Source organism: Muntiacus reevesi, chromosome 20 (assembly GCF_963930625.1).
Source record: "Muntiacus reevesi chromosome 20, mMunRee1.1, whole genome shotgun sequence".
NCBI classification, from domain to species: domain Eukaryota; kingdom Metazoa; phylum Chordata; class Mammalia; order Artiodactyla; family Cervidae; genus Muntiacus; species Muntiacus reevesi.
In genome coordinates this window covers 25,760,349-25,831,344 of record NC_089268.1, presented here as the reverse complement: position 1 = coordinate 25,831,344, position 70,996 = coordinate 25,760,349, and the positions used below count along the sequence as shown (strand labels likewise).

Sequence of the window (70,996 nt, the reverse complement as noted above, 5' to 3'; positions counted from 1 at the left end):
AGCTCCATCTTCTAGTTTACAAATGTTTCTATTCTGCTTTTGACTAGTCTTAATTTATTCTTTCAATAACTATTTTCCAACTGTAAAAGTTTGATTTGCTCAAATCTACCCTTCCTTCAGGGTCTTGTTGTCTCCTGAATATCTCTTTACCTTTAAAAAAAATCTGGTTTAAATAAATTGATTTCAGAATCAAACTGGACTTCAGTTGTCTAGATTATAAAATGAGGCTTTAGACTAAATGGCTTCTAAGGTGACTTCCAGTTCTGCAACTCTGATATTCATTTATTTCTAATAAACATTGCTGGCATACTCTGCATTTACATAACTCTGATATTCATTTATTTCTAATAAACATTGCTAGCATACTCTGCATTTACATTAACGCAGGCAGCACTGGAACATGGCAGTGAATAAAGGATAATTATTTTAAAAGCCACCCTCCCCAGACCTCTAGGGCTCCGAGCCAACACCTTCCATTTTCTCATATCCCCTTGTGTGAGCACAGAGAGAAACAGGTGGTTAACCAGATGAACACAGGCCAGGAAAAATATCCATCTGGGTTTGGTTTCAGATCTGAGATATTTCTGGAGGCTTATCAAAGAATCCAGTGAAAGGCTGGGGAAAGAGGTGAACACTAAACCTCTCTGCTTCTCAGAGATTTTGTTTTGAACATTGTAGCACTTAACATATAAAATTAAGAGTGTTAAAGGATTTTCTACACTAAAAAAAAGAAAAAAAAAAAAAAAAAAACCCAGAATAGTGCAGGGCTGGAAGAAGGATAACAAAGGCTTGCACTAATTTTTATCTAAAGATTCCCACAATTGAGCTAGAAGAATGTAGTAAGGTCCTAGAAGTGAACTGTGGGTATGAGCTGGAGGGTGGGGCCTAGAGGAGGTGATCTAAGTGTATCTCTGTAGACAGATGAGTCCTCAGTACAACCATTTCTGAAGCTTGTATACTACGGTGCTTCACAAATATATCTTTCAAAACCTGCTCCTCTGTTGTCAAATGTTTAGTGAATAGAGGATAGGAAGAGATTCAGTCTTTCCAAACCCTGGTCTCTATCAAACTGTAAATGCTATGGACTGGAACTGTAGGTTTTTAGACAAATGGCACGGTACCAATTACAAGGAACATTCAGCTTACTTCAAAGAGCACTTGCTCTTCCTCCCCCTCATGTCAAGCTGACCACACACATAGTGCTTTTATGATTTATTTTGTTCCCTTACATCTTCAGAGACATACATAATTTACACATACATCACTTTATGGAGATATAGTTTACATATACCTCATTTTAAAATTCAACAAAATATAAATTTCCTTCCTTTTCCATACTGTCTGAGATAAAGTTGTGAAACTAATGCTAGCATTGTATTCCTCTCCCAACTACTGGTGTTTTAAGAGACTTGTTCGTCTCTTAAGTTTCTTTTTCTGTGTCCTAACTGCAAAATAATTACTGATTCTTACTAAAGATCATTTACCAACTGTATGCTTTTTGTAAGTCCTTGAGGCACTGTCTGTGAGAATGTTATCTATTCTACATATAGGTAATTTTTATCTCTTCCCCTCATTCTCACTTCATCCAAACAGCTTTTAGATCTGTCCAGTTTTTACTCTGGAATATCTCACTCTCATCCTCTTCTTTATGTCCTTTCTTTGAATATCTTTTCCAGCTCTCCTCTCTTTTTATTTGATTAAAATAATCCATTTTGCACACCCTCTGTCTACATTAGTCTTCCTGATGCACAAATTTAATACTGTCTCTCTTCTGCTCAAAAGCTATCCATGGCTCCCTCTTGCCTACTAACTGAAGCACAATCTCCTTTCCCTGCTGGTCAGTGTCCTCTATAGTCAGCCTGGATGCACCTGATTGCTTCCAGTTCTACCCTGCTCCAACCCATCCCACTGACCCTTCATTCCACCCACCTCGGCCTCTCCCAGTCAACGCTGCCTTTACACTTTGCTTAGAATGTCACCGCTGTCACATCTCCCTAGAGGAACTACTGCCCACCTTTTGATCCTCAAATCAAATACTACCCTCTTTCTTCTGCTTCCCCTCATCACTCCTGTGCACATTTGTATCTGCAGCTTGTGCTGCAAGGTGCCTCAAAAACATGCATGAAAATCTGCCTCTCTTAATGCATATGGCGCCCTGCACCATGCTAGAACACATGTGCCTTTTCTCATGGTTGTTTATGTTTGTGCCTTATTTTAGATACTGGATTGTACACGTTTCATCTTACCTTTGTATTCCCTTAAATATCTTGCACATAATAAAATACCAGTAGTATTATTTACAGTATGAATAAATACCAGCATCTCAAAGCTGAATTCACCTCAAAGCTGAATAAAGACAGGTATTTTAAATTTTTGCAACTTCAAAATTGTTGAGGGAAACTACGCGGCTGCCTTGAGGAGAAGGTTCTCACAAGGAACTGGCGAAGGGCCAGGGCCGCCAGGCATGTCTCGAGGTTTTGCCCTGGGAAACATTTCCTGCATATATGGCTTTTACGACTGCATGAGAATAGTGTTGAGGATAACAAGCTTGCCTTGAGGAAAACACTGTCTTTTGATCCTGAGAAAATAGTCTGTGTGTCTCATGAACTTTGTAAACTTGCTGTTATCAACTTTGTACATGCTCAAGCTCCATCTGTGTAACCTTGGTTTTTGTAAGCTATTTCCTTGCTTTCATGTATAAAACGATTCGCTATAGAAGTAAAGTTTTGTCAGTCTCCCAGAGAGGCAGTCTGTGTCCTTTTTTCAGAGTCTACTCCGCCAAGCTTTCCACACAAAATGATGATGTATGGTTTACTTGAAAGATGGAATAAAAACTGATTATAAATTATATATAATTTACTGTCTTATACATAGCTTACATGCAATTGATTAAATGAATGAATAAGCAAATGTTATAAGACACATACAGATGCTACTCCAACTTTTTTTAAATTGAAGTATAATTGACTTATAAGGTTGTGTGATGCTGCTCCATCTTAAACTATCCATCATGTCCAGAGAAAGGTCCCTCTAAACCTTTGACAGTAAAATGGATAAGCAAAACTATAATATACTAATGTAAAAATACAATATACTGTTTTTAATGCAAGTAAAGTATTTTAAAATATAAAACACCTGTTTGCTTAATATTTAGGTAAATTCTATTGAATTTCATGAGTTAGATTTTGTATTTGGATCTTAACTCATTTGTTCTTAAACACTATTTGATAAAGTCATATAGACGGGGGCCAAATCCTACCTCTGTTCTTTACTGGGATCTTTTATGCTGTAGTCGCCTCACCTGTAAAATAAGGATTGAAAATAACCATATCACAGGACTTTCCTGGTGGTCCATTGGCTAAGACTCCTCGATCCCAATGCAGGGGGCCTGGGTTCCACCCCTGATCAGGGAGCTAGACCCCACATGCAATAAACTAAGAATGCCTATGCTGCACCTAAAGATTCTGCATGCTGCAACTAAGTTTGGCAACTAAGACCTTGTGCAGACAAATAAGTATTTTTTAAAAACCGTGTAACAAGGTATTGAAAAGATTAAATGAGATTACACAATACTTAGCAGAATATCTGGCATAAAGTATATGTTCAGTACATGGTTGCTATTACGTCAAACTAAGGCTTGGTTGCAGATTCATGTGCAACTCTTTGCAACCCCATGGACTGTAGACTGCCAGGCTCCTTTGTCCATGGGATTTCCCAGGCGAGAATATTGGAGTAGGTTACCATTTCCTTCTCCAGGGGATTGTCCTGACTCAGGGATTGAACCTGCATCTCTTGTGCCTCCCGTATTGTAGGCGGATTCTATAGGCTATTTCAGGAAACCATTAGACAGCACAGATGTAAGGCTGTGCTGTCTAATATGGTAGCCACTAGCCACATGTGGTGATTGAGCACTTAAGATGTAGTTAGTCTGAACCAGGTTGTAGGGAAGTATAAAAATCACGCAGATTTTTAAAACTCATTATAAATAAAATGCAAAATACCTTGTTAATATTTTTTAAACACTGATTACATGTTCCCTGATGTCTGAGGTAAAGAATCCACCTGCAATGCAGGAGTTACAGGAGACATGGGTTCGATCCCTGGGTTGGGAAGATCCCCTGGAAAAGGGAATGGCAACCTACTCCAGTATTCTTGCCTGGAGAATGCCATGGACAGAGGAGCCTGATGGGCTACAGTCCATAGGGTCACAAAGAGCTGGACATGTCTGAAGCAACGGAGCACACACATACCTTAAAATGCTATTTTAGATATACTGTGTTAAATAACACATTATCAAACTAATCTCACTTATTTCTTTTTTCTCTTAGTATTCAAAAATTTTTCTCCTTTTTAAAAAGCTTTTATTTAAAGTTGGAGTATAGTTGATTAACAATGTTGTGTTCAAGTGTACAGCAAAGTGATTCAGTTATACATATACAACATGTTTGTTTTTACTTTTTAAAATGGAGGTACTACAAAATTTTTATATATGTGTGTTCCATTCTATTTCTGTTGGGTAGTGCTGACCTAAAGTCTGGTCAAGAACAAAAATATATAGATGCTCAACTAATATTTGATTGGTTGACTGATATAGCTAAATCTCTTCATCATTTCATTGCATTGGCAGTTAAAAGCATAAAGGACTATTTTTTTAATGCACATAATTCTAGACACGATTTACAGAGTAGGGTGATTAATAGCAAATTTCATATACTATATTCACTCAAGTTTTTTGTAATTTCTCTCTGGAAGTCTTTAAGGAATGAAGTAAAACTCTTCAAACACAGCGTCTGTGAAATCTGTGCAATTAAGAATGGGGATGACCCTTTACTTGTCACTTTTACCTCAATAAAGCTGAAAAAAACCCCAAAAGAATGATTACTTTTCAAGGGATTAAGAAACCTGGCTACTGAAATTAACCTTGGCAAATAACAATGAACCACAAATGTTGGCAGGTCAACTATGCTGTCAAATCTAATGAGCAAATTAAGATCACTGAAGCTCTCTGGCTCCTGGATTTTTCTGTTCTTTGTAGCACATCTAATTTGAAGGATTGCAGGAAGCAAAAGATGGAGCAGAGGCTGTGCAACTCTCCTGTCTTTACAAGACACTCTGGCTAACTCTTAAGGACCTTGTGATCTTCTTCCACAATGTTCTTTAGGCATGAAGTAAATGCCTCTGATGACTTTCAACACTGGCAGAGCCTGAGCCAAACAATACCTCCTTTAGCCAATTTGCAGCAAAGAAGGTCTCACTCAAAGAAGTGTCTGGACTGGTTCCAGTCAAAATTCAGACCACTCTTTGAACTGGATGCTACTTTTAATTTTGTAGGAAAGAAAACCAAGGTACAGAGTGGTTAAGTTAACCACAGTCACATAGCAGAGCAGCCCAGAAGAAAAATGAGCCTGCTTGTCTTGGTGCTCTTGACCCTGCTGTTGTTGTTTAGACACTAAGTCACCTCTGACTCTTCTGCACCCCTCACAGACTGTAGCCTGCCAGGCTCCTCTGTCCACGGATTTCCCAGGCAAGAATACTGAAGTGGGTCTCCATTTCCTTCTCCAGGGGATCTTTCTGACCCAGGGATTGAACCCGTGTCTCCTTCTTGGTAGGCAGATTCTTTACCACTGAGCCTAGGTAAGCCCCCTCTTGACCCTAGACTCCAGCATTGGGAGAAGGTTCTGATAAAGAAGAGAACAGATCTGCTTCATCAGGGAAAGCCTAGACTCCTAGGTTTTTATTTAAGCTGCTCCGACACCTAGAGGTGCAGTTTTTGACCTCCAAAATTTTGTGGTCTTTGAGGTACTGCCAAAAAGCTGTAATGGATTCTAGCACTTTCCTGAGTGCCTAAAGCTTGGGTTTTGTGTGTTCCAAATATTTCTTTTATTTATTTATTTTAAAAGTTGAAGTATAATTGACTGACAACATTAAGTTCAAGGGTACAACACAGTGATCTATTTTATAAATTACAAAATGATCCCCAGGATAAGTCTAGTTACCATTTGTCACCATACAAAGTTATTACAGTATTATTGACTATATTCCCTGTGCTGTTAAAACTAGTTATTAATCATAAGTGTTGTTTAAAAAGTTCTGCAACTTATAATATTGTTCATTGGTCTGAACAAACATATATGTTATTTAGTATATTTATTACGGGCTTGTTTTGTGCCTTTGGGTACCTCTCATTCCTAGAGGAAAAGGGAAAATTTAAGTATTACCATACTTTGCAATCTGTTTTTCACTGGCTTCCTGCATACTTTTGCTCTACAAGGAGATCCCTAGTGTTTCTTCAGCTTAGGAGAGTGGTTTAGGTCTACCAAGGCCTAGGGTGAAGAGAAAAAAGATGCAGAGAGAAAACAAGAATCTGAGCAAAAATGGAAACCACAGATGCTGGGCTTCATCAGGTTACATCTGTTTCTTCATTATCGATAAGTAGAGAAGGGCCACTGGCTCTGGTGGATTCTATATGACATATATACAAATGCCCCTAACTTTTTTTTTTAAGCAACAACGTGATTGATTGTCCCTTCTGAACAGTTTGGAGAAGCAGAGCATAACGAAGGAAATACACTTTCTCAGCTCAAAGATCTCACTCCTTAATGAAAGGAAGATAATACAGACTAAATATCTGAATGTCACTGACAAGGACTTACTGTGGAGCACAGTGAACTCTGTGCTGCTGCTGTTGCTGCTAAGTCGCTTCAGTCGTGTCCGACTCTGTGCGACCCCATAGACGGCAGCCCACTTGACTCCCCCGTCCCTGGGATTCTCCAGGCAAGGACACTGGAGTGGGTTGCCATTTCCTTCTCCAATGCATGAACGTGAAAAGTGAAAGTGAAGTCACTCAGTCGTGTCCGACTCTTAGCGACCCCATGGACCGCAGCCCACCAGGCTCCTCCGTCCATGGGATTTTCCAGGCAAGTGTACTGGAGTGGGTTGCGACTGCCTTCTCCAGAACTCTGTGCAGTATTCTGTACTAACCTAAATGTGAAAGCAATAGAAACACATGTATGTATAACTGAATCACTTTGCAGTACGCTTAAAATTAACATAACATTGTTAATCAACTATACTCCAATATAAAATGAAAACTTAAAAAAAAATCTGAATGTCTTTCACAGCTGAGGATAATGACATTAAAGTAAACCCAGTCTTTATCCAGAACCATGGCAGGACGGTTCTCTGTGCAAAAGTCCACAACTCTGAATGAAATTTTTGGGAATTCCCTGGTGGTTCAGTGCTTAGGACTCCATGATTTCACTGCTGGGGGGCCTGGGTTCAATCCCTGGTCAAGGGACTAAGATCCCACAAGTCCCACAGTAGGGCCAAAAAAAAAAAAGAAAAAGGAAACGTAAGATTTGGTTTTCATATTTCTACTCTTTTGAACTTTCCATTGCAAATAACTTGATTTTTTAAAAACTTATTTGAACTAAGCTTCCTGGTTCTTTTAGCATTAATTTCAAGTTGATTTCAGAGCAGAGGACATTGAGTCTTCAATATAGTCATAAACTGACAGTTAAGATCAAGTGATAAAGGCATTCTCAAGTTAATAAATAATTATCTCTTACTACATACTTGCAAACAGAATCCTCATCTAGAATTCCTTCCTTTTTTTCCCCTTTATAAACAAAAGCAGCTAGCCAGATGACAGCCTTTTTCCTCTGACTAAGGATCTGCCTGCTAGGATGACACAAAAAATATGCTAACTATAAAGTGTGTAATAACCAAGAATACACACATACAAATAGATGGCATATACATTTTGCTTGGGAGGATTATATTTAAGTGTACAGTGAGTCCCAGAGACTTTCAAACATAATAATTATTGGTCGAAATTTCAGATATGGTTACCAAATGTCTAGTCCTGTTCATTACTTAAGAGGCTTGAAACACTTTTGTTTCTCCTAATTATCTTTCAATAAACTAAGCTTTTAAAAAAGAACTTGTGACCTTCTAATAAGGGGAGAAAGCCTTTAACTTACCCGCTTGCAAGTAGGATGGTGTAGTAATTACGTCCACAATTTCGTGTAACAGATATAAGGCCACCTCGGAGGGCAGCGGGAAGTAGGGATGAGAGTGGGTAACATCCCGACAATTTTCTCTCATTTTTCCCTCCTCTGCGGCTTGATATTTTTATGAGCTACTTCAGGCCCCGGTATTTAGTTAGCAAACGAGTCACTGAACTACAGAACCTCTCCAAAGATGTTATTCTATTTTCCCCTCAGATTCTAGAAATTCACTCCCCCCAACCAACTCGCCCTGGATACCACCAGAGACCGGTTGACTGAGAAACATATCCATGCACAACTGATTTGAATATATTTTTTAAACGACTTGCCTTTATGTTTTTATCGCCCTGCGTTCTAAACCTCTGTTCTCTGACGTCTAAGCTACTTTCAGTCCAATAGCGGGGCTGAGTTTCTTCACTCTTCAGCAGGTCAGGAAACAACTTGGGGGGATAAAACACGAACGTTTGTAAAAGTACAGGGAAAGGGGGGACGACTACAACTCCCAGAATGCAGCTCCGGGGTCTCGCGGGCTCTGCAACGACCGGGTTTCGCGAGTATCCTCTCGTCCAATTGGTCCGCCTTCTCGTCAGTAAGGGCGGAGAGGGGAGGGCGCCGGATGGAACATTTCCCGCCACCGCGAGACGCCGCGCGGAAAACCCGGAAAAGAAGCAGCTCTCGATTGGATGCTCGCTGTTGTAGCGTAGGAAAATCAGCCAATCGGAATGTACATACGCTCCACGATACCCCGCCCCCTCCTTGAGGTTACTTTTCTTGGCGGGAAAAGTTGGGAAGTTTTCGCGCCGGGGCTTGTCAGCCAAAGGGCCTCCGCGCAGAAATCCCAGGGCGGCAAGCATGGCGGGGACGGTGGTGCTGGACGATGTGGAGCTGCGAGAGGCGCAGAGAGACTACCTGGATTTCCTGGACGACGAGGTGAGAGAGGCGCCGAGTCACGAAATTAGGGCGCTCGGAGGCCCAGGGGCCGCGCAGGAGCCGAGGAAGGCCGCGGAGACACTGCGGGCCAAGGGCGACCGCGGGCCTCCAGGCTGCGGCGGCTGGGCGGCTGCCCGGGACCTTCCGCCCCGATCTGGTAGCTTTCCTGGCGACGGAGTGGTTAAGAGCGATCCTGTAATTTTTCTCTCGAGTACAAATGGTGGCTAGGTCTCGCGAAAGTCAACAGGTTTTCTCCAAGTGCAAACCAAGGGTAAAGCCCACGTTGGCCTTTTAGAGATCGTTCCCACTTTCCCCTGCTCTCCTAATTTGGGGGGAGAGTGGGGAAAGGACCGCGGGAAATCGGTAGTGACCCGCCCCGTTATAGGGCCCCCAGGCTTTAATGACTGACTTCCTACCAGGAGGAAAAGACTTTCTAATTTGGCCGCATTCTTTTTCCGTACCTGATGGGAAGCGGAGAAAGAGGGTTGGTACGCAAATAAAGGGGATTTTATAGACTTCCCTGGTGGCTTAGACGGTAAAAGCGTCTGCCTACGATCCTGGGTTCGATCGCTGGATCGGGAAGAACCCCTGGAGAAGGCAATGGCAACCCACTCCAGTACTGTTGCCTGGAAAATCTCATGGACGGAGGAGCCTGGTAGGCTACAGTCCATGGGGTCGCAAAGAGTGGGACACGACTGAGAGACTTCACTTTCACTATAGGCAATTTAGGATTGACAGCCATGGAATGAATATTGGTAAAGCATCTTGAAGGGTTGATAGTGCTGTTTGTAAATGTAACTTAGGCTCCCAACTCCTAGGTCCCTTATATGAGAACTCTTTTTATATTATACAGATGATAGGGAAATAAAATATTTTATTTTCATACAAGATTCTGCAACAGAAGTTGCAGATATATTACTGCAACTAAGTTATAGTTAGTTACTTTGATATATTAAAAGTCCCTTTAATTTATATTTTGACAAGTTTTTTACTTGTCTTTTTAGACTACTTATGAGCTTGTTTTAATTCCCCATTAAAAGTTGAGAAGTGACTGCATACAGAAGAGCTGTTGGTGATAACAGGAATAATAACCTTGAGGAAGTTGTTATAATTTATACACTGGCTTTTTAGGGTGTATTTGGAATCCGAAGCTAGTGAGTGAAAATGTGGGTGAAGTGGGGGCTCAGGTCTGCCGCAGGGATGGATATATTTATCTTGCTGTGAGAGCTGCCACTCTTTAAAAACATCCAGTTTTTGAATTTGTGAGCTGCTGTAGCATGTGGTGGTTATTTTGCAGGAAGACCAGGGAATTTATCAGAGCAAAGTTCGGGAGCTGATTAGTGATAACCAGTACCGGTTGATTGTCAATGTGAATGACCTGCGTAGGAAAAACGAGAAGAGGGCTAACCGGTGAGTTTCCAAGTCACATCCCTAGTCCTGAGTGAGAATGGCTCCTCTCTCTTCCCCAGGTTGGAGCAAGCTTCCCAGGGGAGGGCCTGGATGAAATATGTTTGACCAGGAAGCCCTTAGTACGTCACCCTCACCTGCTTCTATGTTTTTTACTTCTTTGCAAAGTAGGTGGTGGGCATTTTCCTCTCCTTCTATGTTTAACTGAGTATCATTTCCCCATCACTGAGTTAAAATTGGCCTGCAGCTCTGATGTATTTTACTGGGCCTTGTAGGATGCCAGGAGAAAGTAGAATCTAGATTTTCACTCCTAAGCTTTGATCAAGTAAGAATGTCCACTTCTGTTTTGTGGGTCAAGTTTTTTGAGTTCTCCCGTCTCTGCCTGATGTTTCTCTGCAGCCTCCTGAGCAATGCCTTTGAGGAGCTGGTTGCCTTCCAGCGGGCCTTGAAGGATTTCGTGGCCTCCATTGATGCTACGTATGCCAAGCAGTACGAGGAGTTCTACATAGGCTTGGAGGGCAGCTTCGGCTCCAAGCACGTCTCTCCTCGAACTCTTACCTCCTGCTTCCTGAGCTGTGTCGTCTGTGTGGAAGGCATTGTTACTAAATGTAAGTGGGCTACAGTTGGAGACCCGAGGAAGGGAGGTGGGGTAGACCTGGGGGTATGGAAGGCAGGAGAGGCGGAATAGAGTTGGGGAGCTTATGGCTTCAAAAAGGTGGAGCACTGAATATCACTGGGTGAAACTTGAAGGAACTCAAGTGTTGCACAGTAACTAGGGGAGCTTTGAGTGACCACCTGTGCCAGCAGAATGGTGAATCTGCTGAGAATGGAGGAGTCTTGGCTCTTGGCAGTCTGCTCATTCTGACCCTGAATTCCTCCTTCTGCTTGGTCGGGATCAGCGGTACTTTAAGGTTTTACATGGATATGGTATTATTCTATGTGTAAATATAAAAATGAATTAACGACAGCTAGTATTGGGATAACCTGACTAGTTGGAAGAGCATAATTTGGAGTCATCATGGACTTGCCTGGGTCAGATCCTCTTCTCACTGCTTAGTTGGGTGACTTTCTATTCCTAGGCTCTTTAGTTCGTCCTAAAGTCGTCCGCAGTGTCCACTACTGTCCTGCTACCAAGAAGACCATAGAGCGACGTTATTCTGATCTCACCACCCTGGTGGCCTTTCCTTCCAGCTCTGTCTATCCCACCAAGGTGAGGGGAATCAATTAGTCAGACCTCTTCAGAGGTTGGGTTCAAAGTTGTTTTTTAATGCAAGTAATTAGGTAATATGTAAAGTCTTCCTCTAGATGTGACTAGGGTGGAAAGTAAGGATTCATTTGAAGGAAGATTGCTAGCCATCGTTTAATATGAAAAGGCCACAATTTTTTTTTTAAGGAAAATATTCTCTTAGGAAATTTGGAAAACTAAGGAAGAGTTGAAGGAAGCAAAAAGGTCACTTAATGTACATTTATCTTTTAGCAAAGTTAAAGTATCATGATTTCACAATCTACTTAGAGCAATATGTATGGAAAAATACTTAATGCAGTCATGTTACTCTGAAATCTTCGCAAATATTTTACTCTGGGTTTGAGAGAAGGTTGGCATAGAACATGATTTTAGTCTTGGTGTTCAAATTCATTTGACTTGAGGATGGTGTAAGGCCTTCTTACTGAATGAGACAAAAGAAGATGATTAATATTGATTATTTGATGTCTGAACTCATTCTGTCCCTGCCATCAGATTTTTTTTCCAAGTAATGTTTTTATTGCCAGTACATGCACAACAGTAAGTAAAGAACTATAAATATACAATGTAATTAACAGTAGAAAACAAAATTGATACAGGTGAAGGAGGGGGATATAAAGAAATGATTTTCCTGCTGTTAGAACAAAAAGGTAAAAGCCAATGCTAATCATCCAATCAGTACTCTTATCTTAAATTCTTTACCTCCATTTCTAGTTTTTCAATTAAACAGGGAATGTACAGATAACTGTAACAGTAGCAAATTGCTTCCCAGTAGCCGTTTCCCTTTCCAGTCAAATTCATTTTATGTTAAAATTGAAAAAAAAAAAAGTCAAGATGAGAAATCATTAATATCCTGGTTCCAAACTATCTTACTTGCATCTCACAAAAACTGGCAATTTTTAAAAGTTCCTGCCGTCCAATGTTAATTTAGAGCGACTGTATCCAAAGGATTGTCGGGCACTGAGGAGAACACAGATCTAAAGAAGACTCAGTTCTTGTCTTCAGTTTTATCACCTGGTGGAGGAATCAACATATAAGCAAGGTTTGCTGCTGCTAAGTCACTTCAGTTGTGTCCGACTCTGTGCGACCCCATAGACGGCAGCCTACCTGGCTCCTTCGTGCCTGGGATTCTCCAGGCAAGAACATTGGAGTGGCTTGCCATTTCCTTCCCTAACGCATGAAAAGTGAAAGTGAAGTCGCTCAGTCGTGTCTGACTCTTCACGACCCCATGGACTGCAGCCTACCAGGCTCCTCTGTCCATGGGATTTTCCAGGCAAGAGTACTGGAGTGGGTTGCCATTGCCTTCTCCAAGCAAGGTTTAGTTTCTTAGAATTGTAACTGAGTTGTACTTGAGAGCCATTTACTCTATTTCCTGGTGAAATGTGAAGGTCGGAGAGGTGGAATGACTTGCTTATGTTCCAGTAACTGATGGCCCCAAGGACTAGGACCCTGTCTTTTTACTCTTGGGCCACTTGCATTTTCTGAGGCACCCAGCTTTCTTTTTCGTTAGGATCCCTACTTTCTAGAATTTATTCTCTTGGAATTATTCAGGGGGTACTCTCCTGATTGCTGTGGACAAGCTTCTTAGCTCAGGACCTGAAATATACCAGACCAGGTGTTCTGGCAACCGTCTAGCATGGTTCTTAAGAGCATGGGCTTTGGCGATCACCGTGGGGAACTTCTTTAACCTCTCCCAGCTTCAGTTTCCTTGTTTTTGTAAAATGTGAAAAAGGCCTGCTTTGGGAACTGAGTTGTGGTGATGATCCTATGAGATAATTTTATGAAGTTATACCACAGTGCCTTGCACATAGTAGGCACTCCGTAAGTGATAGCTGTTGTGTTTTTAGAAAATTTAAATGGCAAGGAAGTAAAACTTCAAAATGTTTTTTTATTCAAGTTTAATATACAGAACCCTAGAGAAGGTAATGGCAACCCACTCCAGTATTCTTGCCTGGAGAATCCCGTGGACAGAGGAGTCTGATGGTCTACAGTCCCGGGGGTCGCAGAGTCGGACATGACAGCACAGCAGACACACAAACACAATGTACAGAAAAGCTTACATTGCGTGTACAGCTCAGTGAAATTTCGCAGGATGAATATACTATAAAATCAAGATCCAAATCAGGAAGCAGCACCTTACTAGTGCTCAGAAGTCCCTCCTGAGGCCACTCTGCCCTCGAGATCTTGACATCTACAGCAGTTACGAGTAGTTTTCTCTGTTTTTATGTTTAAATGCTTGTCTGTGTCAGGCTTCTTTTGTTCAGTGTATGTTTTTGAGATTCACCCATGTGCATAGGTGCACTCCATACATTCATTGCCGCGCCGTGTTCACTTATGTGGATGTACCACACTTATTTAACCATCCTGTTGATGGCATTTGAATTTTTCCTAGTTTTGGGCTATTACAAGTAGTGCTTGTGATGTATATGGCTTTGGGTGAACATTTGTGTTGGGTATTAACCTAGGAGTGGAAATAAAAAAACTCACAGAGGAAGTGAGTATCTTATATGTACATGTTAATATAACTGTGGTCCCTCTGGCTGTAGATCACCCCTTCCATTTGATGGTTTGTTACTAGGACAGAATTGTGAAGAACTGGAGAAGATACTTGGGGCATCATGTTCCTAGATACTAATCTTGTGAGGGTATCTCTGAATTATATTTGTTTCCTGTAACAAAACGAGTGTGTGGTGTAAAACAAGTGTGTGGTGTTTCTAAGACAGGGCTGAGGTGACCGCTGCTCCATGTGCCTTTTTCAGGATGAGGAAAACAATCCCCTTGAGACAGAATACGGCCTTTCTGTCTACAAGGACCACCAGACCATCACCATCCAGGAAATGCCGGAGAAGGCTCCTGCCGGCCAGCTTCCCCGCTCCGTGGACGTCATCCTGGATGATGACTTGGTGGACAGAGTGAAACCCGGTGACCGGGTGCAGGTGGTGGGGACCTACCGCTGCCTTCCGGGAAAGAAGGGAGGCTACACCTCGGGCACCTTCAGGTACATGGTCCGTCCTGAGGTGTCTGGAATGCAGCTGGTAGAGTGCATTCTGGTGGCAGTCTTTCTCCAGTTTGCCATCGTCCTGAGAGTTCCATTAGATGAACAGAACACTGCCTGCCTGCAAGATGAACTGTCTTTTGCTAAGAGTGAAAATTACTGGTCTCATGGTTATAGCCTCCTGGCTTGCCTGGGGGTTTCTCGTGTGTTTCCACCTCCCTCCAGGACACTCATTTCTGTAGGTCAGCAGGGGGTAAATTCACAAGGTGAGGCGCCATGAGCAGATTTGTGTCATGCGTGCCAGGTCACTTCAGTCGTGTCCAACTGTTTGCAGCCCTTTGGACTGTAGCCCACCAGGCTTGTCCATCCATGGGATTCTTCAGGCAAGAATACTGGAGTGGGTTGCCATTTCCTTCTCCGGGGGATCTTCCCAGTGCAGGGATTGAACCCACATCTCTTGTGTCTCTTGCATTAGCAGGCGGGTTCTTTACCACTAGTGTAGCTGAAGAGAATCAGTGGTTGAATTCAGAACAGCTTTTCTTTTCTTTTTTTTCTTCCTTACTCCCTCTTTGTACTCTTCCTCCCCTCTACTTCCTTCCTTTCTTGATCTGCTATTCTAGGCTAGAAGCCTAAGAAGGCTTTGGTGTTAGCAAATGAAAATAGCCTCATGCTTTCCTCTCTGTCCCAGGACTGTCTTGATTGCCTGTAACGTGAAACAGATGAGCAAGGATGTTCAGCCTTCCTTCTCCGCTGAGGACATAGCCAAGATCAAGAAGTTCAGTAAAACCCGCTCCAAGGTCTGGCGTCCTCTGGGGATCTGAGGGTGGGGATAAATTTGTTAGGGTCATATTTGGGCATGGCCATCTTTGTCCTGGATCAGGAGGGAGGTCAAGGTTTTTTCTCTGAAGTATTTGGTGCCAGCTTCTAGTTTTGAGTCAGTAAGCAAAAGGGTGTTTTTCTTTAATATTTCTGTTGTGCTCCCTGTTAAGTGAACCTAATATAAATATTAGAATAGGAGTTAGAATATTAGTGTACAAAGTCTATATGGGATATATCAGTGATACATTGATTGCTATTTAAATTTGAAATATGTTATTTTTGTTTTAGTTCTCTTATTTTTCTTTAAAAATTTTCTATCTTTAAAGACAGAATGCCCATGTTTAGAGCTGAACAGAATATGTGCATGTGTGACAAAGGTTACTGCTGAAGCACAGTACACAGTCTTATTAAACCCAAAATGTTTTGGGCCTGGAAACACTTTTTGTTTTCCTTAAAAATTAAAGCTCCAAGCAGGAGTTGGAATCCAGACTTTCTCTCTGTCTATTCTGATAATGCTCTGATCAGTGTGAAAGTCTTAGAGAAGAAGCTTTTACCATTAGAAACAGAATATTTCTTCAAGCATCATCTGTGGCCTGAAGTATGAAGCCAGTTCATCCAACCCCAGGGCATTTCCTTAGGCTTTTTACTCTGTGGTTGTCCCTCCTCTAGGATATCTTTGACCAGCTGGCCAGGTCGCTGGCGCCCAGCATCCATGGGCACGACTACGTCAAGAAGGCGATCCTCTGCTTGCTGCTGGGCGGGGTGGAGCGAGACCTTGAGAACGGCAGCCACATCCGTGGGGACATCAATATCCTTCTCATAGGTACAGTGTGGGAACTTGTGTAGCCGCCTGGTCTTCCCTTGTGGGGTGTGGTTGCAGGAATCTGGCATCTGTCAATGTGTGTGTCTGTACATAGCTGTGTTTCAGTTCCTTCAAAGGGCAGAAGTCTAAAGTGAATTTTTAAAGTTATATCTTTATTATTTCTGGGTTTTCTGATTTTTAATGTCTATTCTTCCAGGAATGGTAAATGGAAATTGAAAAAAAATTGCACGAACAACCTGTTACTATATATTTCTGTTGTGTCAGGATCTGTGCTAGAAAAGCAGCACTGGCTGGGGGCGCTGGGGGTGGGGGTGGGGGTTCCGAGAGTCACCGCTGCCCCGTCCGGTTACAGGAGACCCATCGGTCGCCAAGTCCCAGCTGCTGCGATATGTGCTCTGCACAGCACCGCGGGCCATTCCCACCACCGGCCGGGGCTCCTCCGGTGTGGGTCTCACGGCCGCTGTCACCACAGACCAGGAAACAGGTAAGGGTGGGAGGGTCCTTAGCAGAGGTCCGGCAGTGAGGTGCGCGTAGATGGTTTGAGCTTGCTCTGGGCCCTGGCTGGTGTTGGGAAGATACACCTGAGAGGTTAGAGCAGGCCTGCCTGGAGGGGACTGGCAACAGTGAGTAAATGATGTAAATGGTTTGGGTGGCCGTCTAGTGACAAGAATGTCTCCTGGAAGGTTGTCAGAGAGAGTTCTGAAGGAGAAAGCTTCTGACATTTGAAGAGAGATAAAAATGAAGATTGTTACTACTTTATACATTAGATAGGGTTTTGAAGGCCAGTGAAAAGAGAACAGAGATCTAGTTGGGAAATGGCTTGAAGATGAGGCTCAAAGAGGAGATCTGTGAAGGAAGGCCATTGGAGGCTGGCTGCTTAGGTATCAAAGCAGGACAAGTAATACTGTCCAGATCGGAGCTTGAACAGATGACCCCAGGGTCTGCTCCGAGTCTTAGAAGCTGACAGCTCTTCATTCCACTCTCCCACTCATGATGGTGCAAGATGCTTAGAAAGTAGATTGACATCCCCCCCCATCCCCCCACAACCTGGATGGTAGTGTGTGTTTCCCTCCCCACTTCCCAGGTGAGCGCCGTCTGGAGGCGGGGGCCATGGTCCTGGCTGACCGAGGCGTGGTTTGCATCGATGAGTTTGACAAGATGTCTGACATGGACCGCACGGCCATTCACGAGGTGATGGAGCAGGGCCGAGTCACCATTGCCAAGGCCGGCATCCACGCTCGCCTCAACGCCCGCTGCAGTGTTTTGGCAGCTGCCAACCCCGTCTACGGCAGGGTGAGTGGAGTCAGGCACTCAGCTGTTGTCCTCACCTTCATTTGGTTTTGCCAAGTAACTGGGCTGTGGAGTTTATTCCAGGTGACCCAGACCACAGACTACAGTAAGTTCGTCATCTTGTTACTGCCCTTGGTTTAGGACAGTGGTTCCTCACCCATTCATCCACATGAGAATCCCCTGGAAAGTTCCTTAAAACACATTTTTAAAAATACAAGGAAGAAAACCAAAGTGACCTGCAGCGTCACAACCCAGGTAGCTGATATTGACATTGAAATGAGAGTACTGTACGCATGTGGTGGAAGAGTTTATGAACAGAGCAGAGAGATATAATAAGGAGATTAATAAGCCCACCTTCTCTCTCCTATTCATTTCCCAAGAGAAAACCACTGACAGCTCTTGAGTGCTTCAGGAAACCAAAACTTAAGCCTGTGCCAGTAAATATGTTATCTCCTTGTTAAGAATTAATCTACTTTTCTTTGTTTCTTGTATGACTATGATGTGCTTAGGTGTAATCTTTTATTTTTATGCAGCTTGGGGTTTGCTTAGTTTAGGGGGGGTTGATTTTTTTTTTTTAAAGCAACAGTCTATTCCATTGTATGGACTTAAGATTTATTTAGCCAGTCTCCACATGATAGACATTTGGTGTTTTCCCTTTTTCCTGCCTGCTATTATGACTGAAGCTGCAGTGAATACCCCTTAATGTGCATTACGTTAAACATTCAGGGATGAATACTTGGCAATGGGATTACTGGATTAACAGTTACATGCATTTTTATGGTAGAGATTACCAACTTGCCCCCTTTAAAGACTGTACCACTGTTATACTGTTAACTAATATTTACAGACGCTTTACATTTATTATCTCCTTTCATTCACTAACTGTGTGAGGGAGGGAGGTATTGTCTTCATTTTACAGATGAGAAAATGAAAGCACAAAAGGCTTGAGTCACAAACTCGAAAATGACCCAGAGGGTTTCAACCCAGAGCCCATGCCGTGCACGGACAGTTTATGATCCCACAGTGCATGGAAACACCTGTTTTGGTGGCATATTTAAACATACAGGTGCTCAGGCCTCAGCCCAGAGTCTCTGAATCCAAATCTCTGGATTGGGGCTCCTGGGGGCTCTGGTTTAGCAAGGCTCCGTAGGTTGGTTCTAACGGTTTAGTGTGGGTTGAGAACCGTACAATTTTTAGATTAATGGTAACATGTGATACGTCATTCTGAAGATTTATTTGGCAAATGTAGGGAGAAAATGGCAGGTCCTAAAATGTGAACGCGATCAGAATCGTTAATGTTACTTGTGAGGTTTTCAGGCCTCTGACTGTGGGGAGTCATCGGCTGGTAGGCCTAGAGTTGAAGGATAAGAGCATAGGTGTTCTTGAATCCCAGGAAAACCTCCCTGGGTCCTTAAGGTACTGTGGCTTATAGATTATCACCCATTTTTGTTGAGACTTTACCCAGTACCTTCCGAGTAAGGAGGCCCAAGGTTTCAGGTGTTTCTGGCTTAGCCAGCTTATCTGTCTTCATCACAGGTAGAAAGAGGGACTCATCTTCCAGAGCTGATCTGCCTGGGAGTGAGCACTACAGCTTGAGAAGGAGGAGGCTGGCCCTGAGACCCACACTCGGCCTGTTAGAGGCACTGGAGCTGGGAGGCTGGGGCTCTGTTCACAGAGCGCAGATGAGGAAAGGGCTGCACGCAGAGGAGGTGAATTCTGTTTCCTAGTAGCTTTGAAATGCTGTACTTCTTCACAGCTCGTTTGGTTTGTATTCCGAGGGTCTGGCCTTCTGTTCTCACTCCCATGACTGATCTGGCCTCCTTGTTCTTTCTTGTGATCGAAGTTGTCTCCCCGCTCCTTTTCTCCGTGTTCCCTGCTACAGTATGATCAGTACAAGACCCCCATGGAGAACATCGGGCTGCAGGACTCGCTGCTATCCCGATTCGACCTCCTCTTCATCATGCTGGACCAGATGGATCCCGAGCAGGACCGGGAGATCTCAGACCACGTCCTCCGAATGCACCGCTACAGGGCACCCGGAGAGCAGGATGGTGACGGTGAGGCAGGGGGAGAGATGGACTGATGTGGGGGGCGCCCAGACACAGGCCATGTCCAGGCCCAGCCCGGGGTGGTCGGCGTGGCGGCATCTGGAGTGATGTGAAGGCGCCCTCGCCTCCCTGGTTCCTAGGGTGTGTCTCTTGTCCATTTTGGGGTCTGGGAGCATCTCAGAGCATCTCCTGTGAACCAAGTGGTTCTGCTTCCTTATTTGTGGGGACCACGTGTCTGCTTCCTTCTGGATCCTTACTTTGTGAGTCTCACCTGTCTTCAGAAGAAGCGATTTTTCTCTGGGTTCAGCTCTTTCTTACTCCATTCTCCCGACTTGGGCTTTTCAGCTATGCCTCTAGGCAGCGCTGTGGATATCCTGGCCACGGATGATCCCAACTTCAGCCAGGATGACCAGCAGGACACCCAGATCTACGAGAAACATGACAGCCTTCTGCATGGGGTCAAGAAGAAGAAGTAAGCATTCTCCACACCTCCTCCTGGAGGGAACCTGAGATCTGTGTCACGTTAGAGCTGCCCAAACCAAGGTCTTGCTTGGAGTCATCATCATGGGGATCTGTTTTCTTTTCCAAACTGGCAGAACTTTTCATGGTCACTTGCCTTGTGAATGTTTGTGGGTGATCAAACTTAGGTTCTGGTCTCTTCCTAAAATGGAAGGCTTTGACGACCCGCCTAACCGGTGGTGGGTGTGTCTTGTTACCCATGTACCTGAAGCCTTGCACAAGTCACATGGCCCTTGAAGCGCATGTTGAAGGGGCTGGTAGATCACAAACACTGGAAAGTCTGCAGGCAGATTTGGATAAAGGAGACTTGTGCTCAAGCGCCCAGAGCCTGACAGGTGTGCTCAGTTGCTTAAGTTGTGTCCGACTCCTTGTGACCCCGTGGTCCATGGCCCAGCAGGCTCCTCTGTCCATAAACTTCTCCAGGCAAGAATACTGGAGTGGGTAGCCATGGCATGCCTCTGTTTGGCCATGGTGCAGTAGGAAACACTGTAATCTTGAAACACACTGGTTTAAGAATGTAGAATTTGGAGTCAGAAAAGGAATTTTGAGTCCACTTAAAATTCTCTGAGCCATATTTCTCCCACCGATAAAGCAGGACAGATAACACCTAAACTATCTACGTCACAGGTAATACTTAAGTAATACTGTAGAATTAAATAAAACCCATGAGAGGGTTTTGGACATGTCCTGTATAACAGGGGTTTCTGACACTGGGTTCCAGGCCATGTGTGCCCTGTCACGTGACCCTGACTTCCCCGAGGAGGGGCAAGGCCAGGACCCCAGGCAGGTGCCCGGGCTGCGGCAGGGGGCTGACAGTCACCGTGTGTGTGGGTCCAGGGAGAAGATGGTGAGTGCGGCGTTCATGCGGAAGTACATCCACGTGGCCAAAATCATCAAGCCGGTGCTGACGCAGGAGTCAGCCGCCCACATCGCGGAGGAGTACTCACGCCTGCGCAGTCAGGACAGCATGAGCTCGGACACCGCCAGAGTGAGCCCACCCTCGGGGACGGTGACCCGGAGAGTGGGGACCGGAGCCCCTCAGGATGAGGCCGGGGAGCGAGTGCCCGCGCCCCCAGGAGCACGGGAGTCATTTTAGTGCCGTGATTCCTTCCCTTTTCCTCTCTGGCGTGAAGGGCTTCCTGTTACCCGGTTGGTCGTCATCTGGGCCTCAGTGGGTTCTCCCAGCTTAAGAAAGACTGTCGTCAGATAACCCCTCTCATAACCCCCTCCCCCCGACATGTGGGTGTGATTCTGGACAAAGTATTTGAAACTCTTGAGTCCCCTCTTCCTCATCTCTAAAGCTGCTCCAGGTTATTAATGACTGACACTGAACATAAAACCGGAGCCCTGGCGTGTGGCGGGCCCTGTGGCGAAGGTTCTTCCCCACTGTCCTCACTCCAGCCGGGAGACACCTGGTTGTCTTCTTTCCTGTTCAACTCATCCCCCCTCCCTCAACGCTCTCCATCATGTTTCCCTGGTTACTTTTCTTTGGGAATTTTATGTAGTTTTTCTGGCTAGGTGGCTTGGACTTCCCTCCCTGTGCAGGTGGGTTTGACGGGCACGCCATCGGGTTTCTGGAGGACAGTCCCCCCTGTTCTCTCCCCCCAGACGTCTCCAGTGACAGCCCGGACCCTGGAAACCCTGATTCGCTTGGCCACGGCCCACGCCAAGGCCCGCATGAGCAAGACCGTGGACCTGCAGGACGCAGAGGAGGCTGTGGAGCTCGTCCAGTACGCTTACTTCAAGAAGGTGAGCGTCCAGGCGCTGCGCCTGCAGCTCCTCTGAGTGGGTCGCCTGTGCTCGGGCCTCCCCGCCAGGCATGGCTGACCCCGGCATCTGGAACGTTGGCAGAGAGCATCGGCCTTTCCAGTGTCCTCCCTCTCCAGTGGCTGTCAGCCGTGGTGCATGTGAGAACCAGCTGGAAGGCTTTCAAATACTGAAGTCAGAGCCCCTGGAGGCCTCAGAGACTCTGGTTTCATTGATGAGCAGCATCTCAGCTGACGGCTCCTCTGTCTTCTCCTTCTTTGCCTCTTGAAGAAGCAAGTGTTTCCAGAGTCTCGGCCTTCCTCTTGGCAGCTTCTTCAGGTGTCCTTTCCACCTGCTGCTCCTCCCGGAAGTTCCCCCGTGTCTGCTGCTGTGACAGTGTGTGTCTGTCTTGTTACACAGTGGGCCTGGAGGCCTCGACCTCCTTCTCCACCTTGTCCTCCCCACCCACCAGTCGGATGGATTGTAGCCCTTGGGTGTTCAACTGTGGGTCTGATGAGCTTTTTTTGACAATCTCTTTGCTCGCGTAGGAGTTGTCTTAAATACTAATCTATAAAGAAATGGCTTGTTTTTCCACTTAAGCAATATGGAATAGACTTTTTCTCTTTCACTTCTGCATTTAGTGGACACTCTTAGAGTGCATGCTCTGAGAAGGGTGTGGCACACAGCTCCTAGCAGTTTTAAAGATGGGTCACAGCCGACTCCCTGCCCCCCGTCCTGGGCTCAGGGATGAGTGAGAGGCCAGGGCATCAGACCCAGGGGATCACTGCTGCTGCTGGTGGTCGGGCAGGTGGGGGCTGTTCTTCATTCAGTCCCCAGTATCCATGACCCTCCCGCCCATCCACACGTGGCTTGGTCCTAGGTTCTCGAGAAGGAGAAGAAACGTAAGAAGCGAAATGAGGATGACTCAGAGACGGAAGATGAAGTGGAGAAGAGCCAGGAGGACCAGGAGCAGAAGACGAAGAGGTTGGATGGGGCACAGAGGAAGGAGATGAAAGACTCTGGTTGGGACTGGGGAGGATGTTCGGCGGGGGGTGCGGGGGGGGGTCAAGGCTGCAGGAAGGGGTGGCCAGACCAGTGCTGCAGAGGGTTGGAGGGTGGAGGTGACCCGGACAGACAGGGTTACAGCCTCCTTTGTCCTCCGTGTGAGGATTTGGCCCTCTCTTTTGCTAGAGAAGCTCTGGGAGACTGCTGGGTTCACATTTCAGAAGTCTTTCCTCCGGGTTATCATTTCAGGCCTGAGACTGAATTTCTGAGGGTGGGCGACGGGGAGAGAGCCTTGGGAAGCAGGGCCTGCTTGTGCTCTGGTCCAGGGACCTTTGGTCTCTTTGAGAAAAGGCAGCGGTTTGTACAGGCCCGGGCCCAGCATTCCATTTGGACTGTCGGTGTTTTAGGAGGAGGACCCATCCCTCGGATGCCAAGGAAGGGGACTCCTATGACCCTTATGACTTCACCAACACGGAGGAGGAAATGCCTCAGGGTGAGCGAGTAGCCCCCACTGGTAAAAAGGTGGTCTGGGTCTCCTGGCTCTTTAATGCTCTGTGTTATGCATTTGCTTGTGGGTTCCCATTCAGCTCGCTGCTTGGGGCCCTGTGTCCAAGAATCCAGGAAACTCAGAGCTTTGGAAATAAGCTTTGCCCTCTCGTCTACCTCCTTGGTGCACCATGCTCTTTGCCAAGCCTGGCGCGAGCATCCCAGATCCCGTGGGCTGGGGGGCTCCTGCCTGACCAGAGCCTTTCTTCCAGCTGCTTTGGCTGGCCCCACGTGAGCCCCAGGATTGCAGGCTCAGCGGATGGAGAGGGGCCTCTGGGGTCGTGGACGTGGGTTCACCTTGTTGTTTTCTGCTCTCTGTAACCTTTTCCCCTCAAGTGCACACTCCAAAGGCGACAGACTCACAGGAGACCAAGGAGTCCCAGAAGGTGGAGTTGAGTGAATCCAGGTGAGTAGGGAAGGACCTCTTCTCTGGAGGTAGGAAACAAGCTATTATCAACAGAGCTCAAAGCTAGAGGCCCAAGGATTTCTAGAATGTTTTATATTCTGATGGCAATTTCAGGCTTGAAAAAAGTTATGAAAATTGTGTAAAGAACTCATATATTAGAATCCCTGGTTGTTTAGGTTTTACCATTTGTATCATAAATAATTCTCTGTGAGAATTTAAAATCTGATATCCTTGTGCCATTAGAAAGAGGAGTCTTAGAGCAAGGCTAGAATTTGTGTCTCACTGTAACCTTGGAGTCTTCTCAGTAGGTTATGTATGTACTTAAAAAATATGTATATTTTTTCTTCTCACTGGATGGTTGTCATTTGTTTTGAGATAATTAGTTTTTACCAGTAGACATTCAGAAACAGTTTTATCTAAAAACTTTATATTTACTGGATATCAAAGGAACTCCATGGCTAACCTTAACATACACAGTGTCTTCACTAAAAAAAGTTGAAACACATCATAAAGTATTTAGGAAGAAACATTAAGATCAAGTGTAACTTCAGCCCCCAGGACAGCAAATCAACTATATCTGAAAATACTCTCTGAATCGTGGAGGTCTCGTTTCAATGACTGCGGGTTTTCCATAGTATGAACGTGTACATTCTTGTGTTTTCTAATGAGGGATGTCTGACTTTCCTAAGACTGCTGTTTACAGTAAAACACATTCTTAACACATGTCACTGCAGTGGTGAGGATGGACCTGTGGGGTCCCAGAGTCAGAGGAGATGCACCTCAGAGTTATAACACATGTGGCTAACTTGCTTCCCAAAGATGTCATCCCAGTTTGCATTTCTGCCAACAGTGTACAGATGCCAGTTTCCCATATCCTCAGTGGCTTCTGGTTTTTAAAATGCTATTATTTCTCTATGGGCAGGAAGCTCTGTAACCTAATCGCTTAGCTTTGAGGGCGAAGCTCAGGCGCGGAGCGGCCATCAGGGGCAGTCTGTGGGGTACACCGATGCTCATGGGCTCCGGCATCGTTGTGGCAGCTTCCTCCTCTTTCACCCTCTCTCTCCCGTCCTGGGCAGGTTGAAGGCCTTCAAGGCGGCCCTCTTAGAGGTGTTCCGGGAAGCTCACGCACAATCAGTTGGCATGCGTCGCCTCACGGAATCCGTCAACCAAGACAACGAAGAGCCCTTCTCCTCCGTGGAGATCCAGGCTGCACTGAGCAGGATGCAGGACGACAACCAGGTCATGGTCTCCGAGGGCATCGTCTTCCTCATCTGAGGGCCCTCGTCTTTCAACTGTGGGGTCCAGCCAAGAATGTTCCTTCCAGTTTCCTCTTCACCCTCCCTCTAGCCCAGCCTTTGCCTTCATTCCTTGAATGTCAGTGTTGAATTGAACTGAAGTGGAGGATGGGTGACAAGCAGAGTCAGGACTCGGTGGAAGCCTGAGGATGGGTCAGGAAAACCGCCGTGGGGTCAAGAGAAAGTGGACGGGACCAAGGCGATGCATCTTCAGTGCACAAGACTGGACCATCCCCACTGCTGGCCCCAAACAAGCCACACCATTTTCCACTGTAGACAGCACAGCTTCTGAGTATGTTAGGGGGTCACAGCTGGTTTCTGTTCATCCTTTCTGTGTTTGCTTCCGCCCTCCAGCACTTTGGTCTAGAACAGACTCTGGTGGTTCTGTGTTGATGGAGAAACTCTGAGGCAAATCCTCAGGCCTAGAAAGCTTGCTTTGCGGTAGCACCAGTTAAGACTCATGGAGTTTTGACCCAAACATCCAAGACATTAAATAAACACTCATTTTTTATACTCTCCATGTGGCCTTAATACTGTGTGATTTTTTTGGACTCATTTTATTGTATTTTCCTCCAAAGTTCCACCCTGTGGGATGGACTGCCTGCGTTTGCACCGCATCACCAATAGATGGCAGCAGGCTGCCGTGCTCATTGGGGGTTAGGCCTTCTCTGGGCTGATTTCTTCCCCAAGGACATCAGCATTTATCTGTTAAAACTGCAAACCAAACCTTGCCAATTCAGGATAGCTTAGTGGCCACAGGAGGCCAGTGTGTGAACATCTAGGAGAGTTGACCCTTTGCATGGCTTTTCTGAACAGGAATCAAAGCCCCTTCATGCAAAAATAATACCCAGTATGTCAGACCCTCAAAATTGGTGAATTCTTGCCCATTAAGAGATCCCCTTACAGGATCCTTGTGAAACCTCCTAACACCTGGTGTCCAGCCTTTGGGGTCTGTTTGTTTGCACAGAAGTCTTGGAGGGTCCAGGGCAAGACTTCTATCCTCTGTATGGTTTTGGTAGCTTCTGAGGAAATTTTGAGGTTATTTAAATAAAAAGAAAAAAAAATTGTGAGTCAACAGGAGGCCTGGGTTGCATGGATTTGAGTCTGCTCTGGGAAGAGGTGATGTGGGTTCCCAGCTGTGAGATCTGGGAACTGCTTCCTTTCCCTTCTTGCTGAGGGGGCCTGTCACCCTGAGGCCATGAAGCAGTGGTGGGGAGTTCAGTTTTATCTTCATGTTTTTCTCACAGATGTGAAATACCAAGTTCTGTTGGCAGAGCCCCAGAGAGTACAGTCCAGGGACTGGGCAGTGATACGAGAGGAGGACTTGGACAGAACTGCACACCGGCAGCAAGTCTCGGACTGTGCCGGGTGCAGATAGAGGACTCGATGCTCTGGAGGCCTCCAGGTTGGGGATATACATGTCTAATGTGTCAGTGAAGAGTTGAAAACCAAAATACATGCACATGAGAGCTGAAGGAACTGACGGGCCAGGAGAGTCAGGACGAGGTGGGAGCTTCTGATGTGCTGTAGGAAGAAGAGCTAAGGTCTCCTCAGGGGAGCATTGCTTGGAAGGCCGAATGCTTTGTCAGTGGGATTTCAGTCCTCTCTCCACACCTGACGAAACAGGCACGGGGTGGGAGAGTAACTAGGTGAATAAGGTGATTTGGCACCAGCTGTAATGCCACATTTAGCCATAAGAAGGGAAGGTAGAAGAGTATCAGTTGTCAAAATAGGTGCTACCCGAATTAAATAACCTGACTCAGGTACTCAGTGAATCTCCACGTTGAGTTCCTAAAAACGTGTGTGTGTTGTTTCCCAACTTACAGCAACAGAAGAGCACTGCTGAGCGTTGAAAGGAAATAATTCTCACTTCTTGCCCAGAGACCCCCTCTTCTGCTACAAGGACCTGAAGGAGGCCGCTGGGCAGAGGGGATCTGGTCTGTGGGTCAATGTCCTCTGAGGGCGTTGCCGTGGCCACAGAGATGGCAGAGGTGGCCCAAATTTACCAGGGGGGAGAAACACTTCCTTCCAAAAGAGAAGTTTGTTTCCACTTATGTGTGCCATCTAAAAGAGGTCAAGTACTTTGGGGGTCTTTGAGAAATCAGTTACATCTTGAAAGATTGTTACCTTATTCCTGAACCCTCCTAGATAAAGGACATGTCAGTGTGAGAGGAGAGTTGTCAAAACAGAGAGTTGGTCCATGCGGATGGAATCCAGTCCTCTGCCACTTACCAAATAACTTCAAGTGTTGAGCTGCTAATTCATCTGTAAAATGGGGCTAACTGGCTTTGCAGGTGCACCTCTCCTTTGTGAGGTGACTGAGGGCAGCTGTTAGGTGCTAGTTGGCAGGGAAATACTCCATGGTTCTGCCCTTATCACTGCAAATTCCAAATTTCACTAAAACAAAGTGAGTCATTTTGGTGTGTGGAAAAGACTCACTATCCTTGGATTGAAATCATTGAAAACGATATCCCCCTGTGGAGTCCCATAGCTCTGTCCTCTTTCCTGCCTTTCCAGGCTTTCCTTTCTTTCTCTAATTAAATTTTTTTGTTTGTTTTGATGTGGACCATTTTTTAATTTTTTTTTTAATTCATTACAGTATTGCTTCTGTTTTTATGTTTTGGTTTTTTGGCCAGAAGGCATGTGGGATCCTAGCTCCCCGATCCGGGATCAAATCTGCAACCCCTACATTGGAAGGTGAAGTCTTAACCACTGGGTCCCCAGGGAGGTCCTTCCAAGCTTTCCTTGATGGTTCCTGTCCTCCAGTCTGAATAGCTCTTACCCAGGCCCATCTCACAGGGAGGACCCCTGCCTTGGTGTATGACAATGGGCCCTTGGCCGTCCCCCAGGGACAAAGCCTGCCCAAGGCGGGCAGTGTCATGTTGGGCCTCACAAGAGCCCTGCAAGATGGGATCATCAGGACAACACGGATGAGGAAGGAAAGGAGGGGAAAGACCCTGAAACCAAGAATCCATAGGTTTTCCCCTTCTCATTTTCCCTGAGTTTTCAAGCCACCCATTATCCTAATGACTCCAGACTTTTTCTGGGGTGAGGTTTCCCCAGAGGGTGTGGTCAGTGGAATCAGGCAGGTGCTGGGGTCACCTGTGGGTCAGCTCCCTGGCTGCTCTACCCTCATACCAACTAAGTTCTTCCCTCCCCGAGTGTCCCCCTTCCCTCCCCAGGAGCCAGGTGCCACCAGTTCTGCTCCACAGGAGGGGAATTGAGAGGTGGGGCATCGTGCCCTGGTTCTGGATGGGCAGGTAACCTCCCCCAAGAGCCTAAAGCTGGCAGAGGAAGTGAGGACCCCCACCCCCACCCCCAACATACACACACATACTGGGCAGCAGGGGCCCTGGGCTTGAGTTCCTTCCCGGCAGTAAGTGGCTGAGTTCATGTGCCAGGCTGGCTGAGCCACTTCCTTGCAGGGAAGTGCTTGGTCTCTTGATCTGGAAGAGGAGGTGGTTGAACTAGGTGATGATCTCTGAGGTCCCTTCCAGTAATGCATGAGACACCGGGGTCAGTTCTACCCAGAAGACACGTTAGCCCTGGTACCACCACTTGGAGGCAGGTCAGAATGAGTCGACTATCCTGTTAAAAACACTCTTTGAGGTTAGTGATAATTGTGCTTCTTGATTTTGTGACTGGAGCTCCAGGATGTTTCCCACTATCTCAGGGAATTGTATTTAATTCCTAGAAAAAAAATTTAGAATAAAATTAATTTTTATTTAACTTCACTTTAATTGGTTTTAATAAGTTCTTTTTCTTTTTTTTCCCCACTCTGCTGCCTCGGTGATGAATGCTGGTTTCTGTCTGGTTCTTTACTAACCAGAATGGACTTCTACCTCATTCTCTTCCATTTTCCCTCAAGGGAAAGAGAATTCAAGGGAGAGAATTAAGATTCTAAATTCTTCTTCTTAAACATTTTTACTATTAAAATCTTATGTATTTTCCCGCAGTTGGTAGGAGGATATTAACCTCTGCTGAGGTTTGCCTTCTGATAATAGCTCTCCCAGAAGGTACTCCCAGCAAGCTAAACCTTCCTACATTTAAGTTCCAATATTTAGCTTTGACATAGAAAGGTCAGTTCCTGCTGCCGTTGTGCTAATTTAAGTGGGTCGAGTCCTGAATGAGAGCGATGATAGAACTGGGTGTGGCAAAACATTGAATAAAGTTGGAATTTAACTCTGGGCATAGTTCTGTTTTTCAAAAATGATAATTATGACTAATAAAACAATATAGAGTATTGAGGAAAACAGAGAACAAAAATTATCTTACCACTCCAATGTAACTACTATAATTTATTTTTGGTGAATTTATTTATTTATTTATTTATTTTTAATTTTTTTTTTTGGTGAACTTTAAAACCAGTTTTAAAGGTGACACTTCACAACATATCCAGTGGTATCGGCAAGTTACAGATCAGGCGCTTGAGACTGACATTCATATACAACAGGAATTTAGGGATTAGGAGTATTTTTCAGTATTTACTTATTTATTTGGCTGTGTCAGGTCTTAGCTGTGGCGTGAGGGATCATCATTATGTCATGCAGGATCTCTTGTTGCTCCGAGGTACATGGATTCTTAGTTCTCTGACTGGGGATCAGACCTGTGTCCCCTGCATTGTAAGATGGGTTCTTATCCACTGGACCACCAGGGAAGTCCTGGATTAGGAGTATTTTTGAAGTATTGAATTAAACTCAGATTTCTGAAAATCTTCCTACAGAAGAAATGCAAAAGTTCACCTGTCATATTTTTCACTCTGATGGATGATAATTAAAAAAAAAACAACTAAGCAAATTAAAGTTAACACAGGGATGCTGTCCCAAGTTCCCAAGCAAACTCTGACTCAGAGACAACTTCTTTGAGCAGTAGTGATTGGGGAAGGTACAAAAGAGTTGGCCCCCTTTAATAACTATCATGATTAAGGGCTTACCATAGACTAGGCATCAGATAGTTTATCTTGATAAACCTTCCCTGCAATTCTGTGAAGTAGGTTCTGTGATCCCAATTTTGTAGAGGAGGGAATAGGCTTAGAGAAATTACATAGTTTCCCAGGGTCTCATGGCTAGTAGATGGTGGATTCTAGATCCAAACCCAGGGCCATCTTAATTTTTTTAAAAAAATTTATTGAAATACAGTTGATTTACAATATTTTGTTAATTTCTGCTGTACAACATTCAGTTATACACATATACATTCCTTTTCATATTCTTTTCCATTATAATTTACTGGGTATCATTCCCCTCCCATTCTCACCTATTTAAAGTTGCCAAATTTACTCTGGTTGGAATTTGAAATTAATTTTTAAGATCTCATATCATTCACTTTTCATATCATACATTCAGTAACACTAGCAATTTAGAGTTATGTAAGTGGTAAGTTCTTCCTATCATTACACATAACAAATGTGGAAAAGGCAACTGTCTACCACTTTACAATCTTTGAGAACCAGAGGTGATAAGTTGGTAGAGTGAGACATCTTAAGAGCTGTCATTGAAACCATCTGATTGCATGTTCATTTATCTTGGTATTCCAATAAATGTGTGTAAGATTATGTGCAAAGGCTAAAGAGTATTTAGAATAAAAAAAAGATGAAAGACTGGCTTCATTTCCCATCTTCTTCAGCGAGCAGGCAGAGTGTCTCAGATGTGCTGACTTCAAGGCAGACATGGCTTAGAAGATGCTCCTCATCCTACAAGTCTGATCCTTTGACAACCCCTCACTCTCCACTAAGCCCTGGGAGCCTCGGTTTCACATGTTCTCCAGCCTGCATCTGGAGGAAGTTATTTTTCCTTCTCTTGGCTCAGAATCATGAGCCCTGGGTTTGAATTTCTGCTCTGCTGTTTAATAGCTGTGTGACTTTTGACTGGAGAAGGGAATGGCTACCACTCCAGTATTCTTGCCTGGAGAATTCCATGGACAGAGGAGCCTAGTGATCTACAGTCCGTGGGGTTGCAAAGAGTCAGGCATGACTGCTTCCATGCACTTCCTTGCAGTCTTAACCTGTGAAGTGGAGAGATTTATGGGTTTGTTGTGAGCATCAAATACAGTGGTATATGAGAAAAACTTTGTGAGCTGTATGGCTTTATCTACAATGTAAGGCTAATAATATTATAATCATTTTCCTCTCCCCATAGCATTTTGTTATAGAGAAAAACAGCCCTGGAAGAGCTGGAGAGAGAGATACCTTTATTTGTAGGTGGAGACTAATGGGAAGTCTGGATCCAGGCAAGTCTCACCTGCTGGGTCCATCTGTAGGAAAACCATCCAACACCCTCGTTAGTCAGAGGGTTCAATCAGACTACTCCTGAAAGTTACAATGGAAGCAGACAGCCAAGGTATAGAGTTGTCTCCCCTATCTTAATGGCTAATTTAAACTGGGTGCTAGGTGAAGGGGTGCTCAGGACACCTGTGGGTATGAGAGGGTCACAGGATAGGAAAGCTGGCAGTGGGGTCCCCTCTGGTTTCTTGGTTGGCATAAAACCTGCGTAATGCACATGGTTATGTGCACTTTACAGGAAGCTTCCTCTCCAGTTTAGGTAAGTGCTCAGGTCTGCGTGGCCAAGAACCTTCTCAGAGTCCTCATTTTCCCTCCATGTCCCTACCACCTTCCTCTGATCTCCTGCTGGACGAACGCAATGGAGCAGATCTGGAAGGAGCCCTGCCCACTGAAATCACTTTCTCTCTGTTTCGCCCCTTCCACTGTCCTTCCTGCCTCCCTCCCCTCTTCTCTCTCGATTTCCTTCTCCTCCACCCTCTTCTTCGAGCATCCTTCATCCCCTCGCCTCAGCAAAGATGAAGAACTGTCTCTCACGGGAAACCCATTTCATCCTGTGGTTCTACAGCATTTCTAGGAACACTAGGAGAACCTGAGATTCATTTGTCACTCTGAGTCAGTCCACACAGGAGTGAAAGTGACACATTTCTCAGAAGTGTGGTTGTTTCAGCGCCTTTCTCTCTGGTCCTCCTCCCCTCCATTTTTTTCTCTTCTTAATCTGTATTTTCATGGAAAACATGAAATGATGGCACTTAGAATGATTCAAACTGCTTTTCAGAAAAAGGGGAAAAAACCGAAGATACGTTACTCCTCAACCCCCACGGATATGCACACACTAAAACACACACATATGTGTGCACTCACACACACCTCTACTCCTGAGACTGAGACAGATCCCCAAATTGGAAGAGAACATGGAGATGGTCCAGTTCAAATAGAGCTCCCTGGTGCACCATTCCTGTCTGGAATGTCACTACAGATGTTTATCAAGCTTTAGTATGATCTTCTAGTGGCTGTCTGATCCCTCTCCCTTTAAAAAATTTTCTAAATACTTGGAACTAATGTTGTGTGCCTTTAAGTTTTTTTTTCCTCCAAAATATCCCTCTTTAATGAAGATCTTTTTGAAATTTAATTATTTTTGGCTGAGCTGGGTCTTCATTGCTTTGTGTGGGCTTTCTCTAGTTGTGAGCAGGGTCTACTCTTCCTGGCCATGAGTGGGCTTCTCTTGTTGCAGAGCACAGACTCTAGGGCTCAGGCTTCAGTAGCTGTGGCGCATGGGCTGATTAGTTGTGAAGCAGGGGCTTAGTTGCTCTGTAGCACCTGGAATCTTCCTGGACCAGGGATCGAACCTGTGTCCTGTCCCCTGCATTGGCAGATGGATTCTTATCCGCTGCACCGCCAGGGAAGTCCTAATTAAGACTTTTCATAAGCTACTGGTCTACTAGACACTGAAAATAATGAAAGAGAGGAAAAACTTTGTCCTTTACCCTCTTGGATTCAGTACCTGGGGTCCTGCAAATTAAATGAACAAAAACAGATTACCAGAGAAAGGATTTATTATGCGTGTATACAGAGGCTTTTGCAGAAAAGAAGTGAAGACTCAAAGACGCAATTAGACTCAGTGGCTTAGATACCATTTTAACAAAGAGTCATAAATGTAGAGAGATAACTAGACAAAGGAAACAGGGAGTGTTGAATTTTTAGGGCAAGTAGATAGTGGGAAGGTAAGTATATGGGGAAAGCTAATTAAAGATAAGGGTAATTTAGTAGGGTATGTTATGCTGACTCAAGTTGGTGTCTTTTCCATCCATAAGAGCTGTCCACCTCTTGGTAATATGTGAATTTCCTTTACAAATGGAGATCTATGTTACCTTTACAAAGGGAAATTAATGCCTGGTTTCTAGACAGAAGGCTTCCAGATGGTGCAGTGGTAAAGAATATACCTGCCAATGCAGGAGATGCAAGAGACTCTGGTTCGAATGATTCCTGGGTTAGGAAGATCCCCTGGAATAGGAAATCACAACCTGCTCCATATTTTTGTCTGGAAAGTAGCCTGGAAAATTCCGTGGACACAGGAACCTGGTGGGCTATAGTCCATAGGGTCACACAGAGTCGAGTACGTTTAGGTGGAAACAGGGAAGGCAGAGAGTTTTTCCTGAGTCTGCTGTTTCTCAGTTTGCCTTCAGTTCAAATTAAACCTTATGCCAAAGGGGCATTTTTTGTGTGGCATATTCGAATCCTTCTCATTAGTAAGAAACTGGGTGGAGGAAGAAGTTCACTAGTATGATCATCAAATTAAATCAAGTCAAGTGAGTCAAGTTGATTTAATCAAGGCTGAGCATCAGCCTGGGCTAGTGTATTTGTTGGGATGTGGGTGTGCAGAAGTCACAGGTGTCCCTCCTAAAGAGTTCCAGATTCGGAGAGCAGATTAGGAACAAACGCTTGAAAGTTTAAAAAGCCAACGTACATAAAAATGGCCATTCAAGGGGACAATAGAAAATTGTCTCCAGGAAGTGCTGAATGAAATGCCACGAGAGCAAGCAGAGAGGCCAGAAGAGGGACAGATACAAGTGGGTTTTTGCATCAGAGGAGAAGGATTTTGTGGAAGAGTCCAGGAGTTTGGGTGGAGTCTAAATCTCCTGGTGGCTCAGATGGTGAAGAATCTGCCCGCAGTGCAGGAGACCTGGGTTCCATCCCTGGGTTGGGAAGATCCCCTGAAGAAGGGAATGGCTACCCACTCTGGTATTCTTGCCTGGAGAGTTCCATGGGCAGAGGAGCCTGACAGGCTACAGTCCGTTACAGTCCATGGGGCTGCAAAGAGTCAAACAAGACTGAGCGATCAACACTTCAAATCAGCAGAAGCACTGATATGATCTTCCCAGAAAAATGATCTGGCATTCAGAGGAGAAGGGCTCAGAAATACAACCCATGTTGTGGAGCAGAAGCTGGAAAATGAGTTTCTTTCATGTGGATGGTTTGGGAAGGTGATTTCCTTTAACAAACTAGGTTGGGGCCATGCATCAGATTTAGGCCACTGTCTCAGGGATTGGTCATCCCCACACAGAGGCAAGAGTGGAGTGCAAGGGCATCTTTTTGGGGCAAGCTCCTCCATCCCCACTCACAACCCCAAAACTTTGTGGGCTGTCTGCATGGGACTGGGGGAAGTCCAGGAGCAAACGTTGCTGGTCCCCGGTTCCTGTATGACCCTGGTAGAAACAGCTGGGGAGAAACTTTGGTGGGAGGAAGCCAGGAACATTTGACAGACACTCACTTGGGCTTTCCCCGAGCATGGCACTCCGGTAGTCAGCTGACTAATACCATTCACCTCAATGCAGGAAATTAGCTTATTTGCTGAGTAAGTGAAAGCCTGCACGAAACCCTGAGTTGCCTGCAGCTTGCCCATGAGTGGCTTGGTCAGGTCAACCTAAAGCAGCGGCTGCTGAGTTTTGACCTGAAAAGATCTCACTTTTCTGGTCTCTCCATTCTTGCCCTTGCCAAGAGACCCTCCAGAATAGGAGATGAGGTGAACGGTTCTCAGCTTTAAGGCAGTGCAGCTCTGAGATTTAAGGCTCTGATCTTATCCCAATCACTTCTCAAGGGTACTTGACTGAATTTCTCAGCTTTAGAAAATGGAATGTGTCCAGTGAGCCCCACTGTGAATTCATAAGAAATTTCTCATGTCGCACACTTTCTTTAATGTTCCTTAAAGCAGTACACCCCAGTGAGGAGAATCACTTGGAAATTTTATAAAAAGGAAGACTCTGATTCAATAGATTTGCCATGAGGGACCAAGATTCTGCATTTATTTTTTGCATATATTTTCAAGCTTTTTTCTGAGCATACATTAATACATATATATACAAATATATACATGCATGTATATAGTATGTTTGTATCTACATCAAAGGAACGTCCTGCTTTATATGAAGAACTGTACCTTAATATTTTCAAAATTTGTTATGAAAAAGATATTTTTAGTTATTAAATTTTCTTGGAAAATAATTTGTAGTGGCTACATAGATTTTATCATAATACATGCTAACAGGTACTTAACTATTACTCTACTGTTAGAAATCCAGTGTATTTTCAATTTTCCCACACTGAATATTCTTGTACGTGGATCTTCGAGTACTTCTCTATTTCTTTAGAACAATTCCCAGGGGTAGAACATTTTTTTAGGTTTTTGCTTTACATTATTAAATACCCTACAAAAGTTGTACCAATATACTCCTGGCTAAAATACCTGAAAATGCCCCTTTTTCTTATTCTCCTGTTAATATTGCACATTTAAAAATCTATGCCAATTTCATAGCCTAAATATGGAATTCTATTCTAATTTACATTACTTTGCTGTTGAGTCTAACCTGTTTCTTCATGTATTTATTATCTATTTTCTTCTAATTTAAGCTTTTTAGTTTTTTCTTTTTTATATATGTAATTGAGATATAATTGACCTGGTATATTAGTTTCAGGTATAAAACAACAATTCCACCTCTGCATATATAGCTAAATGATCACCATACTAAGTTTGGTTAATATCCATCAACTGAGATTCTGCCTTTCTAACAAGCTCCCAGTTTCTAGTTTTCTAGATGGGGGTTGGGGGGATTGTGCTTACTTTCTCATTCCAAATTCTTCTTCTTTTTTAAAATTCATTTTTTAGCTGTGCTGGGTCTTAGCTGTGGTATGTGGGATCTTAGTTTCCCAACCAGGGATCGAACCTGGCCCCCTGCTTTGGGAGCACAGGAATTTCAGCCCCTGGACCACCAGGAAAGTACTTTTCATTCCAAATTCCTGTTGACCCATTTCTGCCGGCTCCTTTCCTGAGGTTGCCTTGTCTTTCTTTCTTGCTATGTCACTTTGCTGCTGTGTGGACCTCATAGGACTGTTTTGCACATAAAGAATTTTATTTCAGGCATGGAAAGCATGGAAGAGAATTAAGGCACAATGTAGACGTGGAAACAATTTGAATACTAGACTCGGGACTCTGTAAATTTCCCTTGTTATGTCAGTTTCTGAAGTTTCTAACTGGCATCTCTCTCCATCTCTCTTCTCTGGGGTGATAACTCAAGTTCCCGTTAATTGTATATGTAACAATTTCCTACTCTATTTCACCCTCAAAGAATATAACTTCTCTCTCTATGTTTATCCTGGAGAGAGATGGCTGCTTCTTTGCACTTCCAAAAAGGCCCAAGGTGAGTTTTCTCCAAAACAGAAGTACCATCTGGTCTAACAGAAAGTTCACGGCACTCCTGGATGGAGGAAACCGTAATGTTGATTTTCTTCTTTTTTGGATAGTACTTTTATTTTTCTTCTTATCCATGTCAAGTACTCAGCACAGTGACTGACACAGAATGAGCATTTAATAAATTGTGTTTCTATTAACAAGGAGATAAAATTCTGGTGCAAATAGCTCCATGGTTCATAGAATAGATACAGAATTGAGTGGTCCTGCATGCAATCTGGAACTTTTCTCCAGTGACCTCAACTCTATTCCATCCAGGGTTCTCACGCAGCACTCTGGGAAAATCCTTTCCCAAGTCTCCATCCACCATATGTTACTTTTCTTCTTTTCAGCCTTTGCTTCCAATCCTCTCCCTTCATTTCTGTCCCCTTTGAATTCTATCCCCTGTAATTCTTTCATAGGTTCTTCACCTTTTCATCAGAAGATCAGGAATTGTACTGTTTTTTAGGCAATAGACAGAAACACACATCCCCACACCCATGGCGGGAAGGACAGGAGGAGGAAGGGAGGGAAGGGACAAGGAGAGGGAAAGGAAGAGAGAGAGAGAGGAAAGAAAGCTTCTGTGTTTAAGCCCCAAGTAATTCCTATGCCCACAGTCATCAGCATATGAAGACCCTGGCACGGTATTTTCACCTGACAAACAATCACTGTAATGAATTCTGATTTTTAAACCGAAAGTAAAGCCATTTTGTTCTTGAAAATCTTTTCACAGTGGAAATACGTTGACCTTAAAAAAAAGAATTGGTTGCTATGGAATGTCATTTTTCAGAGGTTCTATTAAATATTGGTTGGCCAAAAGAATTCATTTGAGTTTCTCTGTAACATCTTATATCTTTGGCTAACCCAACACATAATGGGTTTGAATATTTGACTCAAACAAATAGGTAAAAATGAATTGGATACAAAAAATGCTGAAACTAGAAACAATCTTTTGCATTGAAAAGGAGAAAAAAGGATCATGTGGAGTTTGTAGGGTCTCTGACTTTATAGTTATAAGAATGATCCATGTTTTTTCTCTATTAGGGGATGGAGAAGTTGGTTTATGAAAGGGAATGGGACATGCACTTTCAAAATGATCTTCAGACTGAAAAGGCAAATAAACCATATACTTAATTTGTTTGAATAACCCAAGAGGAGGAAGAATTTTTGTGCTTGAGGAGAAGACCTGCAAGAAAACTTGAAAGTTAGGAATAAAAACAATAATGCTTTGAGGCCATTCTGACCTAATGTTTTAACCCATATTCAGGGAGTCTAACTCTAACATAAATCAGTACTTCAGGGAAATTAGAGACAGTGTTTTAATATCATTTGGAAAAGAAGAGTGGAGTTGAAGTAAATTATTTGCTAATGGTTTTTGTTTGGTGAATAAGATAGTGAATGATATGATAATAAGATAGTGATCATTCATTTTTTGCATTTAATTCTTTATAAATATTCTTTAAACCTGTTATATAACAACATTGTTTAACTGGCTGTTAATAAGGAGTCAGAGCTCTGATAAAAAAGTGAAAATAAGCAGAGAAGCCTATAAAATTATTTACTATCTCTCTCAGTCAGTTTAGATTAGGATAAAACACTTCCATTTAGAGAGAGAAAGAATGAGAAATGTATGCAGTAGTTTTGATCTGTTACAACCTTGAAATCCTGCTTGGCTGACATTGTGGGGATCCCATGGCCAGAGCATGTGGAATGTTCTTTGATCATACCCCAATTCTGCTTTTCGAGGGAGACTTACTTCCCCAGTACTTTTTGAGGTCGTTGCCTCCACCTCCTGCCTTGGGAGGTATTTTCCCCCAGTGATCTCTTTGGCCACATCTGAAATAATGATGGCAAGTGTAGCTTCCTTGGTGCCCTGTTCCAGCTTCTAGATGTTTACGGGACTGAGGTTTGGTTCATGATTAATTTTGAGAACTCTCTCAAAAATTTGCTGAACTTCTTAAGTCAGTTCTCTTTGTGGCTTAATTCCTAGAACATCTCTACTTCTTTGCTTTTCCATTCCTATAATTCTCCCTCTCTTGATTTAATGGTAGATTACTAGAACTCTACCGTTAGACCATTTTTTTCTGAGTCCTTTTACCTATGTTAAGAAATTTCCAAATGCTTCTTTTTGTTTCATGCCTGTAGGAAATGTATTTGGTTGAAAGGTTTTACTGGGGACTCCTGTCTCAAAGGCTTTTCCAATAGTATCTTTTGCTTTGGGGGAGGAATAGAAATAGTTGTGTTTTTTTTTTTCAGTCTTGCAAGGCTCTGAATTTCCAGACTCTCTTCATTTTCTTTTCTTTTTTTCTGTTTTTTTTTTCAGACCTGCCGTCTCTTTCCTGAGCTGTCTTCCCAGTGTTACCTCACCAAATACAGGTGATAGCTTCCAACACACGTAACTGACATTCTGTTTTCCAGGGCCCTCCAGGTGGCTCAGGTGATAAAGTATCTGCCTGCAGTGCAGGAGACCCCAGTTCGATCTCTGGGTCAAGTAGATCCCCTGGAGAAGGGAATGGCAACCCACTCCAGTATTCTTGCCTGGAGAACTGCATGGACAGAGGAGCCTGGCAGGCTGCAGTCCGTGGAATCGCAAAGAGTCAAATACGACTGAGCGACTAACAGTTTACTTTTCTCTAGAGGTATTATTGGATCTCTAAGTACAATATCTGCCTCTGAAGTTGTTGCATGCAATCATTTACCAAATGTCTTGCCATTCATAACATTAAAGTGAAGTGAAGTCGCTCAGTAGTGTCTGACTCTTTGCGGCCCCATGGATTGTAGCCTTTCAGGCTCCTCCATCCATGCGATATTCCAGGCAAGAATACTGGAGTGGGTTGCCATTTCCTTCTCCAGGAGATCTTCCCAGCCCAGTGAACAAACCTGGGTCTCCGGCATTGCAGGCAGATTCTTTACCGTCTGAGCCACCAACATTGATCTTCATTTTTTAACCTCCGATTTCATTGTCTTCATGGTCTACTACCTGACCACCATGGACAATGCCATAATTTCAGCCTTCTGCTATGGAAGTGCTTCACTTCTAGGCATCAATTTCTGTATCCATATGTATACTGCTAGCTTGTGTTCTCAATGTCTGTGTCTCCATTACTGCTCTGCAAATAGGTTCATCAGTACCACATTTCTAGATTCCATATATATATGTTAGTACACGATGATTGTTTTTCTGTTTCTGACTCACTTCACTCTGTATATAAGCTCTAGGTTCATCCATTTCATTAAAACTTACTCAAATGGCTTACTGTTTATGGCTGAGTAATATTCCATTGTATACATGTACCACAACTTCCTTAATCATTCATCTATTGCTGGACATCTAGGTTGCTTCCACATCCTAGCTATTGTAAATAGAACTACAATGAACATTGGGTTCAGTTCAGTTCAGTCACTCAGTCGTGTCTGACTTTTTGCGACCCCATGGACTGCAGCACGCCAGGCCTCCCTGTCCACCACCCGCTCCCGGAGTCTACACAAACCCATGTCCATTGAGTCGATGATGCCATCCAACCAACTCATTCTCTGTCATCCCCTTCTCCTCCTGCCCCCAATCCCTCTCAGCATCAGTGTCTTTTCCAATGAGTCAGTTCTTTGTATCAGGTGGCCAAAGTATTGGAGTTTCGGCTTCAACATCAGTCCTTCCAATGAACACCCAGGACTGATCTCCTTTAGGATGGACTGGTTGGATCTCCTTGCAGTCCAAGGGACTCTCAAGAGTCTTCTCCAACAACCATCGGCTCCAGCTCTGAGACAACGGAGAGGTACAGTAGACAGTTCCTCCCAAGGAGATGTCGATTCCATTTTCCAACACCCACTACCGAATTCCTCAAGGATTTGGAAATCTTCTTGAAGGGCTCACACGCGAGATTCTGAGGGAGCAACCGGACAATATACCAGCGTTTGCCGCAGCATATTTTGAGAATCTTCTAGAGAAAAGAGAAAAAACCAACTTTGATCCTGCAGAATGGGGGGCAAAGGTTGATGACCGCTTCTATAACAACCATGCATTCAAGGAGCAAGAATCACCTGTGAAACATGAACCTGGAAAAGAAAACTCACAGACATCTATGAAAGAGAAGACAGCCTTAGAATCTCCTGAAGAAGACAAGGACATGGAAGAGAATGCTGCTCTCAAAATCCAGGCAGCCTTCCGGGGACACTTAGCCAGAGAGGAGGTAAAGAAAATGAAATCGAGTGATCTTGAAGAGGAGAAAACAGAAGAAAACGAGTGAGGAGACTGGCTTTACCCCACAGAAAACAAGAAAAGAATCCAAATCCATCAACCTTGTTGTGATTGTCTTTTTTTCTTAGTAAGTGAGATTTGATGTAGTGAAGTAACATTTGTTGCTGTTGTGAAAAATCTGTCGTGAGCATTTGTTTAATAAACATGCCATTGAACACACACACACACACACACACACACACACACACACACAAAAAGCATCAATTTTTCAGTGCTCAACTTTCTTTATAGTCCAACTCTCACATCCAGACGTGACCACTGGAAAAATCATAGCCTTGACTAGATGGACCTTTGTTGACAAAGTAATGTCTCTGCTTTTTAATATGCTGTCTAGGTTGGTCATAACTTTCCTTCCAAGGAGTAAGCGTCGTTTAATTTCATGGCTGCAATCACCATCTGTAGTGATTTTGGAGCCCAGAAAAATAAAGTCAGCCACTGTTTCCACTGTTGTTACATGTGTTTTTTCAATTTTGGTTTCCTCAGGATATATGTCTGGTAGTGGGATTGCTGTTTCAAATGGTGGTTTTATTCCTACTGTTTTAAAGCATCTCCATACTGTTCTCCATAGTGACTGTATCAATTTGTATTCCCACTAACAGTGCTAAAGTGTTCCCTTTTTTCCACACCCTTTCCAGCATTTATTGTTTGTATTTTTTGGTGATGGCCATTCTGACCACTATGAGGTAATATCTCATTGTAGTTTTGACTTGCATTTCTCTAATAATGAGTGATGTTGAGTGTCTTTTCATGTGTTTATTAGTCATCTGTATATCTTCTTTGGAGAAATGTTTGTTTAAGTCTTTTGCCCATTTTTTGATTGGGTTGTTTGTTTTTCTGGTATTGATTTGTATGAGCTGCTTGTATATTTTTGAAATTAATTCTTTGTCAGCTGTTTTACTACCTTTTTTTTTTTTTTTTTTTTTTGCCATTCTAAGGGTTATCTTTCCACCTTGTTTATAGTTTCCTTTGTTGTGCAAAAGCTTTTAAGTTTAATTAGGTACCACTTGTGTATTTTCTCTTTATTTCCATTAGTCTAGGAGGTTGGTCATAGAGGATCTTGCTGTGGTTTATATCATAGTGTGTTCTGCTTATGTTTTTCTTTTAAGAGTTTTATAGTTTCTGGTCTTACATTTAGGTCTTTAATCCATTTTGAGCTTATCTTTATGTATGGTGTTAAGAAGTGTTCTAATTTCATTCTTTTACACATAGCTGTCCAGTTTTCCCAGCAGCACTTTTTGAAGAGACTGTCTTTGTCCCATTGTATATTCTTGTCTCTTTTGTCAAAAATAAGATATCCATAGGTGTGTGAGTTTTTCTCTGGGCTTTGTATCTTGTTCCATTGGTCTATATTTCTGTTTTTGTGCCAGGACCATACTATCGTGGTGACTGTAGCTTTATAATACAGTCTGAAGACAGGAAGGTTGATCCCTCCATCTTCATTCTTCTTTCTCCAGATTGCTTCAGCTATTTGAGGTTTTTTGTGTTTCCATATGAATTGTTAGATTTTTGTTCTAATTCTGTGAAAAATGCCACTGTTAATTTGATAGGGATTGCATTGAATCTGTAGATTACATTTAATTGTATAGTAATTTTTACAATATTGATTCTTCCAACCCAGGAACATGGAATATCTCTCCATCTGTTTATGTTGTCTTTGATTTCTTTTATCAGTGTCTTATAGTTTTCTGTATACTGTTCTTTTGTCTCCTTAGTAGATTTATTCCTAGGTATTTGATTCTTTTTGTTGCAGTGCTAAATGTGATTAATTGCTTAGTTTCTTTTTCTGATATTTCATTGTTAGTGTATAGGAATGCTAGTGATTTCTGTGTATTGATTTTGTATCCTGCCACTTTGCTAAATTCACTGATTAGCTCTAGTAATTTTCTCATGGTATCTTTAGGGTTTTCTATGTATAGTATCATGTCATTTACAAACGACATTGAGAGTTTTACTTCTTTTTTTCCACTCTGGATTCCTTTTATTTCTTTTTCTTCTCTGATTGCCATAGCTAGCACTTCCAAAACTATGCTAAATAATAGTGGTGAGAGTGGGCACCCTTGTATTGTTTCTGATCTTAGAGGGAATATTTACAGTTTTTCACCATTGAGAATAATGTTTGCTGTGGGTTTATCATATATGGCTTTTATTATGCTGAAGTAAGTTCCTCCTATGCCCATTTTTTAAGGAGTTTTTTTTTTTTTAATCATAAATGGGTGTTGCATTTTGTTGAAAGCTTTTTCTGTATCTATTGAGATTGTCATATGGTTTTTATATTTCAATTTGTTGATATGGTGTATCACACTAATGAATTTGTGTATATTGAAGAATCCTTGCATCCCTGGGATAAACCTGACTTGATTATGGTGTATGATCTTTTTAAAGTGTTGTTGAATTCTGTTTGCTACAATTTTGTTGAGCATTTTTGCATCTATGTTCATCAGTAATATTGGCCTGTAATTTTCTTTTTCTGTTGTGTTTTCTTTGTTTGGTTTAGGTATCAGGATTGTGGTGGTCTTATAGAATGAGTTTGGAAGTGTTCCTTCCTCTGCAATTTTTTGGAAGAGTTTTAGAAGGAGAGGGATAAACTCTTCTCTAAATGTTGGATAGAAGTCACCTGTGAAGCCATCTAGCCCTGAGTTTTGTTTTTTTGGGGGGTGGAGCAGGGGGGATGAGATATTTTTTATCACAGTTTTGACTTCAGTGCTTGAAATTGACTTGTTCATAAATTTTATTTCTTCCTTGTTAAGTCTTGGAAGATTGACCTTTTCTAAGAATCTGTCCATTTCTTTCAGATTGCCCGTTTTACTGGCATATAGTTGCTCATAGTAGTCTTTTATGATCCTTTGTATTTCTACATTGTCTGTTGTAACCTCTCCTTTTTCATTTCTAATTTTGTTGGTTTGATTCTTCTTCTTTTTTCTTGATGAGTCCAGCTAATGGTTTGTCAATTGTATCTTCTCAAATAATCAACTTTTAATTTTATTAATTTTTACTAGTTTCCTTCATTCTTTTTCATTTATTTCTGCTCTGATCTTTATGATTTCTTTCCTTCTACTAACTTTGGGTATTTTTTTCCCTTCTTTTCCAGTTGCTTTAGGTGTAAAGTTAGGTGGTCTATTTGATGTTTTTCTTGTTTCTTAAGGTAGGATTGCATTGCTATAAACTTCCCTCTTAGAACTGCTTCTGCTGCATCCCATAGGTTTTGAGTTGTATTTTCATTGTCCTTTGTTTCTAGGAATTTTTTTATTTCCCTTTGATTTCTTCAGTAACCTATTTGTTATTTAGAAACATATTATTTAATTCCACATGTTTGTGCTTTTTACAGTCCCCCCCCCCCCATAATTGATATCTAGTCTCAGAATTGTGGTCTGAAAGGATGCTTGATATGATTTCAATTTTTTTGAATTTATTGGGCTTTGATTTGTGACCCAAGATGTGGTCTATCCTGGAGAATGTTCCATGTGCCCTTGAGAAGAAAGAGTAGTCTTCTGCATTTGGGTGAAAAGTTCTGAAGATATCAATTAGGTCCATTTGATCTAATGTTTCATTAAGGTTTGTGTTTCCTTATTAATTTTCTGTTTTGATGATCTGTCCATTGGTATAAGTGGGATGTTAAAGTCCCCTACTATTATTGTATTGCTGTCAATTTCCCCTTTTGTGTCTGTTAGTATTTGCCTTATGTATTGAGGTGCTCCTAAGTTGGATGCATAGATATTTACAATTTTTATGCCTTCTTCTTGGATTGATCCCTTGATCATTATGTGGTATCCTTCTTTATCTCATGTAATAGTCTTTATTTTAAAGTCTATCTTGTCTAAAATGGGAATTACCACTCCAGCTTTCTTTTGATTTCCATTTGCATGGAATATCTTTTTCCATCCTTCTACTTTCAGTCTGTATGTGTCTCTAGGTCTGAAGTGGGTCTCTTGTATACAGCATGTGTATGGGTCTCATTTTTGTATCCATTGATTAGTATGTGTCTCGATGTGTTTCTCCTTGAGTTTACCCTGTATTGGACTCTCTGTGGTTCCTGGACTTGATTAACTATTTCCTTTCCCATGCTGGGGAAGTTTTCAGCTATAATCTCTTCAAAAATTTCTTCAGGGCCTTTTTTTTTTCTTTTCTTCCTCTGGGACCCCTATAACTTGAATGTTGTTGCATTTAATACTGTCCAGAAAGCGCTGAGGCTATCTTCAATTCTTTTCATTCTTTTTCCTTTATTCAGCTCGTCGGCAGTTATTTCCACCATTCTATCTTCCAGCTCACTCATACATTCTTCTGGTTCCATTAATCTACTATTGGTTCCTTCTAGAGTATTTTTAATTCCAGTAATTGTGTTATTCATCTCTGTTTATTTATTCTTTATTTCTTATATGTCCTTGGTAATTGTATTAATTGTGTTTATTGCTTCTTGAATTTTCTCCATTCTAATTTTGAGGTTTTGGAACATCTTCACTATCATTATTCTGAATTCTTTTTCAGGTAGTTTCCTATTTCCTCTTCATTTAGTTGGTCTTGTGTGTTTCTACTTTGTTCCTTCATTTGCGCTATACTTCTCTGCCTTTTCATTTTGTAAAAAAGTTTCTTGTGTTTGAGGTCTCCTTTTCTCAGGCTTTGAGGTTGAATTCCTTTTTCCTTTTGGTTTCTGCCCTTGGTGGGTGAGGTTGATCCAGTGCTTTGTGCAGAATTCTGTTGGCCTCAGGTTTGCACTCTGGTGGGAGGAGGTAAGTTTTTTTTCCCTCTGATGGGCAGCGCTGTATGAGGTGGTACTTCTGTTTGCTGATGATTTGGCTTGTTTTTGTCTTGTTTATTGTTTGGGTGAGGTATCCTGCACTGGGTGCTGCTAGCTAGTTGAGTGATACCAGATCTTGTATACGGGTGGAGGCCTTTGTGGGAGTTCTCACTAATAAATACTCCCTCGGGTTAGGAGTTTTCTGGTAGTCTTGAGTCCTGTTGTCAGCACTCCCACTCCAAAGTCTCAGGGCCTGATCTCTGGCCAGGGAACTGAGATTCCACAGGTGGTTTGTTATGGCATTAAAGGGGATTAAAACAAACACTAAAACAAGAAAGAAAATGCAAAGCTCAGACAAATGGCAAATACAAAATCAGGCGAATATTAGCAAAAATAATGGAATATATACCCAGACATATATACACATAAACAAAACCAAAGCAGTCCAAAAAAAGACAGTAGAAGAGATTGACCTGGCAAGCAAAGGAAAGCCAAAATGTTATCAACCATTTAAAAACAAAACTAAGTAAAATATAAACTGGAAAACAAAACCAAAGCAGTGTGCCAACTGGGGAATAAAGCAACGAAAGCAAAAACAGACTCATAAATATGGTGAGAAAAAGAAGAAAAGAGAGAAACAATTGAAAAGCAAAGCTGAATAGAGGTAAAAGGTATTTATATATATTAAAGAATAGCTACAATAGGAAAAGAATAAGAAAAACAAATGAAAGTATATATGTAGAAAAATAATAAACTGAAAAATATTTTTTTTTAATTAAAAAAGAAAGCAAAAAAGGGAAAACCCCTCAAAACCTTGAAAGGCCAATGTAGAGGCAGAAGTATTTAAAGGACATAAAAAGTATGATTAAGAAAAAAAGAAGCAAAAACAAAAAATTCTCAAAAGTGTAAATAGATTTAATAGTACTAATTAAATCAACAACTACAGCAACAGAAGGGGGGAAAAAAAAAACGAAAAAAGAAAAAAAATCCAGAAGCAACTACCAAACAAGTTAAGGTATAAGAATAATAAACATTTTTCTTGGATCTCAGTTGTCAGTATCTTTTCTGTCTCTGTGAGTCACAGACTACCTCGCCTGCCTGGGATGCCCTCCAATACTGAGCTAGTCTCTGGACCTGTTATAGGGGCAATTCTGACTCTAATCTGGTCCGACTTCTGCATGTTCTTGCCTCTAATGTCCGCATCTGCCAGTGCTAGTGCGTTTTATTTTGCGGGACATCTCATTGTCCTTTTACATATTCCATAGACACAGAGTCTGCCTAGTTGATTGTGTGGATTTAATCTGCAGCTTGTACCACTGGTGGGAAGATTTTGGGTTCTCTTCCCTAGCCACACTGCCCTTGGGTTTTAATTGTGGTTTTATCTCCACCGCTGTGTGCGAATCGTCCACAGGAGTTTGCTTCTGAGGCTGCCCTGGAGGACTTGGGCCTGCCCCAGGGGGGACCGTGTGTGGAGATGGGGTAGCTGCTTGAATCACAGGGGCCCTGACAGTACCAGGTACTCAGGGGAGCCGGCGGATAGGACAGCAGGAAATATGGCACTCTTCGGGTTTTTCCCCTAGCCTCTGGTTGCTCTGTCCCAGTGGGGATCGTGTGAGCAGGTGGCACGGTAGCTTGCATCATGGGGACCCTGGCAATGACAGAGATGCAGGGGTGCTATCTATTGCCACAGGAGGTATGGTGCTAGTAGGATTTTTCCTAGCTTCTGGCAGCTCTGCCCCAGTGAGGATTGAGAGGTGGCACAGCTGCTTGAATCATGGGAACTCTGGTGGCATCAAGTGTATAGGGACATCAGCTGCCCCGGCCGTAGGAGCGTGGTCCTATCAGTCTTTTCCTGCAGCTGGCAATCAGAGGGCCTCTTTGGCTGGTCTTTCCCTGCTGCATGGCCCATTCAGGCACTTACAGGACCCCTGTTTGGGGTCCTTCTCTGTTTCTCAGCAAGTCAGGCACTTACAGGATCCTCTGGTTGGGGTCCTGAATAAGAGATGCTCAGTCGCTCAGTCGTGTCCAACTCTTTGCAACCCTATGGACTGTAGCCCTTCAGACTCGTCTGCCCTTGGGATTTTCCAGGCAAGAATACTGCAGTGGGGAGCCATTTCCTCCTCCATGGGATCTTCCCGACCCAGGGATTGAACCCATGTCTCCTACATCTCCTGCCTTGGCAGGCAGATTCTTGACCACCGAGCCACCTGGGAAGCCCTGAAGACTCAGAAGTGAGAGGAGCACTCACGTTTCTACCCAGTTTTGAACCAAGAAACTTTCATGTGTTAGGTGAATGTGATAACCACTGTGGAAACTGGACTTTCCTGGGCTTCCCTGGTGGCTCAGATGGTAAAGAATCTGCCTTCAATGCGGGAGACCTGAGTTTGATCCCTGGGTTGGAAAGACCCCCTGGAGGAGGGCATGGCAACCCATTCCAGTATTCTTGCCTGGAGAATCCCCATGCACAGAGGAGCCTGGTGGGCTACAGCCCACGGGGTCGCAAAGAGTTGGACATGACTGAGCGACTAAATGCAGTACACAGGTTGGGGTCCTTCTCCATTTGTTGGCATGTCAGTCACTTAAAGGGCCACCCTGGCTGGTTCAGGACATCAGGTGCTTAAAGAGCCCTCTCTGGGGTCTTTCAGGTGTTAAGTGCTGACGTGTTAGGAGATCGAGGATATAGGGATGGCTCCACCCACTGCGTATGATTCAGCAGTATCCTCCTGCCTTCCCTTTGCCTGGCTTTCCTTCGCAAGCATGTCCCAAGCGATCTCCTCCTTCAGGTTCCCTCCGGCCGCCGCAGTGAAGAGCCGACCTCGCCCTGGGATTGCTCTCCAATCTCTATGCTCCAGCTCCCAGCTGCTGCGCTTTCTAGGGGACTTGCATCCCTGCCTGGGGTACGTATGGGGATCTTCCCAACCCAGGGATCAAACTCAAATAGGATTGTCTGTGTGATTGTCATTCCATTCAGATGCTCACAGATAAGCTGCTTCACTCTCCAACAGCCTCAGATGCTTCACCTCTGCCCCAAACAGTTGCCCCGATGTGGGGATCTGACCCCTGCTTCAGTTCCCTCACCCCCCATCATGTACAGATCCATTCCTACTCACTCTCCTCTTTCTCCCCCTCCTTCCTTTGTCCAACCGAGATTTGCGTGGTTCCATATATTCTCCCATAGTCAGGGCTCCCGCTCACTCTCAGCTGGTGTTTTGCAAGATCTTCTGTATCTGGAGGTGTATGCCTGATATACCTATGGAGACAGATGTACTCCACATCTATCTGTTATGCCCGATGTCCGAATCCCCGAGCGGGAAGAGAGAAGGCTTCCAAGACAATGCAACTCGCAGGAAGGGAAGTTTATTACTGACTCAAGCCAGGACTCCCTGCCCGCAACCAACGCAGTGGTGCGAGTCAGAGAGCCCCGAGCCCAAGCTGTTACACAATTTTATAGGGCGAGAAGTGGATTGGTTAAACAGTTTCATTGGTCAATACTTTCGCGCGGGCGGGACTTTCCTGGGGGTTTCCGCCCAGTTCCTAATTTCCTAATTGGCAAACATCGGTGAAAGCTAATTGGTCCTAATTGGCAAACAGTGGTCATTGTTAAGCGAAAGCTACCTGATAGTAGGAAGGCCTCCTCCTAATCTAAGTTAGGTTACTTCTGCTCGCCTCACACTATCTACTCCTCTACCATCTTGGATCTCTAGACTCCCCATTCTTGAGTAAAGATGAAATCTCTTGAGGGTACATTTAGTAAAATTAAATGTGTACGTTTAACTATCAATATCCCCAACAATTCCATGTTGTTATCTTACTGGTTAACATACATGTGTTTGCTTTCTTTTCAAGACTAGATTTTAAACTCATTAAGGTAGAGATTCTTCTAGCAGAGTCTATTACCTGTAACACAGAAGGTGGGAGGGCAAACAAAAACCTTACTGACTTGGATGTTTGAGCAGCTATAATATTTTACAACATGGAGGCTTGGTGTAACTCATTCATACAACTATGGAGTTTTCTGCTGTCTCTTTCTTCAGGTTCCTGGTATACCGACAGTATTCTAGCTGTCAGTATAAGGTAAGGGAGTTAGAGAAGGTGAGGTTTGAGGGGAAAAAAAAGAAAAATGAGACCGGCACTTTACAGGAACAGATCCCCTTTAATGAGGCTAGAAGGGGCAGTGGTCAGATTAGTGGGCTGAGGCGCTAAGTCAAGAACAGAGAGTAGGTATATATAGAAAACATGTATGTGTGGAGATGCATCATTTCGAGGGGGTCTGTTTTTCCTCATGATTATTTTTGATTAGTTAGCTTTCAACAACTGGGGTAAGGAATTCCTGAGACTGGCTGGAAACTGGGATTGGCTGGGAGCTGAACGTAATCAATCTTAATGTCCATTCCTTTCTTCGGGGGAGAAAGTTCTTTATTCTGTATAGAATGGTGGGGAAGACCTGGAGGGGAGTTTTAACTCCAGGCTATTTTGAGCCATGTAACTTTCCTTCATTCCAGATCCTTAGGAATATATAAAAAGAGAAAGAGAGATGGACGTTGTCAATGTTCAGGGTTTCTTCATGCTGGTAAATGAGGGTCGGGGGTTTGTGGTCTGGGTGGAAGGAAGTCTAAGGCCCATAGTGTTGATTTTCTATCCTAACTTCCAGTGTCTCGAGCAGAAGGACAGTCTTGACTTGATCTTGAGAAATGGCTCGGATTCAGTCCTGGAGGAATCCCTGGAAAAGATTAAACAAACAAGGTCCAAATGTGAATAGGAGGATAATGAATAAGAATGGTCTGAGAAGGGGCAAAACCCAAGGCATCCAGTTCTAATGCATCAACCATGACTGCCAGGAGTTGCTTAATCTCTGGCGGATTCGAGAGGCTCGATCTGTAAGGTATTTTGCAGCTTCCTAGACAATATACCCGACTGGTCGGCATAGAAGCGGCAGGTTTTGTCCAGAAAAAGGCACAAACCTCCTTTTTCTGCAGTTAGTAGATCTAATCTCCTTCTCTTTTGTAATGCTACAGCTGCCAAGGAATCGAGTTCATTTTGGATAGTTATTAGACCTTGGGCTATTTCCTGGAGGCTGTCTGATAGGTCTTTAGATAGTGCCTGTAGTTTCAGATGGAGGTGGTTAGGCTGGCAGTTCCTGCTCCAGTTCCAGCCGCTATCCCTAGTCCCCCTAAAAGGGGAATGAAATGAATGGCTCGTTTCATTCACTTATGAATGAGAGGAATAGGTAGGGGTTGATCATTGGGAGTTATAAAAATGTTTGGACTGGGGTATACCAGGGTGCAGGTTCCAGTCCAATTAGTAGGTAAACAGAGGTATGTAGATGCCCCACATAAGAAAAACAGACCAGGTGTCACAATGCAACAGCTGAAGTGGATGGCGAACAGGAGTCGGGTGCGGCGAGGTGGGGGGTGGTTTGAGTGTTCGTTCAAGAATGGTCAGGGACCCTGCTACGGTTGCTCCAATGATGGGAGAAGTGGAGGAATATGCTGAGGTGAACCATCCTGTAAAGGTAAAGGAGTGTCCTGTAGGACCAGAAACATTATATATAGCCTTTCCAGTGGCAAAGAGTAAAGTGGAGGTAAGGTTACACATGGGTTTAGGGATTATGCCGTGGGTTGTTCATATGAGCTGTTTTGGGAATTTCTAGATATGCAAAAAGGAGCTGGTTGTAATAGTGTTACTCTCTGGGTGATAGGGCCTCCTATTGGAGGTTTGCCATTGTAGGAGGGAAGGTCAGAGAGTAAAGATTCTAAAAGTTTGTCTGAATTCCAGATTTGATTATTAGTGTGAAGATATTTAAGATATGAGATGAATAAAGGCTCCCCACGGTATGAGCTGTGTACGGATATGATACCTGTGGTCCCGTCAAAGATGGATGTGGGGAGGGCTGAAATCTCCCAGAGGAGTTATGGATAGACATATCCGGCAGTCTTTAGCCAATTGTGAGTTAGAAGTATTGAGAAGAGTATGGGTTAAATTAAGGATCCAGAATAGTTAGTTAAGGTTAGGGTTTTGAAAGGGTTATTGGGTCAGAGGAAAGAAAGAAGATAAGAAGAAGATGTTTGGGGAAGCAAATATAAGATAGGCTACTATGAAGAATTGGATTTCAAAAGGATAAAAGTTATAAAAGGGTCCCTGCAGCCATGGGGTGAAGATGTAATCTTCTACGTGTTCAGACGTGGATCCTTGAGAACTCGCAACCCAGACATATGCCAGGAATTGTTCCAGAAATAATTGTAGCTCAATAACTGATAGGCTCATCCATTACCAGTTGGGATCGGTGGAAGCTGTGAGAACTTTAGAGTTGTAGGGCCTGTGTGAGAAACTTGGTAAGAATTAATACGGTAAGCATTCTTATCATTGGGCTGCATAACCTTTTTTAGTCAAGTAACGTGCTCCCAGGGGGTGATTTCTTTTAATTTTGCAGCAGTAGGGATCAGTAGAATTACCGTGTAGGGTCCTTGCCATTTTGGGGTTAGATCTGAGTGGGACTGAACTATCAATATAGACTTTGTCTCCTATTTGGAGGGATGGGTATGGGAGATTGGGATGTGGTCGAGGGAGTAGGTTATCCATATGTTGCCAAAGGACATCTCATATCTTGGCAAGCAAGGGAAAATGAAGATGGGATGGCAGTTTGGGACTGCCATGGAAGTGGGGGAGTCCTAAAGGTACTATGGGCCTCCCATACATGGCCTCGAAAGGACTGATATTTAGAGGTTTTTTTTGGTAAGGCCCGTTAAGAGGGCTAAAGGGAGGAGTTTAGTTTAGTCCAATCTTGATGAAGTTCAATTGTTAATTTGATCAGAGTTTCTTTTAGGACTTGGTTGGCTCTCTCAACCTTAACAGAGGACCGGGGTTGGTAAGGAATGTGAAACTTCCAAGGAATTTGAAGGGCTCTTGCAATATTTTGGGTGATTTGAGATGTGAACTTGGCCCCTATTGTCAGACTGGAGGGAAGAAGGCATTCCAAACCTGTGGAGGATTTCAGTAAGAATAAGGCGAGCTACAGTAGGGGCTCATTTGTTAGGAGTCAGGAAAGCTTCAGTCCACCCAGAAAATGTATCTATGAAGACTAGGAGGAATTTAACCCTTTTGATGGGTGGCATGTGGGTGAAATCTACCTGCCAGTCTTGTGCGGGAAGATGCCTGTGAATTATAGTGGGTGGGGAAAGGAGCGGGGCAAATGTTAGAATTAGGATTTGTCCATTGACAAGTGGTATAAGTTTGGGTCAGATTATTTAAATGAGTCACATTGTCCTTACTTAACTCAATAAAGTTCTGAAGGAAAGTCTTAAGTACTTTTCCAAAGGGGTAGAAAAGGGAATGTGAATATGAAATTAATGTGTGGATGTCAGGCTCATCAATCTGGGTTACAGTAAAGACAGAACTGACAGAGGCAGCCTGCCGCTTTGCTTCATGATCTGCTATGTTATTGTAAAAGGAGATAGGGCTATGCCGCTGATGTCCCCGGCAATGTATCACAGCAACTTGTTTTGGGAGCTGAGCCGCACGGAGGAGTTCAGAAATAAAAGAAGCATTGAGAATAGTTGTGCCCTTTTGAGTTAGGAATCCCCTCTCCCTCCAGATTATAATATTAGGATGTAATATGTTATAGACATACTTGGAATCAGTGTAAATGTTTGCCTTTTGGTCTTTCGCTAGGGTCAAGGGTTGTGTAAGAGCTATCAGTTCAGCCTGCTGTGAGGATGTGTGAGCTGGGAGTGTGGCTGACTTGATGAGGCGAGGGGGAATAAAATTGTCAGGTTGTCCCTGGACTATAGCATATCCAGCCCCAAATGGGGCTTGTTTCTGGGCATTACCTTCTATGAACCAGGATAGGACTGTGGGGTCTGTAAGGACCTGATCGGTTATATGTTCAAAGGGATTAAGCGTCATATCTAAGATCTGAACACAGTCATGAGCTAGGTGTTCTGCTTCTGGATCTGGTGTAGGGAGTAAATTAGCCAGGATTAAGAGGTTTACAGGGCATAAAAGAAAGGGATGTGTCGAGGAGGTGTTTGTGGAGGTTCTGCAGTGGAGCAGGGGGCAGAGAAAGGAAAGAAATGAGAGAGCAAAAGGAAACCAATGAGAAAGCAAACCTTTGAAGGAATGAGGAGAACATACCTTTAGAGGAGTGTTTCAGGTTAGTTTTGGGCTTCAGGTATTAAGAGGTGGTTGCAGCTAAAGCCTGGAGACAAGGTGACCATCCGAACATGACGAGATAGAGTTGTTTGGATAAGTAAGCTAGGGCTCCCCATATATCCCCCCGTTTCTGGTGCAGAATCCCCAAGGCATGTCCTCATTGAGAATGTACAAAAAGGAAAAAAGGCTTGGTGTAATCAGGCAAGTAAAGAGAAGGGGCCTGTAGTAAATGTTTGATAAGAGTTTGTATTGGGGTGTGGAGAGAGGTGGGGGCCAATAAGGGTTCATCTAAGTTTCCTTGAGTATCTTGGTAGAGAGGTTTTGCGTGGAGGGCAAAATTTGGGACCCATATCTGGAAGAAGTTTAATAGACCTAATAGAGAAAGAATTTCCCTCTTGGTTTGGGGCCTGAGGGTCTGTGTCAGGGTTCGAAGTCTCTGAGCTGTAATTCTTTTGGATGTGGGACTGTGAAGCAGTCCCATGTGACTGAGTGTTGGAAGCAATCTGTGCTTTGGAGAGGGAGACTCTGTAGCCCCAGTTGCCTCAGGCATTTAATACTGTCATAGCGTGGACTAGGCAGTTATAGGCGAGAGGAGCTACATAACAAGAAATCGTCTACATATTGGAGTAAGGTAGTAGAGCCTAAGTCTAAAGTTTGTAGGTCTCTTTGGAGGGCTTGACGAAAAAATGAGGGCTATCTCTAAACCCTTGTGGTAAAACAGTCCAAGTTAATAGTTGAGATTGATATGTGTCTGGGTCCGTCCAGGTGAAGGCAAATAGGGGCTGTGAAGAGTGGTGTAGAGGTATAGTAAAGAAAGCATCTTTGAGGTCTAAATCTGTGAAGTAGAGTATGCCAGGGGGACTATACGAGAGAAGGGTGTAGGGGTTAGTGACTACGGGGTGTACGGGTATTATGGCCTCATTGATCTTGTGAAGATCTTGAACTAGACGCCAGGAGTGGGGTTCCTTTTTGACTGCCAGTATAAGAGTATTATGAGGAGAACAGATAGGCTGCAAAAGGCCAGCTTTGAGCACTCGGGAGACTACTGGTTTAAGTCCTTGATGGGATTCTGTGGTCAGGGTGTACTGAGTTTGAGTTATGACCCGAGAGGGACTGTTAACAAACACCTGTATGGGGGAATGGTGTCGAGCTACTGATGGGGCTTTTGTGTCCCAAACCTGAGGATCTATTGGGGGAAGATCAGGGGGCAGGTTTTGGGAGTGAGGGCTGGCCACGGGTTCAGGTGCCATTTGGATGTAAAGAATTAATATGGGATCTAAGAATGGGAGGTTTATAGAAATTTGTAGCTTAGCCAGAAGATCACGTCCCATCAATGCCACTGGGCATTGAGGAACTACTATAAAAGAATGTGTTAGTGTTGTTTTGCCAAAGCAACAAAGGAGAGGAGGGATTATTTGGGGATAAAAAGCGATGCCTGAGACCCCTTCGATGGCTACTTCTGAAGGCTGGAGAGGGCCCTTAAAGGAGGTTAAAAGTGAAAAGGCCACTCCAGTGTCTATTAGGAATGAGACTTTGTGTTTGGCCACTGTGCCAATTACCTGAAGCTTCAAGTCCGTCTGTATGGGACCAACTTGGGGTCTGGAGTTTGGGCTCCATCACTGGAATAATTCAGGCACAATTGGGTCAATTCCCATCTCATCTGAGGAGCCATGGTCTGGGGTGCTAGGGTCCCCCAGAGACGGGCCCCTTACCCATTGTTGTTGGGCCTGGGTTGGACCCTGAGATTTGGTGGGTAGCGTCTGAGGGCAATCCATTTTCCAGTGGCCCCACTGTTTGCAGGTGGGGCAGGGTTTGGTGGGTGGCTGGGGGTTTGGGCAGGACTTAGCCCAGTGTTCCATTTGGTTACATATGAAACAGGGGCCTGAAGGGTTAGGTCCCATAAGGGTGGGTCGAGATTGGTGGGCCAGAAGGGTTGAATTTTTTTTTCTTGGAAAGCTGCAGAGAATAAAGCATATTTGGCCTTTCTTTCCTTTTCTTTTTCCTTTTTTGCTTCTTCCTCCCTATCACTGAAAACTTTATTTTTTATTTTTTCCATTTATTTTTATTAGTTGGAGGCTAATTACTTTACAATATTGTAGTGATTTTTGCCATACATTGACATGAATCAGCCATGGATTTACATGTGTTCCCTGTACCAATCCTCCCTCCCTCAGAGCCCTTTTCTAACTGAATATTGGGGGTTGACTGACTTATGAACTGGACATGTAGGTATAGGAGTCCGGCGGGGGTGGAAATATGGAGGTTTGTGCATTTCTGGACTGCCTCAGTAAGCTGTTAAAGAAAAAGGGCAGGATTTTCATCATTTTCTTGGGTCATTTCCCTAATCCTATCATAGTTAACATGAATATGAGAGCTTTTTAGCATTCCTTCTAGTAAACAGGTGATCATATGATGTAGGTACCGGAGGCCATCATTGCCGGTTTGATGTGTCCACCGTGGCTCAGTTAAAGGAACTGCGTCATCAGCCACTGGATGAACCCTATCTTGGTTATGGAGCTGATCAGCATGAACTCGGGCTGCCTGCCATATCTGTTCCTTTTCATCAGGGGTTAAAGTGGCATTTAGGATGTAATAAAGATCCTTCCAGGTTAAATTATATGCTTGTGTACGGCAGAGAATTTCCTTCCTATATCTACTAGGATTTGCTGAAAAAGATCCCAATTTTTCACCAATCTGGCTCATATCAGAAGTTGAAAAAGGCACATGAACCCGTGTAGGGACCTCCAGTCCTGCTACCTCCTTGAGAGGAAACACATGTTTGCTTTGGGTCCTGGTTGATGGAGGGGGTTAGAAATCTCTTTTGGGGTTTTGGGGTCATTGCTTCCCGATTTGGAGGAGGAAGGACTAGAGGGTGGGGTCTTGTCTCCGGAAGCCTCACCTCTGGGGCTGTAGGGAGGAGGCTCATCTGCCAGGTTGCAATCGGGGGCTGAAGGTTTTAGGGGTTTTAGATTTGGATTCTTTTGTAATGGAGGGGGAGAGAGAACAGAGAAGGATTTGATAGGTAGAGCAGTCCTTGCAGAGAGAAGGACGGCTTCTAAGGTCCCAGAAGTCTTGAATATAGGGGACCTCTGACCATTTCCCATTCAATTCAAGGAAGTTAGTGAGATCTGAAAGTCCCAAACTCAGGCCAGCAGTTTTGGTTATCCAGTTTGTATTGAGGCCAAATGTGAGTACAAAGTGACACCAGTTTATGTACCTTGAGATCGGTCAAGAGCAGCGGTTTGAGGTTTCATTTTACGCAGGCCAAGGGAGAATCCTGTGGGATGGATTGGCTTGACCCCATAGCAAATGGCTAGCAACTGTTCAGTCGAGAGAAAAGGTCGACTTTGACCAGGAAAAGGGAGAGAGAGACTCTGAAGGAGGGAGGGGCATCCCCCAAGTCCCTCCCCAGAGGGCCTTTAGGCCGGAGGGCTCCCCAGGAACCTGGAAAGGACGATTGTCTATGGTGCCCTAGATACTGTCTGAGCTTACCTGGGCTACTGGATCAGGCCAGAATTCATGGTGGATGGAGGGAGGTCGAATGGTAAAAGGCCTCTGTCCTGGAGTTGGTTGGTCTCGTGAAAAAGAGAGTGTAGAGAAAAGAGGAAGAGAGAGAAGGAGGCCAGTATTCCTCGGGGTACGTGAAAAACCCATAAAGCCCTAACACAGGGCTTGTACCGCTCACAGCAGGCACAGGGCGTCCTCTCAAGGAGGTCTTGAAAGCCTGGACAGGAAAGTGAGCTTGGCGGGCTTCCATGCTCCGAAGAGCCGGCTGTGAACGAGAGGAAACCTCAACCTCCCGGGTTTCGGCACCAAAAAATGTAAGGTAACGGAGTTAGAGAAGGTGAGGTTCGAGAAAAAAAAACATGAGACGGACACTTTACAGGAACAGATCACCTTGAATGAGGCGAGAAGGGGCAGTGGTCAGATTAGTGGGCTGAGGCGCTAAGTCAAGAAGAGAGGTTTATATATAGAAAACATGTATGTGTGGAGATGCATCATTTCGAGGGGGTCTGTTTTTCCTCATGATTATTTTTGATTAGTTAGCTTTCAACAACTGGGGTAAGGAATTCCTGAGACTGGCTGGAAACTGGGATTGGCTGGGAGCTGAACGTAATCAATCTTAATGTACATTCCTTTCTTCGGGGGAGAAAGTTCTTTATTCTGTATAGAATGGTGGGGAGGACCTGGAGGGGAATTTTAACTCCAGGCTATTTTGAGCTGTGTAGCTTTCCTTCAGTAGACTGTGTTGAATGACAGCTTCAGGTGAATTACTGAAACTTAAAAGTTGGTAATAGCTTGGGCCATGGGTGGTACAGGGCCAGTTAGTGAAAAGCTTCCACTATAATCAGCTGTGTGTTCATCGTATATTCATCATGTGTCCCCAGTATTAGTCCATGATTTATAGTATAAGAAGGGCTTATACTATAAATGGACTGGGCTACAGTCCAAAGGGTCACAAAAAGTCAAACATGACTGAGTGACTAAGTTGAATGGACATTTAAAAAAGTTATTGCTATTTCAGAAATGTCTGTGTATTCCTAGGCTATATTGCCCAGCATACAGCATGTTCTTAATAAATGTTGACTAGTACTGAACTAAATTAATTTTTTGCAGGTCATCTAAAATAACACATCAGAGACTTAAAGGCTCTACTTGCTAATCCATTTTGGTTAAAAAAATCAAATCATGTTCAGTCAGAGAGAGCCAAGGTAACGGTTGTTTTTATGTCCTGTGAATAATGATTATCGGTCTATTAAACACCAGTAAGAGTCTAACCATGGGGTTAAAACAGAATTACTTCAGGGAAACCATGAAACTAACTGCCTGGGGATATCAACTCTGACTCTCTCACTGATGCCACTCATTTCGTTGGTTTTGTTTTTCCATTCATAAAGTGGAGCTAAAGATAGTCTGATACGGCATCTCCTCAAAGGATGACTCGTCCACTTAAATCACGGTTCACATTGCATGACTGGAAAGTAGAACAGAAGGTGCGTGACTAGGTTCTTAGCCATTTTGGGGAAGAACATGAAAACCCATGACAGCAGTTTGTCATTTGGTTCATCTCCGTAGTACATCAGTTAAGAGATTTGCTACAGTGTGAGGGCAATGAACTGAACTGAACTGAGGGCCGTGAGTGTGGGGGTGGGGCAGAGGAGAGGAAGATTTGGTCCTTTCTTCGTCATCCCCCTTCAATTCCCCTTCAGGAAGTGGAATAGGAAAAAACAAAAAAACACTACATTCATCAATTTCTCTGGGGCAACCACAACTTAGGCAGTAAGCAGGTCACTTGAAACAAGGACAGAGATTGCTATAAAACTGACAGGTGCTCTTGCTGACGCCACTGGTACACACAAGACGACACGGGCTCAGAAGGAGTTTCCTGCACAACGCAAGCGGCCAGAGCAAAGTGACAATGACTGTCCCGTGTGACACGGCCGTGGTGAGTGGTCAGCATCACCCCTGTGCGGGTGCACTTAGCCCTAGGATTTCAGGAGAGCAGATTTCTAAGGAATGAGGCTGGATTGGGGTCTTTTGGGGTTTCATTTCTTTAAAACACAGAGCTGACTTTAATACTGACCCTGGTCTGTTGGAGAAAAAGAAAAAAGTAGCCAGAAGTTATAGTGGGGTGAAAACCATAGCTCTTTACCAATGGCTTTGGCATGGTTGGCATTAGTTTGTGAAATTCTTGGCATCACCAACTGGACATGGGTTTTGCTTATAGAATTGAGTTGGCCCTATCTCCTGGGGATGCTTAGCCAGCCTTTTAGGATCTATATAGATTTATTTTAACCAAGGAAGCTGGGGCCCTGAGAAGGGTGATGATTCTCCCAAGATGACTGGCAGACAAGGAATGCCTCTGGATGCAGGGAGTGAAACCACCTAGCGATGCACTTGGACAGTTCCTGGGGGAGGGACCTGGTTTCACCACTTACTAAATGTGGGATATGGGATAAGTTACCTAAGCTCTCTGTGCCTTGTTATTCCTCTGTGACTTATTATCCTCTCATCTTCCTCACGGAGGATTAATTGATATCACTGAGAATGATAACACCTATACTCTGAAATAGCAGATCTCTGCAGGCATAGCTTCTAGTTAACTTGGCCACTTAATATAATGAACAATAAGGATAGAGAAAGAATTCAGTGAGTATTTTTTTTTTCAAATAGAGGTAAAATTGATTTGCAATGTTGTATTAGCTTCTGGTATACAGCAAAGTGATTCAGTTATACATAACAGAATAAATAGATCATCATTTCCATTATGGTTTATTATAGGATATTGAATACAGTTTCATGTGTAGGTCTTTGTTGATTATCTATTTTATATGTAGTAGTGTACATATATTAATCCCAAACTCCTAATTTATCTTCCCCCCACCCCTCTTCCCCTTTGGTAACCATCCGTTTGTTCTATATATCTGCAAGTCTGTTTCTGTTTTGTAAATAAGCTCATTTGTATCATATTTTAGATTACACATAAAAGGGATATCATACATTTATCTTTCTCTTTCTGGCTTACTTCACTTAGTGTGATAATCTCTAGGTTCATCCATATTGCTGCAAATGGCATTATTTCATTCTTTTTTTATGGCTATGTAATAGTCCTTGTATATATGTATCACATCTCCTTTTTCCATTTGTCTGTCAATGGACACTGAGATTGTTTCCGTATTTCAGTTATTGGAAACAGTGCCCCTATAAACATTAGGGGGTATGTATCTTTTTAAATTGGAGTATTAAATACTAATACTAATTATGTGATTATTTTTACCTCTGAATCTCCCACCAACCTAATGAAGCGAATTGGAACTGCTTTCTCCATTGTACAGATTAACAACAGTTTAATGAATTTAAGTGATTTAACATCATCAGATGCTGTATGCCCAAGAAAAGGGACATGAATCTAGGTTTATGACTTCAAGTACAACATTCTGCCCTTGAATGGTTTAGAAGCAAGATTTCTGAACTTAAAGCCATTGTGTTTAAACAAATTTTTGGATAGTTTTGTGTTCTAAAGCCATGTCTATTTCTGGTTTCTCTGAGGAAATCTGTTGGACTGTCAGCAAGAAATATGACAGGGCAAAGGACCTTAGAATAGTATTAGAAATTGGAGGCACAGGCACACGGGACATCCTCAATAGAGAGGCGAGGCTCATGGACTAGGAGCTGGCTGGGTTCTGGAGCACATCTCTACGTGGGGGTGAGCACGAATTACAGGTGAGTTCAAGAGACAAGTGTTCAGATATTCTCCTAGGGGAGTTCATAGTAGAGTAAGTACAGGGTTAAGCTGAGCATGTCGGTGTCCTGACACTGCCCACCTTCCGTTGGCACTTTCTCTTACCTCTGTTTCCTATGAGACAGAGAAGGCGTGATGTCCATTTGCCTGCCTCATAGATGGCATGGAAGAATTGTTGTCCGACTCTTTTGCGACCCTATTAACTGTAGCCTGCTGGCTCCTCTGTCCATGGGGTTTCCCAGGCAGGAATACTGGAGTGGGTTGCCATTTCCTTCTCCAGGGAATCTTCCCCACCCAGGAACAGAAGCCACATCTCCTGCATTGGCAGGTGGATTCTTTACCACTGAGCCCCCAGGAAAGCCAGCACAGAAGAATCTGAGACTAAAATAATCTGAGCCTCTCAGAGAAGTGCGCTTCTGTGTATCATTTTTAAGAACCAGTAAGAATTTTATCCAGCCCCTGCTCTGCGTTTCATAATCATTGAAATCTACAGTTTCAGATCAACAGCTTCATGCAGCACACTAGAGTGATTTGCAGATTTCATCTGATTTCTGATATAAAGCTACATGACCTACAACACTGATGCAGTTCTGACACGGCTGTCACATGGCTTAAAATGCCTGGCTCCTCTAGTGAGACAAAGCTGAGATGAAACACTGTGGGTGACTCTGTGTTGATGACAACAGTAAGGAGCTTCAGGGGCTGTGGCAGCACTGACCACAGACACCTCGTTCGAGTCCTCAGGCTGGCACCAGCAGGCTGGAGAGCATCAGACAGAACTTCTTCACCTGCCTTATTGGGGTAACTAATATGAGCTCTACCTATCCTTCAAGGTAGGTGTGAGAATCTAGAGATTACAGAGATGTGAAAGTGTTTTCTATAATACTCTAAAGATATAAGCAAATATAATAATGACTTATTAGAATTACAATTCATTATTATATTTGGTAATTATTGATAAACCTGGTAATGCCAAAGTACACTTACTCTAAAGCGTCAATAATGAAAATTGGAAATGAGTCAGTGAATACGACACAACAAAATGAAAGAGGAGACACAAAAGAGGGATTTACTTAAGAAATTTAAGGAAGTGATGCTCAGAAAGCTAAGGACCCTCTTGTCCAAGCAGGTTTCCTTTTACTTTTTAAAACTTCACAGTGCTTCCTGGTGACCTAGTGGTTAGGATTCCAGGCTTTCACTGCCATGACCCCTGGTTCAATCCCTGGTTGGGGAACTGAGGTCCTGCAATACGGGATCATTGTGCTTTGTATAGACAGAAGGTACAGGAGGGCAAATTCCATATCTTTCCCATCTTTAGGGAAAGGTCAACTAACAGTAGCTCCTGTACTGAATACTCTTCATGTCCCGACCTGCTCTTCATGCTTTCTATGGATCCTGTCATTTAATCACCACATTTTCTGGTGGAGGAAACTGAGTTGCAGCTAGTGAGAGTCCTGGAACTAGGCTGTGGACCCAGGACTTCTGATTCCAGAGCTCATGTCCTTTATCATCACACTCCAGAGACAGGAAAGAGTTGTTGAATGAATGAATGATTATGGGAGATGAAAGTAGACATCTGCTGATTATCTGGAGGCAAATTAGGCCCATTCGGGCTTATCTGGGTCAATCTCGCTTTACAGGTTTTTTTAGTATCAGTTATGTTAGTACAGCACTTGGCATCATGACCTTTTGGTTTACTCTTATCATTTCTTGCCTCCAGCATCTGCAAAAGATAAAAATTGAAGGCAATTTAAACCAACACATTTAGGCACCTTCCCAACCCTGACTCACGGAAGGTGTGAATCTGACCAACATGGAGCCCCGAGGATGAAAGCAATTCACTTTCATTATGTTGAGAGTCATTGATGAGCCTTGTCCATCCCCAGTGAGGGTCGGTGGTCACCATGGGGTTCTGACAAAGGGAAGCTGGAGAAATTTTTAGCTCTTTGATTTTAGTTAGATTTTCACAAAGCACTTTCTTTGTACATTCCTGTAATGCCAGATAAGCCAATGTTTCAAAGTAAGTATAAAAAATAAATGTTCTGGAGCTAAAGAGATGTGTGTTTATTTCTCTGTTGTATGTCCTTAACGCCCCTGCTTCCTTCAGTCGGCGTGGATCATGGGAACTCTGCTATATTTGGTTTTGCACAGTGTTTTTCTTAATAAGTTGAGCTTAACTACGCTGGTAATTTAAATGAATTGTTTTGCTCATTCATTCGTCTACCAGATCTTTCATTCACCCAGAAGGTATTTTGAAACACCTGTTCCATGACATATTCTCCTGTAGGAACTTACCGTTTAATAGGTGAAGATGTGTGTGAACATAAATACTAGATGTCCAGACAATAAAGAAGAGCTACTTGAGTGCTAGATGGTAAAAGCTTTATCATTTGAGGGCAATTAACATACTTCTAATTGAACTACTTTTGGGACAGTTCCTGGAGGAGACCACTTCTGAGTGGGTCCTTGATGGAAGGGGGAATTTAGATGGCTGGGGCTGTGGGGACAGGAATGGTTGGGACAAAGGGTTTTGTGGAGGATTTATGGATGTGAGGTTGGAAATGAAGAGCTATCATTTCCTAAGGCTCTATTTTTTTTATTATAACTGCGTTACAAAGAATATTTTATTTAATCTTGTAAATATTATTATAAAGCAAGTGTTATGCTCTGGCTGGAAAGAAGAGAAAGCAGAGGCTCAGTGAGAGAACCAGGTCAGGATTTAAACCCAGTCTCAGATCCTGATATCCTCGCTTCTCCCCGGTCAAAAGCTCTCAAACTGTGGAGGGTGCGTTCACCAGGCTAAAGAGTTTAGTTCTGAAGTTGGTACCCTGGAATCTTCATGTCTGACTGTTCCCATGACGATCTGAGGTTCAGAGAGGAGCCCTGATTCTGTCCCAGGGATGCTGAGTTCACCTGAAGCATGACCTGTCTCTTGTCAGCAAGTGACCATAGAGTCCCTAACCAACCTCATTCTCATCTACTTCCAGGTCAAGTCCCTGCTGCTGTTGACATTGGGACTCACCCTCCTGGGGGAGGCGGCAGCTCGGAAACCCCCCAGACCTGGGGATCCTGGCCTCTGCCCTCCTCTGGAAGACCACACTGTGAGGGTTGACATCCGCATCCGCAAGCAGAGCCAGGGAGGTCTCCTCTCATACAACTTGCAGAACCGCTCCATCTCCCCCTGGGATTACAAGTATGTGCTGAGGAGACTGATCTCCGTGTTCTTTGGGAAAATATGTTAATTTATTCTAGCCATACAGTAAAGAAGTTCAAAAATACAGAAAAAATAACAGTCCTTACACTGACTCTTAAAAGCAGAAATCCCACTTTTCCTGGGAGCTCCCCTTTTCTTGCTACTTTGGGCTAAGTCCTCCTATGTGCTCAAAAGCCTGTTTTGCCTCCAACCTCTCCTGATGCTTTGTCTTTTTCTACTTCATGCAGCCCTGGGTTTGGAACTGAGAAACTTTTTTTTGTGTTGGAAGAGAGGGCTCTTTAAAGCAGCCCACATAATGGTCTCTGCGTGGGGACAAGGGGGGGACCAGAAAAGTCAGTTCAGAGAAAGCCACTCAGATTGGATTTCCATCTTCAAGGAGTGGAGGGGGCAGAGTAGAGGAGAAAGGCCAGCTGGGGAAGGAAGATGCTAGGTGCGGATGTTCAGGATACAGACTTGGGATTTTGCCTTACACAGAGATTCTTGGAGTACTAAGCTTTCATTTAGATGCTCTAAGTATAAGTATGAAAACAGTCTGGGGACTATTAGAAGTGTTTCTGGGGCTGCCCGCATGTTATTTCCTTTCATCAGAAAGGGAGTATGTACCTGGCTAGTAGGCTGGATTGGCCTTTATGCCTCCTGGCATGAAACTGAAAGAAGGCATTGGATTCACAACCCCCCAGGGCTTTGGTTTTCTTTCCCAAGCAGCAGGCTTTGGAGACTGTATATTGGGGGACCTCCTAGTGATGTTCAATCTCTAATCAAAGGATGAAAGATGGCTCTCATAATAAAAATGTTTACAAAAAGGAACTAAAAAATCTAACATTTATGGATGCCAATGTTTTATAGTTGAGGGAACATAGACTTAGGGAGTTAAGCACCTCGCCAGGGGCTGGCATCTGAGTCCAGGCTGTGTGTTCTGCGCCTGCGCCGCAGCCCCGTGTTACCCGGCATCGCCTTCCTGCAGGTGGGCGTCCAGTGCCGCGGGGTCCCCATCCTCTGTGCATCCTTCCTGCCTGATCTCACCATCCACTTCTCCCCTCTTCTTCCTACAGCATCACCCGGGACCCCAACCGGTTCCCCTCGGAGATCGCGGAGGCCCAGTGCCGACACACTGGCTGCATCAACGCCGAGGGGGAGGAAGACTGGTCTCTGAACTCCGTCCCCATCCAGCAGGAGCTTCTGGTCCTCCGGAGGGAGTCACAGGGCTGTCCTGGCTTGTTCCGGCTGGAAAAGGTGCTGGTGACTGTGGGCTGCACCTGCGTCACCCCCGTGGTCCGCCACGTGGGTGACTCGAGGGTGGCAGATCAGCTCAGCTGAAGAAGCTGTAGAAACGCCCCTGCTTAGCCAGCACTCTGTCATGAGTCCTGCGTGGTTCCCATTTCCCTCCACTTCCCAGGTCTCTTCGTAATATCTGCATGGGATTCTCCAGGCTTTGTGTTAGATAGAGTCATTTTCTGGGGCTTCAGAATCTTTATATTGTCCTGAGATGTTCCAATGACCCAGCCCCCTAAAAATAGATGGAGGAGAATGCAGGTCCCATTCTGCTTATGTGCTATGATGACCATCTCCTGGTCATACAGTCAGTGGGTGGGGGCTCTGCTTGCAAAACTGACTTCTGGGTCACAAAGTGCAACAGATATGTAACCACAATGTAAGAGAGTGTGGGAGGGGCTGTGTAGGCTGGGGTGGGTGGCAAGGGTGGGGCCAAGGGTCTAGCACATGTTTATTAAAATTGCTAAATACAGATGAGGTTGGTCTGATATTTATACTTGTAAGGAAACTCTCCAGGTATTTATGATGTACTGACTATATAAAATTCTGGGAGAAAAATTAATATATCAGGGGCTAATATAATAAACTGTTAATGGTTGAAAGACACTTGAGATCTTTGTGTTCTGTCTCAGCTTGTATTCACAAACCTTGTGAACCTGAAGATTATGAAATTCTATATAGCTGTCATTTATTTTTGATGTTTCATCAGAGTGCTAGTGTCAGAATTACTATTATTATTTGTGAATGATTTTGGTAATATTAGTTTTTTTCCCCCTAGCTTAATTGAGACTTAACTGATAAGTATCCTGGTGTAAATTTCAGTTGTACAGTGTAATGATTTGATACGTGTATATATGGAGAGATGAGTACTACCACAATAAAGTTTGATAACATTTCCATCCCTTCACCTAGGTATTTTTTTTGTGTGGGTGTGATGGGAACATTTAAGATGTACTTTCTCAGCAAATTTAAAGAATACGATATTGTTATTAATAAGTATATTCATCAGGCAGTACACTCAATCCTCAGAACTTATTTATCTCATGACTGAAGGTGTATTTCCTTCACCCAAAATCTGCCCATTCCCCCCATCCTCTGCCCTTGGCAACCATCAGTCTTCTCTCTGTTTTGCCATGCCTTGGAGAGTTACTCTATTATTAGTGATTCTTGGGGATTACCAGGAAAGTTAAGGAAAAATGGTGCAAACAGAGCTCACATTCCCTGATAACTCTTTACTGCTCCATCTTCCTGGCTGTATTATTTTACAAAGTGAACATCCATTGACCACTGTGGAAGCCACTGCAGACATGAAGAAAAGTAAGAAATGCACATGGTGGGCGGGCAGCCAACCGTCTTGGTAGCAGCCTCCCACAGTCACGAGAGCCATGGCGGTCACTGCATCTGGGGTCACTGGTGATCTTTCATGCATCTCTTATGTTTCTTGAGGACACAAAGCTTCCGAGATTCTGGTCTCCCTACTGCTCTGAGGCTCACTGGTCCCTCTCTTGCCCAGATACACCACATTTCTTCCTTCACTGAAACACACCACCTGCTCAGGGCACATCTGCATTCTGCTGCCTTCCAGAGAGGATATAGGACATCAGTTCTCATTCCCATCTGCAACTTGGTCTGAGGATGGGCAGAAGCAGGAGCCCAGAAGCCATTTTTCACTCTTTAGTGGGGTCAACTTTTACTGTCTATAGGTGGGGGTGGGGCTGGAGTCACTGGTAAGTGGGTTCTTCTTCTTGCTGCGGAGTCTTCTACTTATGGTATAAACATTGATGTTCGTACTTAAAGTGCTCAGCCTCTTGGAATCTAAAAGAATATTTTATCTCATAGTTAATCAGCTTCATGAATTTGCTGTGAATCCCACAAGTCCATATAGGTGTTCTTATCTGTGCAATGGACCTTTCTCTGTTCATTTTGGCAGTAATAGCCTTACCCTGAGGGTAATATATTTAGAAAGCTTCCAACTGAGTGGCGAGAGAAATATAGAGGTGAAAGACATTGAGGGAAAAAGTACATGTTTGTGTGTATTAAGATATTATCTCATTACATGTGGTCACATGTAATTTCAAAACAATGTGCCAAGTACTATGATCAGTCTGAAATTTAGAGAAGACACAGAAGATGATAGCTCATCTGGACATCCCAGAAAGGCAATGACTTTTGCACTGGGATGACTGAGTTGCTCTAGAGGAAAATGGGGCTTCCCTGGTGGCTCAGATGGTGAAGAATCTGCCCACAATAAGGAAGACCGGGATTTGACTCCTGGGTCAGGTAGATCCCCTGGAGAAGGGAATGGTAACCCACTCCAGTATTCTTGCCTGGAGAATTCCATGGACAGAGGAGCCTGACAGGCTACAGTCCATGGGGTCGCAATGAATCAGACATGACTGAGCAACTAACAGTTACTTACTTGAGGAAAATGAGAGAAGGGAAATCCTAGCAAAGGGAACAGTATAAACAAAAGCACTGAGGCTCAAAAAAGCTTTGTGTGCTAGGGGAACAGCATATGCCTGGGATAATGTGGAGGTACCTAGTGGGGTGCTGTGCTGCGCTTAGGCAGTCGTGTCCAACTCTTTGCAACCCCATGGACTGTAGCATGCTAGGCTCCTCTGTCCATGGGGATTCTCCAAGCAAGAATACTGGAGTTGCCATGGGTTGCCATGCCCTCCTCCAAGGGATCTTCCAAACCAAGAGACTGATCCCAGGTCTCCCACATTGCGGGCAGATTCTTTACCATCTGAGCCACCAGGAAAGCCCACACAGTGGGGGATACATATAAACAGTTCTTGAAAGAAAGACTGAGTAAATGAATGAATGAACGTGGCAGTAGGCGAAGGACAGTAGCGCAAAGCCCACGTGTGTATGGTATATGCTTTATTACAGATGTGGAAAGAGCACAGCTGTTGTTTCATAGGAGAATTTTGATGGCAAGTGTATAAAAGGGGTAAAAACTGGAAGGCCAGTAAGACAGTCAGAGAGAAGGCAATTTCTCCTGTGGTAGACTCACTAAGTTAGAGCTGGAGGGGCCCCTGTAGATCACCTGTCAACCTTTCTCATTTGCTGATGAGGCCCAGAGGAATTAGATGACTTGCTCAAGGTCAGTCACTTGGGTAATTAGTGACAGAAACAGGTTCACCGACTTCAAGCTCGTGACTTTTCACGTTGGTTCTATAGCATTTTCAATAAGGACCCAGTGCAGTCATTTCTCTGTGGCCTTGGGCTGGCTCTGGGAACCGGGACTGAAGGACCTCCCCTGCCCCCATTTCCAAGTACATTGTACATGGCGCCCCCTGGAGGCTCGGCCCTGAGTTACAGCTTATCCTCCCACCTCACAAGGTGGCGCACTGCACCCTGTTGTCTCCAGCTTCCCTAACCTAGGGAATGATGGCTCCCTGTCTTCCCCAGGCAACCGTCTGAGACCCTCCTGAGCTCCTCAACTCTGCACCCAGCTCTCTGGGACTTGGAAGTGTCTTCTTCTGCCTGTAGGAGAAATAGTCAAGTTGAGTGCTTCCGGTGTCCAAACCAACCACTAGTATAGTGTGTGGAGAGAGGAAATTTTCTTTCCACGTGGAAACTTGAAAGCACATAGCCTTATCTTTTGATATCCACTTCATACATATGAAGACTTGGCTGAGTGGAAAAACATATTCTCATTTCTTTCTCTTCTTCTCTCCTCCTCCCCAAACCTGAATAAAATCATCTATACTTACGAGGTGGCATAAGGAGAAACGTTATGAAATTGGTTTGGTTTTCTTTTCTAAGAAAGGTAGAAATTTCATTTGATGTTTAGACAACCCTGAGCTTTGAATCTTGATTCTACTCTCTTCTGGTTGTACAAATGTAGGCAAATTAGTCCTTCTGAGACAGTTTCCTCACATGTTAGGTGGAAGATAATACCTATTTTAAATAGTAGTGTGATGTAATTGAAACAAAAAGTATAAAAGACATTTGAGCACCCAGGAAATGGTGAGCACCTAGTTACTGTCATTATCCCAAGAAGCACAGAACTTATGTTTCCCGTTTTGTTTGGCCCCAGGAAAGGAAATGCACATGGCAACCCATTCCCGTATTCTTGCTGGGAGAATCCCATGGACAGAGGAGCCTGGCAGGCTACAGTCCATGGGGTCACACAGAATTGGACACGATTGAAATGACTTGGAATGCATGCACACTACGTTTCTAGTACTTATTTATCTTATAACTGTAAGTTTGTACATTTTGACCCTCTTCATCCGATTCTCCCTTCTCTTACTCCTTGCCTCTGGTAACCACAAATCTGATCCTTTATGGAGGAAGCTATAGATTTAATTCATTAATAAAATTCCCCTGGGGCCCAAATGTTCACTGTAGCCTACATTGGACAAGTTACTTAACTTCTCTAAGCATCAGCTTCCTCAACTGTAAAATGAGGATGATCCTAATAGTTGCCTCATAGGATTGTGGTATAGATTAAATGAAATAATAAACATCAAGCAGCTTCCTGCTCTAACTAGCTGTTACTAGTCTTACTTACAACCCCCTTATGCAAGGGGGTTGTAAATCAATGCTCCCACCTTTTAATTCTTGTTTTTCAAAGTCAAGTAAATCAATGTACCAGGCAAAGATGGGTTTATGAGTTGTTCGGAGTTGTGGCTGTTGCAAAACTCAGAGACTTTCTTCTCCACTGGCTTACTTCTGTGGTTTTCTTACATGTGTCTATAGGTGACACACCACAGCCCTCTGCATGGCCTGAAGGCAAGGACCAGACCTTGTTTGTGGTGGGGACCACACCAGAACCCATGTAACCATTTCCCACAACCCACATTCTCATGATTCTGACAGAAACCAGATCTGGGCGGCATAGCTCTGGATGGACTGCCTGTGGTGAAGCTGGGGTGGGGTCTGAGAGCGATGGGCCTCCCTGGAAGGGACACACCACTCATGGAAAATTCTGAAAATACTAATCCATCAGGCTAGAATTTCTTGGAGCCCTGGGCATCTGCTTATTCCACACTCCTGGGCTTTTCAATATCTGTGAGAAAAAATACCCTGATTTCCCACAGACCACTTGTCAAACTCCTGATTACCTTCTGTGGTCACCTCAAACCTCAAGTGAGATCCATTAAGAAAGCCACTCGCTTTTGACTACATCTGCATATGGGATGCCAAACTTCTGGTTACTGTATTTGAAAACATGCAGACATAGAATTAAGTATAGAAGAAAACAACTCTTTTCTTTTTCTGTGTAGCTTAGCTTTGAGAAATCCACTAAGTACTATGATTTGGGTTTGTGAATTTAGATGAATTCACGTTCTTGTCATCTGAGAATGACTTTTACTGGGTACAGTTACCGTATGGAGGTTTCTCAAAATCCTAAAAATGGAGCTATCATATGACCCAACAATTGTTCTCCTGGGGATATATCTGAAAAAAACCAAAACACTAATTTGAACCTGCATCTCAGTGGTTATAGCAGCATTATTTACAATAGCCAAGATATGGAAGCAACCTAAGTGACCATCAACAGATGAATGGATGAAGAAGATGTGTATATTTTGCTGT

The 70,996-nt window shown here is 43.7% G+C and overlaps 2 protein-coding genes and 1 pseudogene across 3 annotated transcripts; all 3 read left to right on the top strand.

The window, feature by feature from the left end:
• Positions 1-8,761: 8,761 nt before the first annotated feature.
• On the top strand, positions 8,762-25,601 carry MCM3 (minichromosome maintenance complex component 3). 2 transcript variants are annotated; one of them, XM_065912977.1, is made up of 17 exons: positions 8,762-8,939; positions 10,237-10,349; positions 10,746-10,954; positions 11,426-11,556; positions 14,349-14,587; positions 15,273-15,381; positions 16,073-16,226; positions 16,579-16,710; positions 17,311-17,519; positions 19,399-19,573; positions 19,910-20,036; positions 20,921-21,071; positions 21,692-21,832; positions 22,710-22,813; positions 23,242-23,327; positions 23,717-23,786; positions 24,863-25,601. In XM_065912977.1, the coding sequence occupies exons 1-17, from the start codon at positions 8,862-8,864 to the stop codon at positions 25,059-25,061; spliced, it is 2,427 nt and encodes an 808-aa protein (XP_065769049.1). In that variant the 5' UTR covers positions 8,762-8,861; the 3' UTR covers positions 25,062-25,601. The 2 variants fall into 2 exon arrangements, with proteins under 2 accessions (XP_065769049.1, XP_065769050.1); XM_065912978.1 differs by lacking the exon at positions 10,237-10,349.
• A 14,727-nt stretch (positions 25,602-40,328) lies between these two features.
• On the top strand, positions 40,329-40,996 carry LOC136151698 (sperm surface protein Sp17 pseudogene; annotated as a pseudogene).
• An 18,094-nt stretch (positions 40,997-59,090) lies between these two features.
• Positions 59,091-65,491, top strand: IL17F (interleukin 17F). Its single transcript, XM_065912135.1, has 3 exons — positions 59,091-59,163; positions 63,948-64,153; positions 65,227-65,491. The coding sequence occupies exons 1-3, from the start codon at positions 59,137-59,139 to the stop codon at positions 65,489-65,491; spliced, it is 498 nt and encodes a 165-aa protein (XP_065768207.1). The 5' UTR covers positions 59,091-59,136.
• Positions 65,492-70,996: the final 5,505 nt, after the last annotated feature.

What these genes read in the sequence shown, in the direction of transcription:
- MCM3 (XM_065912977.1), top strand. Translation starts at nt 8,862, where the DNA reads ATGGCGGGGACGGTGGTGCTGGACGATGTGGAGCTGCGAGAGGCGCAG. An exon ending in TACACCTCGGGCACCTTCAG is followed by an intron (nt 14,588 to 15,272) that starts GTACATGGTCCG and finishes TCTCTGTCCCAG; the next exon opens with GACTGTCTTGATTGCCTGTA. An exon ending in CCAACCCCGTCTACGGCAGG is followed by an intron (nt 17,520 to 19,398) that starts GTGAGTGGAGTC and finishes TCCCTGCTACAG; the next exon opens with TATGATCAGTACAAGACCCC.
- IL17F (XM_065912135.1), top strand. Translation starts at nt 59,137, where the DNA reads ATGACTGTCCCGTGTGACACGGCCGTG. An exon ending in TCCCGTGTGACACGGCCGTG is followed by an intron (nt 59,164 to 63,947) that starts GTGAGTGGTCAG and finishes ATCTACTTCCAG; the next exon opens with GTCAAGTCCCTGCTGCTGTT. An exon ending in ATCTCCCCCTGGGATTACAA is followed by an intron (nt 64,154 to 65,226) that starts GTATGTGCTGAG and finishes TTCTTCCTACAG; the next exon opens with CATCACCCGGGACCCCAACC.